Source organism: Mustelus asterias, chromosome 8 (assembly GCF_964213995.1).
Source record: "Mustelus asterias chromosome 8, sMusAst1.hap1.1, whole genome shotgun sequence".
NCBI lineage: Eukaryota > Metazoa > Chordata > Chondrichthyes > Carcharhiniformes > Triakidae > Mustelus > Mustelus asterias.
The window spans coordinates 33,315,423-33,376,370 of NC_135808.1; the positions used below are offsets into that span (position 1 = coordinate 33,315,423).

Sequence of the window (60,948 nt, forward strand, 5' to 3'; positions counted from 1 at the left end):
CTCAGGACACTAAGGGGCAATTTTAGCATGGCCAATCAACCTAACCCGCACATCTTTGGACTGTGGGAGGAAACCGGAGCACCCGGAGGAAACACACACAGACACGAGGAGAATGTGCAAACTCCACACAGACAGTGACCCAAGCCGGGCATCGAACCCAGTTCCCTGGAGCTGTGAAGCAGCAGTGCTAACCACTGTGCTACCATGCCACCCCAATCTTGGGGAACAGTTACTCACCTTCTGATTCGATCATTTACAGACTTCTCGACTAAACAATAAATTCAACAGATTCAGATCAGGGACTCTGTCCTGCACTTTGACTTTATTCCATTAAGTTATCTTCTTTGTGTTTGTTCATTTTTGCTTTGAGAAAAAGCTGAAGGTTGTGCTGCTAAGAACAGCTAACCTGGGCCAATGTTTCATCTCAATTGCTGCTTTGTCTAGCTCTCTCCAGCACACCTTCTACAATTGGATGGCTTCTCTTTTCACTTCCTTTCATCAACCCATGATCTGCATTCTCCTCCAGCTGTATATTTTACAGTCAGCTTCTGCCAGCTACAGTTTGAGCCAGTTGCATCTTCATCTCCCCCAGTTGCTTTTTCTTTATCTTGATATTTATCTGAAGTCCCTGTAGATTAACTGACAAGTGGCTGCTCTTCATTAAAATGGTTCTCTGCAGTGTTCACAGACTTCAATCTGTTTCCAATTTTGTTCCAAACTCAGCTTTATTTTCCAACTATTGCCTAGCCAATGTCTCAAGCATGATTTGGTAATATCCAATGATTTAGCTGTTCTACTTGGTTTCAGAGTCTCATTCTCAGTATGTGCTCTTAACCCATTTCTTTGCTTTAGCAATCCATTCTGTTCAGCCAGTTCTGTGTTTCTTTTCCAAGGTGAACTCAACATTCTCTTTCAACAGCATTAGATAACAATCTCTCCCTACTCATGCTTTTCATGTTTGCCGATTATGGCCATATTCTTTTTGTTATAGTTACTTCTATGTTCAACATTTCTTCAACAATTCTAAATTGCTAACATGTCCCAACACTCATTTCTCTCTTTGGGTTTGCCCATTGCTATCTCCTCCACAGCACCCTCAAACACTGGACAGTTTCTGCCTCTCTGCAGAATGCCAATTTCTCCAGCTCATAAATTTGTGTTTTCCACATGACTGGCATCTCGGTCATTCAATTAGATCTCCAAAGAATTCCCAATAATGACTCTGGTCTAATTTAGGCTTTGACTGAACGGTGACCCTTATAGGAAATGACACAGGATGTACTACATGAGCGCTATATCAAATCTTTGAGGTGCTTCACTCTACAACTAGCAGTTTTCTCACCCATCATAAAATTGACAGTATCCATGACATGGGACTTCCTTGGCTCTACGAGTCTCATGCTATGACCTTTGTTGCTGAGTTCCACTTGTGGTTTTTCTCTCAATCCTTTTTAACTTTTATCCATGTCTTACTGCTCTAACTTCAGTTCCTTCACTGTTTGCTGGTGAATGTTGTACTGTTTCTTACACAGATTTCTGAGCTACTTCCACCTTTTGCATAGGCTTGTTTTTTTTCCCCCTGAGCTTTGATATAGCTGGACTACTTCTCATTTAGAGTAGGTTCATAAATGTTTACCTCCCTTTTTGCTTTGCTGCAGTTCTTGGTTAAGGTTATCCAACTTTTTCTCTTCACTCTTATTTCTTACTCTGCTCTGGTTTGTCTTACTTGCTGACTAATTACAGCTTTATTGTTTGCTTGTAGTTTATTGCTAAAACTTCCAAGGAACTTCTCGTTACGAGACAACAGAAGTATGTGATGTGAGAAATTTCTAACCAATAAGGTTTTTAAACAGAATATATTAAGACACTGACAGGACTACCAGTAAAGAGTTAAATGATTCTTGAAACAAGCTAATAAGCTAATGAGAAAATAGTTTACACATATGTGACTGCAGAATTAAACAAGTAATTATGATTTTAAAACATATATATTGATATTTTAAGTATTGTATGAATCATTGCTCACTTCAGCTGAAAGCAGTTGCCGCAAAGGATGATGGTAATAGTTCAGAGCCAAAGGCCTGGGAACCTCTGTAGTTAGTGAAATTCATATCAGAAGGTTTCTTATGAGGGAACACATCTTGCAGCATTAATGAAGAGGTTTATTCATTGCCTAGACATAGAATAAGGATGTGGACTCATGATCACGCGCTTATCCATTTGGCAATGATCCGGTGGGAACATCGGATCCCTGTAGCAAGCGTCTAGGGTCACCAGGCGACACGGAAGTGACTTTAGCCAAGATGGGAGTTAGTGTCTAGACTAAATGACGAATAAGATATCATTATACTGGATGGTAGAATGCAATTGGCTGAGGTGAATGTCAGATTATTATTGATATGTGCATACTAAATGTAATTGTAAAACAGGAATAATTGATAAGCAAAATTATAATTGATCTGTTTTTGTACTGGTCATCTCGATTTATCCCACAACAGTATGCAACTGCATCTTGCTACTCCAACTCTTCATTTAGTTATTTAGGGTCTTTTGCTCTTTTTCTGTCTCTCCCCCTCTCCAGGGTCTTTCAGTGCTGCACCCTCTCCAGTTTTTCTCAGCACACTCCTCAGAATGTTCCGGTGCACCCCCTTCTCAGGAATCTTTTACTGCCTATTCTGAGTCCAGAGTTACCTCCTCTTTGAGGACTTATTACCTTCTCTGAGCTCCAGCATTGTCTCTTCTTTGAGGTCTGAACTTTCTCCGCTTTGGTTTTGCATTGTTTACAGACAGTCCTCTCTCTGGGCTCTCCTTTGATTTCCAAGTATTTTCCCTGTCCCTTGTCTTTGTTCCTTCTTATATTTGTTGCATTAATTGTTGTGCAACTTTAAATGCATTACTGCTTTAAGACTGTCAACTGCCAACAGCTGCTGTTTTCTTTTGTGTTTTCCCGCACTTTGGTAGTTTTGGCGGGAGCTATAACTCCTCTATCTTGGACACTTTTTGAACTATTTAACTTTTTTTTAGGCAGTGGAAATTTCCACTGTTCTGCACCTTTTTTCCTGGCTGGCTGAAGAGTCCGTTTTTCTCTCCTTGTTTTAATATTAGTCTTTTTGTCAATTTCACTAGTGGCTCCCGTGCTGTAAAGTCAGGACCAATCTCTTTTTCCAAAAAATTCCCAACATATTTTCTTCTCTGTTCCTAGCAGGCAAAAGACCACATCAGTTGAATAACTTCAAATCTTGACCACCTGCAGTTCCTCAGTGCAGAGGTTGCTACCCTGACCAGCTGCAGGTTTTGTTCAAATCGAGAGACCTGCAGTTCTTGGCTTCTCACTTTCCCGCGTTTCTGGGACTAGGCCTGCAGCTCCCTGCAGTTTTTCTTCTCCTTTTAGCCTCTGAGCTAATTCAACGAAAATAAACATCTGCTTTCTATCCAAATTTCTTATTTTTAAACCCAAAACACAGCTCTGTTTCCTCCCCTCTAGGAAAAAAAACAGTGGGACTCATGTCGTTTTCTCCTTAGCTCAAGTTTCACTTCTCTTGCTCCTGAAGGCTAAGCTCTCTTCAGTTTAATTTTCTATGTCTTTTTAAAACTCTTGACTCACCGGCCACACCGGGTTCGTTATTTCATCTGCTCTTCAGGGTCTGGCACTACCTCGACAGCGCTCAGAGTCTACTCGCCCTAAAACAGCCACTCAGCTGAGTATCTATCTTGTCCAAACTTCAATTGAATCTGATACTCACAGGTAGGCTATGCTGCTGAAATTTATCCCATCCTCATTGCCAATATGTAATAGCATAGCACTCATCTGGTGACATCAAGCCACTTCAGGCTTTGTTAGGAACAGAAGGTATTCATTGATAAAGAGAAATCAGGTAGAGTGAATTGCAGCCAAGGCTGTTCCAGTCCTTAGAGGATTACTATATGGCTCCCCAATGTATTCAGCCTGAGAGAGGACTCCACCCTCTGGGTGATCACTTGCTTTCAGTTCCCATTGGTCCCTCAAGCTAGGTAACAATCTTCTACTGTGCTGTCTCAAAGGTACAGACACCACAATGACTACAGGAGGATTCAGGGAACAGTGTACTTGACTGGAGCCAGACTATAGGATCGAGTGCTCCACACATGCAGATTTGGGCCCTTGGGATGGTGTGTGCCTTGGAGGGGAACTCGGAGGTGCTGGTGTTCCCATGGATCTGCTGCCCTTGATCTCAGTGGTAGAGGCCATGGTTTTAGAAGGTGATGTTGAAGGAGCCTTGGTGAGTTGCTGCAGTGTACCTTGCAGATGGTACACACTGCTGCCATTCTTCATCAGTACTGGAGGGAGTGAATGTTGAAGGTGGTGGATAGGGTGTCAGTCAAGCAGGCTGCCTTGTCTTGGATGGTATCAAACTTGAGTGTTGTTGGAGCTGCACTCATCCAGGCAAATGGAGAATATTCTAACATATTCCTGGCTTACACTTTGTAGATTGTAAACAAGCTTTGAGGAGTCATTGTGTGAATTACTCATTGCAGATTCCCTGGTTCTGATCTGCTCTTGTAGCAACTGAATTGATATGGCCAGTCCAGTTAAGTTTGGTAAACACCGTACACCGCCCCCCCCGCCCCCACAGCACCAGGATGTTAATGATCCTCCAGGTACACGATGAGACACTGAGAATAGATAACCACAGAGGTTAATGGCAGGAATGTAGCCCCAACATTAATGCAGTGCGGGAAGAAGTTTAATGATCTGACATGAGCCGACAAGGTGAATGAGCCCACATCCTAAGCACTGCGCCACTAGTCTCATCCACTGCTTCATTATACTCATATCACTCACCTACTAATAATCTCCATCAATCAGGACTCAATCCTTCCATTCATGGACTTTACCTCATCCTCATAATTTAGCGTTGTTGGAAGCCACACATCAATGACTCACAGATCTTCCACACAGATAGCTGTTAAATCATGACAGCCACATCGTCCAAACAGATTGCAGAATATTCCACACTTTGTTTTGAAGGGGAAGGAGACAGCAGGAAAGACTTGCAGAAGGACAAGCTTTCTTGCATGTTTTAACCCCCATGGAAATTACATGAAAAAGGGTATTGTTGAGGCCATGCTGAAGCAATTAAAGACAATCCTTCTTCTTATGCCTCCGCCCGCCTCCCCCCCCCCCCCCCCCCCCCACCCCGCCCATTTCACATTTTCTGACTCACAAACTGCAAATGGTGTAAGCTTACACTTCTCACTCTCCCAGGATAACCCAAACCTGTCCCTCTTTCATTTCATATATTCAGGAACTGGATGCTCTATTTGACCCTGATCTGAATGTGCAGTACTCCATTGTTTCAAATCAAACATGTTGAAAAGTAGGCCTGGCTGTTGATCAATAAAAGAGCTGCCAACTCGCTGAGGTCCAACTCTGACTATTCCCCTAACTCCATCTGAACTCTTGCCTGAGGCCATTATTTCTCAGACTGCAATGAATTATCTTTATTCACCCTGTGACCTATCCCAACATTCCCTTGAAATGCATATTTCCCAACTCTGCCACAACGACGTCTACCCCCCAGATCCCCTTTCAGGACAGCAGAGCCCTGCGAGGAAGGGGTTGGGTAAACACTGGGGCACTGTTCATCACAACTTACAAAAAGACAAGTGTGCCTAGGCTCCGTGTCTGTTTCTACATTGACACTTTTTACCTGGGGCAAGTGAGGAGGGCAAGGAGAAGTGGTTCAAGATGAGGATAATGCAACCAGGATGAGGCAGCTATGATGGTTGGGAATGGTTAGGGTCCTATTCAAAGATAGGATGTACACTGGGCTCCAACAGACTGTCGATCTGAGAGAGGCCAGGATCCCCAGCAAATTGCAATTTAAATTGATGAGGGTTTGGGATTGGGGTCAGACACAGGGTTAAACTGATGAGGATTTGTGATTGGGTTTATATTTTTCTTAGGATAACATTTCCCAGCACATCTTTTCTTCTCACTCTCTGAGGGGAAGTCCCGCTCCCAGTTTACACCCACCCGCAGGAGTTGTGGGTGGCTGCATCTTGGGATCCTGTTCCTGACTGGCTGTGAACACTGTCAGTCTGCCTACTGTGCCCAGTGCCCCTGAGTTCCTGCTGCTCTTCTGCAGCAGATTCAGTTGCTCCTGTCTCTGCAAACTGTGAGCATTAATGCTGGTGAGGGCTGGAATAAGGTTTGTATATATTTTATACAATAAAGTAGTTAACCTTCAAGCAGTCTGACTATGTCCTTTGGGGAATCAGAAAGGGAACAATAATGCCCCCTGCAATGTGTGTGTGAGGATCTAGCTGGGAGGCCTCTGTGCTTTGTGTTAAACCGTTTGGCTGCTGGTGAAGGTTGGAGATTAAATGTGCTTATTGGAAGCTGAGATTTGTACACAACATCTTTCTTTTGATTTATGGGCTGAGTTTTGTCTGTGGGCTATTGCTGGAAAATGAGAAGCTGAGGACGGAAAAATTAGCTGGGAGTTGGAAGAGGATTCATACAGAATTCCTGTCTGTGGTGAGAATCCATTTCTAGTGACAGACGTGCTGTACAGGGAAGTCCAGTTTGCTGTTTAAAAGTGAAACTCAGATCTTGTTTTGAGGCCAGTCTATAGGAACATACTTGAGCCTTAGTTGCTCTCAAGTGGGTCAGCGAGCTATTGGGGTCATAACAGGGACTGGCAGTCACTGCCAATCTTTAAAGTGAGACCAAAAATTATCAGAAGCAGAGACATAGCTGGAAATACACAGCAGGTTAGGTCAGCCTCTGAAGAGGTGGATGATGCTTTCACATTTCCAACATTTGCAAAGTTCTGCTTTTTTAAGAAAAATAATATCCATTGTTTGATTTTTCTTTTCTTGCCAAGGCTGAGGTGGTTCATTTCAGTGTGTTTTGTTCAGCAAACAGCCCTGTTAATTAAATGTTGCCCTGTTCAGCCCACAGTCTGTCCTTCTTCAAATCAGTGACTTTGATGAGAGTTTGTGTGGCCATGGAGGATTTGTCCGGCCAGATAGTTTTCACAGATAGTGAGAATAAGGAAATGACTGATTTCTCATTTTAGCACAGGAGAAGGGAGCTATTTATTGTTTCTGCTAAAAGGAGCTGTTGTGCTGTGACATACCATTCACTTGTTCTGTTCGTGTTTAATCATTGTGCTGGTCAAAGTTTACAAGGGGCAGTGTAGTCTTACTCCCACTTTATCAATACAAAGCATTCTGTGAGAACACAGGATAGAGCAAGACACTGAAATAGTCTGACATGGGTTCTTATTCATTACCTCGGTATGAATTTCACTAAAATATCAAGATCATAGAATCATACAGTGCAGAAGAGGCCCTTTTGCCCATCAAGTCCGCACTGACACATTAGAAACACCTGAACTCCCACTTAATCCCATCTGCCAGCTCTTGGCCCATAGCCCTGAGTGTTTTGATCTGCCAAGTGCTCATCCAGATACTTTTTAAAGGACGTGAGGCAACCTGCCTGCACCACCCTCCCAGGCAGTGCATTCCAGACCGTCATCACCATCTGGGTAAAAAAGGTTTTCCTCAACTCCCCCCTAAACCTCCTGCCCCTCACCTTGAACCTATGTCCCCTCATAACTTACCCTTCAACTAAGGGGAATAGCTGCTCCTTATCCACTCTATCCATGTCTCTCATAATCTTGTACACCTCAATTAGGTCACCCCTCAGTCTTCTCTGTTCCAATGAAAACAACCCAAGCCTATCCAAATGCTCTTCGTAATTTAAATGTTCCATCCCAGGCAGCATCCTGGTGAATCTCCTCTGCAACCCCTCTAGTGCAATCACATCCTTCCAAGAATGTGGTGACCAGAACTGCACACAGTACTCTAGCTGGCCTCACCAAAGTTCTACACAACTCCAACATGACTTTCCCGCTTTTGTAATCTATGCCTTGATTGATAAAGGCAGGTGACCCATATGTCTTTCTCTCCACCCTACCAACATGTCCTGTGGACAAACACACCAAGGTCTCTTTGTTCCACAAAACTTCTTAGTGTCCTACCATTTATTGAATACTTTCTTGTCAAATTACTCCTTCCAAAGTGTATCATCTCACACTTTTCAGGGTTAAATTCCATCTGCCACTTATCTGCCTGTTTGACCATTCCATCTATATCTTCTTGTAGCCCAAGACACTCTGCCTCACTGTTAACCACCCGTCAAATCTTTGTGTCATCCGCAATCTTACTAATCCTATCCCCCACATGTTAATCAATGTCATTTATATAAATTACGAATAATAGGGGGCCCAACACAGACCCCTGTGGTACACCACTGGACATTGGCTTCCAGTCACTAAAGCAGCCTTCTGTCATCACCCTCTGTCTCCTACAACTGAGCCAATTTTGAATCCACTTTATCAAATTACCCTGTATCCCTTGTGAATTTACCTTCTTTACAAGTCTCCTGTGGAACCTTGTCAAAGGCTTTGCTGAAATCCATATAAATTACATTGACTGCACTACCCTCATTTCACTCACCTGGTCAGCTCCTCAAAAAATTCAGTCAAATTTGTTAGGCATGACCTCCCTCTGACAAAGCCATGCTGACTATCCCTGATCACGCTTTGCCTCTCCAAGTGACGGTAGATGCTCTCCTTCAGAATTTTCTCTAATAGTTTCCCTACCACTGACGTGCGACTCACTGGTCTGTAGTTCCCTGGTTTATCTCTACAACCCTTCTTAAATAGTGGAACCACATTAGCTATTCACCAGTCGTCTGGCACCTCCCCCGTAGCCAGAGAGGAATGGAAAATTTGGGTCAGAGCCCTTGCAATCTCCTCCCTTGCCTCCCAAAGCAGCCGAGGGCACAATTCATCTGGACCTGGAGATTTATCCACTTTTGAGGCTGCGAACACCTCCAATACCTTGTCCTTCCCTATGTCAATTTGCTCAAGAATCTCAGTCCCTGTCCCTGAATTCTATGATGTGGAGATGCCGGCGTTGGACTGGGGTAAGCACAGTAAGAAGTCTCACAACACCAGGTTAAAGTCCAACAGGTTTATTAAACCTGTTGGACTTTAACCTGGTGTTGTGAGACTTCTTCCTGAATTCTATACCATTGTCCTCATTCTCTTGGGTCAAGACGGATGTGAAATATTCATTCAGCTCTCTACCAATGTCCTCAGCTCCACTCACAAACTGCCCCCTTTGTCCCTAATGGGCCCTACTCTTTCCCTGGTTATTCTCTTCCCATTGATATAATTGTAGAATATCTTGTGATTTTTCCCTACTTATACCAGCCAAAGCTTTCTCATATCCCCTCTTTGCATTCGTAATTGCTTTCTTAAGCTCCACCTTGCACTTTCTATACCTCACTAATGCCTCCACTGATTTGCTCCCCTTGTACTTTTTAAAAGCCTTTCTTTTCCTTCTCATTGTATCCTGAATGTCCCTGCTCATCCATGGTTCTCTGGGTTTGTTATTCCTATCTATCATTCCAGAGAAAACATTTCCTTTTTGCATGCACCCCCCCCCCCCCCCCCCCCCCACCACCACTGTTCTTCTTTGATTTTCCCATTAGTAGCTATTTTAAGTCTACCTTGGCCAGATCCTGTCTCCTTTTACTAAAATCCGCTCTCCCCCAATCCAAAACTTTTTATGCAGCTTGTCTACTTCCTTGTCCATAACAACTTAAATTATACCATGTTGTGATCGCTATCACTAAAATACTTCCTCACCACCACATCAACCACCTGTCTGGCTTCATTCACCAGAATCAGGTTCAGCACAGCTCCCTCCCTTGTTAGTCTCTCCACATATTGATTTAAAAAGTTATCATGTGCACATTTCAAGAAATCTACTCCATTCAAGCCCTTAACACTATGGATATTCCAGTTGAAATCACCTAACTGTTTTTACACACCTCCACAAACTGAGCACATATTTGCTCCTCAATATCCCTCTGACTATCTGGTGGTCTAAAATAAACACCTAACAATGTGGCTGTTGCTTTTTCATTCCTAAGCTCTATCCACAAAGCTTCATTTGATGCCCCTCCAAAATATTATCTCTCCTTATTGCAGTAATTGACTTCTTAACTAATAATTCAATGCCTCCTCCTCTTTTACCTTCTCCCTGTCTCACCTGAAGAGTCTGGGGGTGATTTTACCATCATGTTCCACCCATTTTCAGGCACGACGCAGTGGTAAAGTTGGGCGTAAAGCACTGAGTGTGATTGGCACCTGTTTTCACAACTGGCACCATTTTACAAGTGCTGGATTTCTGGCGCAGTCAGCCTCGCGCTGGGAATGGGTGGGAGGAAATGTATTATAATGCTTAGTGCGCCTGGCGCTCAATCGTCCAGGCCCACCCACCTTTATGACCTCACTGAGAAAGGTTTGTGCCGGTGAGAAATAGACATGTTCCCCATGAACAGGGAACAGTTGACTTGGCCTCGCCGGTGGAATTGGAGGCCTTTGAGGACTCCGGAGAGTCCGAGGGTAAGAGGGGGTGCCACACTGGCAGCCACCCTGGCACCTGGGCAATGCCAATCTGGCATCTGGGCAATGCCCACCAGGCAGTGCCAGGGGGATGGGGTCAGTGGTGGGCAGGGTCAGTGGTGGGTGGGGCCTGTGGGGGTGGGGCCAGTGGGGAGAGAGACTAATGGGGAAGGGGCTAATGGGGCAAGGGCTAATGGGAGGGAGGGGGCCCACTACCACTCTGCAGTGATTGGTGGGGGGGGACGGAGGGAGAGGAGGCCCGCTGCCACTCTGCAGTGATTGGTGGGGGGGAGGGAGGGCGAGGGAGCCTGCTGCCACTCTGCAGTGATCAGTAGGAGGAGGGCCGTGGGTCCGCGATCGGTGAGGGGAGAGAGTGTCTGGGCTACGGGGGAGGGGGGGGGGGGGTCGGCGGGAGCTATATTTTGGACTGCAGGCCCCCGCGATTGCAGGGGGGAGCTGCTTCAGGCAGCCTGCACTAGAAGGAGCCTGACAGCTCTGTCTGTCAGACACCTGCTACTGCTAATGCGCATGTGCAGCCTCAGAGTCCTGCACATACGCACTACCTCCCTCTGCAGGATTTTGGGCGTCTTAAGCCCCACCCACAGGCTTGCTGATATTTTGCAGGCAGAGTATGTATGGGGAGGGGGGGGTGGGCAAGAAAACACTTCCAAAGGATGGGTCTGAAACTCTCCCAGTTTCAAGTTCACCCAGCACTTAGAACAAAAATGGTAAAATCGTCCCTTCTATACCCCAGAATGTTGAGTTGCTAATTGTGTCCTTCCTTTAAACATGTCTTGTGATGGCTACTATATCATAATTCCACATCTCGATCATTGCCCTCAACTGTTTTACCTGCAATACTCCTGGGGTTAAAATAGAGGCCATCCAGCCTGGTCTTATTGAAACTTAATACAGCTGCATTCCCTCTGACTTGTTTTGCTGTATGATTCTGTGCCCTTATTCTGCTAAACCAAGGAGTATGACATGTCTAGCCTCTTACTCAGGCCAGGACTGAGAAGGGCTGGGCAGGTGAGGCCATAGCCAGGCAGCCTGAGCCAGCAGTGAGGTGAGGTCATCGAAGTGAGTGCAACGTATGGGTCATCGTGGGGAGCAAGGGTGACTCCCCACGAGTCAAAAGACAGTTTGTTGTTTTGCTTTAAAAGTTCAAGTATTGAACGGTGCACAAACTGCTCATTCATCATCATCCATCAAAAGCATGGGTGAATTATCTGGTGACTTAGACTTGCCAATTTCTAGAGAATTCACATTGTTTGAAAAACTTGAACAAGAAGTGGAATCTGAAACAGCAATGAATCGACATGATATTTCTTCTGTTCAAGTGAGGGAAGAAACCTTTCCTGAAGATATTGCTTTGTGGCCAAAATCTGTTCCATTGAGTCTGATAGAATATTTCATACTAAATATGGTAGCACAGTGGTTAGCACTGCTGCTTCACAGCTCCAGGGACCTGGGTTCGATTCCCGGCTTGGGTCACTGTGTGGAGTTTGCACATTCTCTTCGTGTCTGCGTGGGTTTCCTCCGGGTGCTCTGGTTTCCTCCCACAGTCCAAAGATGTGCGGGTTAGGTTGATTGGCCATGCCAAAATTGCCCCTTAGTGTCCTGGGATGCGTAGATTAGAGGGATTAGCGGGTAAAATATGTAGGGATATGGGGGTAGGGCCTGGGTGGGATTGTGGTCGGTGCAGACTCGATGGGCCGAATGGCCTCTTTCTGTACTGTAGGGTTTCTATGATTTCTATGATAAACCAGAAAACATAGGTAATATGGAAAATTTGAGATACAGTTTGAGGTTGGATGCCGAAAACAGGTCAGAAGTCTTCGTAAGTCCCATTTTCTGAGGGTAAAGAAAAATGGACTGATGGAAATTAGAAATTGATTGACTTTTTTTGGAAACTTGTAAGACAGTCTGATGTTATGTTTTCAAATTATTCCCTGACCCTAGTAAAGGAAAACAGGCATTCATCAACGGCTACTCTAACTGGAGAAATGTTGGACGAGATCTTGCCGATCATGACATTTCCAAAGCTCATACTAAAGCTATGTGTGTATTAGTTCAAAGATGTAAACTACCTGGAAGAATTGATTCTGCGTTATTGGCTCAGTTTGAAATGGAGTGTTCTTACTGGAGTAAAGTGCTGAGAAGTTTTGTTGCCATAGTCAAACTGCTGCCTCCTTTGGGACTATGTTTAAGAGGACATGATGAGTCAACTTGAAAAGGTAATTTTTTTGGTCTGCTTTTAATATCTCAGTGAATTTGATGAGCTTCTCAAAGAGCATTTGAAAAGCTATCAATATTGTGGCTCAGCGAAGACCAACTTTTTAATGCACAGAACCTATGGTGACTTCATCACTATAATGGTAGAGCGACTCAAAAACTAATTCACTAATAAAGTAAAAAATGCCAAATACTATTATATAATAGTTGATTCAACACCAGATATGTCATGTGGACCAACTAACATTAATTTTAAGATTTGTTAACCAACGAGGGCAAAGTTGTAGACCTTTTTCTTTGTTTTGTCCAGCTACAATCTTTTCTTCTGAGTACCTGGAGACAAGTATTTTGCAAATCATTGCAAATTTAGGTTTGGACATCAAAAATTGTCGTGGGCAGAGCTTTGATTATGCAGCAAATATGGCAAGAAAATATTCAAGTCGACCAGCAAGGCTGAACAATGCAAGCTCCTGTGCATTATTCATCGCATATTTCAGTCACTCCTTGAATTTAATCTGCAATGCTGAATCCTGTGAAGGAGCTGTACTTTTTTTTGACTTTGTTCAAAACTTGTATGCCTTTTTTTCAGTTTCTACTCATTGATAGAATATGTTGCAATCACTCTTGGAACAGGCACGTGGAAAACATTTGACGGTCAAAAGAATTTGTGACACCAGGTGGTCTGCTCGTGCAGATGCTCTTTTGGCTTTGGAAATTAATTTTATTGATATAAAGGAAATATTATCATACATAGCCGCATCAAATTTAGAAAAGCCATGTGAAAGCTGAAGCAAAATCCTTAGTAGAGAAGTTTGAAATTGCTGTTTTTACTGTTTTGTGGAACTGTTTACTTCAAAGAATTAATGCTGTCAGCAAATCGCTGCAAAATGTTGATTTAACTTTATTGAATGCTGCATAATTGTTAGCCTTAGTTAAAAGTTTTGTCATGGAAGTTCAAGATGACTATAGCTCAGTGGAGGCACTAACATCAACAAAGAATACAGGTCCCTCTGATGATGAGAAGTTTACTAAATGCAGGAAGTCATTTTTCAGTGAAACTGGAGTCAGTGAACTCATTTGAAAAGTGAAAGAGAAGATCATCGTTGAGACTGTCAATGTTATTTGTGACACAATCATGGTGCAATTGCAGATTAGGAGCGCATATCTGAAGAAAACTGTTGACTTATGTCCCATGCTTTTTGACAGAAGTTTGGAGGAGAATGCTAAAAGCAGTAAGAAATTAACTGAATTCTTCTGGGAGAACATAGACACAAATCCTTTTGAAGATTAAGCGAATCAATTCATTCATTTCATCAATAATGATGAGTTTTGTGATTTGAGATCACCAACTGATTAGTACAGACTTGTACGTGATAGGTTGCAGGCAACCTTTCCAAACATGGAAACCATTCTGAAAATATTTTAAACAATTCCTGTCACAAATGCTTCCGGTGAATGTTTCTTTTTCTGTATTGAAAAAAATTTAAATTTATTTGCAAAGTATGATGATTAAGGAATATTTAACAAGTTCAGCAACATTGATGACTGAAAGTACGTCTTTACAATATTTTACTTACAATGATGTAATTGATTTTGTGAACAAGGGATGAAGCAAGAAAATGTTAACAATATGTCCCTCTTCCATATTCTCTTGTTTAAATTGTTTTTCACAATGGATCATTGCTGGTCTGATGTAATGGCTGCAGCTGGTCAGATGCTGATAGTTCTAACCACCATCGCTCTCAAGACTGGCCCTTCAGAAAGTCTCTTCCAGGACAAAGAATGGAATCCTGTCAAACAGAGCCACTGATATTGGACTTGGGCTCACTGGATTCCGTTCACTTGACTCTACAGCAATAACTTCTTTGATTTTGTGAGAGGACATAAGCTAACTTTTATTTTTGAAACTGAATGAGACTCTGAAATATACAGAATGGCAGTATATGCATCTTGTTGATTGGATTATTTGCTCCTGCACTGGACTGTCTCATTCTGTCCTGCATTGGCCTGTGCTGCAGTCACGTCATCAACTGGTATTTCCTTCTCGTTGCTCATCAGCAGGTTCTATGCTTGCTCGCCTCAAGACTCCCACATCGCAATATTGACTATCTTTACCATCATTCTGACAAGAGAATAAGCTTGGATTTCAATTCAGCCAGTATTCATATAGGTGTGTTTTTACAAGTTAAAAAGCACTAAAAGCTAAGCTGTGATCAATTTGTGTATTTTTGTGGCTTGTGCCTTTGCTTCTGTGGGTTGAGCATAACGGGTTCAGGAGACAAAGCATTCCCCCATTGGGGGAAAGACATAACATCATTGAGAGAGGAGCATGACATCATTGGGGTGGGAGATGGGGTGGGGGGGACCCAAAGTTGAAGGAGAACGTGGGGCCCCACAAAGTGTGAGTCTGCCGCCATGGGTGCAGTAAGACTAGCATGGGGCTATTAGTTATTATGCCTTACACATGACTCCAGACCCACAGCAATGTGGTTGACTCTTAAATGCCCGCTGAAATAGCCTATCAAACCATTCCATTCAAGGGCAATCAGGGATGGGCAACAAATGCTGTCCCTGCCAGCAACATCCACATCCCTTGAATAAACTAAAATAAACTCCTCGTGTGGGACAATCATCAGTAATGGAAAGAGAGAATTGAAGGATAAATGATTTCTTTTTCTGTTTGTTGTGTTACAGGAAAAATCACACCAATATTAAAAACTTGTACAGAGAAAACCGGGTGAATATAAAGCATAGATTTACCCTGGCCCATCTCTCAGGAAACAGCTCCACGTTAAAGTTATTGGGATAGGAGAACACTGGTACGTTATCCAATCTGAAAGTGAGGAGGAATATTGGGTTTTCCCTGCATCTAAGTGGACTGAGTTGTGACAGGCAGGCTGGAGAGGCTATGTATAGGTGCTGCTGGTGAGTAGTATAGCAAGATTTTGTGTCTTGCAGAATTGGCAATGATGCTGAAATGCTTATGTGACCAGTCTGACTGTGAGAAGTGTATAGGTAGATCTGCACAGGATCGAGCATTTTAAGTTTTGAATGACAGTCCACCATTAACATTGTGACCCTCGTGACACCAGGGCTACTTCATGGAGGAGAAGCCATACAAGTGTGAGGTGTGTGGCAAGGGCTTTAACAACACCAGGTTAAAGTCCAACAGGTTTATTTGGTAGCAAAAGCCACACAAGCTTTCGGAGCTCCAAGCCCCTTCTTCAGGTGAGACTATTAACCTGGTATTAACCTGGTGAGACTTTAACCTGGTGTTGTTAAACTTCTTACTGTGTTTACCCCAGTCCAACGCCGGCATCTCCACATCAAGGGCTTTGCGCAGACCTACACCCTCCAGGTCCATAAGCCGAGGGGACAAAACCTTTCAAATGCGAACTGTGTATCAAAGCGTTTGTGACTTCTGTCGGCCTCCAGGAGCATCACCGCACTCACACGGGCGAGAGGCCATTCCACTGCGATCTCTGTGAAAAGACTTCTGTAAAGTCGTCCCGACTACGTGTGCACCAGTGCATCCACACCGGGGAGAAGCCCTTCAAATGCGAGGTGTGCAAGCAGGCCTACACGCAGCTGGCGTTCCTGATCAGTCACCGGCGGGTCCGCACGGGGGAGAAATCTTTCAGGTGTGGCGTTTGCAGCAAAGCTTTTTCTTGGTCGCTGTGCCTTGTGGAGCCATTCAAGTGTGAGGTTTGTAGCAAGAGCTCTGCAAAGTCAACACAGCTCTTGATCCATCAGCGAATCCACACGGTGGGGGGGAACCGTTCAGGTGCAACGCTTGTGACAAAGCATTCACCCAGTTGATATTCCTCCAGGTAAGCTTGGTGGGCTGCTGAGCTGCAAGCACAGAGCTCCAGGGGAACCTAGTTCTGTGGTGATAATGGAGGCCCAGCAGAAAAGCCTGATTGGGGATGAAATGTTCTTGGATACGAGGTGTTCAGAAAAGGGAGAAGGAAGGAAAGGAGGAGGTGGGGTAGTAATATTCAATTCAGAGAATATTGGGGAGAGGATGACATAGCGACAATAACCAAATCTTTCTTGGATAAAGCTAAGAAAAAAATAGAAGCACTATACGCAACTGCATATATTCTATATTCAACAAATACTGGGAGAGATATGGAGGAACAACTTTGCAAGGAAAATTCAAGAGGTGTGAAACTACATAGTGCTTATAATGGGGGACTTTAATTATTGCAATAGACTGGAATAGTAAAGGGTGGAGAAAGTGAAGTGTTTCTGAAGTATATTCAGGAGATTTTATACCAGGGAGCGGCGCGGGCTCGGAGGGCCGAAGGGCCTGTTCCTGTGTTCTTTGTTTGTTCTCTTTGTTTGTTCTTATATCTGGATCAACAAGAAAAGAGACAGTGCTGGATCTGATTCTGGGGAATGAGATGAGGGCAAGTGAATCAAGTGTCAGTGGTGGAACATTTTATGGGACAGTGATCATTGTATCAGGAAGGGCAATGTTGGCATAGTGGCAATTTCACTGGACTGATGATCCAGTGGTTCAGATTAATGTAGTGGGGGCACAGATTCAAATCCCACCATGGCAGCTGGTGGAATTTAACTGCAATTAATAAAATCTGGAATTAAAAGCCAACCTTAGTAATGATGAGTGTGAAACTGTCATGATTGTCCTAAAATATATAAAATATGAAATCCTCGGGGCTATTGACAGGGTGAATGTGGAAAGGATGTTTCCTCTTGTGGGAGAATCTAGTATTGGATTTAAAATAAGGAGTCGCTCATTTAAGACACCGATAAGAAATTTTTCCTTTGAGCTTTTGGAATTTTCTTCCTCAAAGCAGAATCTTTGAATATTTTTAAGGCAGAGGCAGAGAGATTCTTGATAAGCAAGGGGGTGATACATTATTGGGGGTAGGTAGGAATGTGGGATGAGGTTACAATCAGATCAGCCATGTTCTTAATGAATGGCAGAACAGGCTCAAAGGGTCAAGTGGCCTATTCCTGCTCCTAATTTGTGTGTTTGTATATAAAAACCTATGTGGTTCCCCTTAGGGAAAGAAATCTGCCATCTTTCCTTAGTCTGGCCTACATATGACTCCAGACTCACAGCAATGTGATTAACTCTTAACTACTTTCTCAAAATGCCAAGCCACTCAGTTTAAGGGCATCAAATACTGACCTTGCCAGTGATGCCTCCATCCTGTGACAGAATGAAAAAAGGTTCAAGTTGACAATGAAAAAGAACAAGATGAAATCAGGAGTGAAATAATTAATTGGAGGACCAATTTCAATAGATCGAGAATGGGTCTGATTCGGGTAAATTGGAATCAAAGATTGGCAGGAAAACTGGCTTGTCCTTAAAGAAGACATAGTTGGAGTAGATAACAAAGAAACTAAGATACCAAAGAACAGTACAGCACAGGAACAGGCCCTTCAGCCCACCAAGCCTGTGCCGATCATGTTATCCAATGTAGACCAACCGCCTATGTCCCTCTACTCCCTGCCTCATGTGCCTATCCAGATAAGTCTTAAATGTCACGAACGTATCTGCCTCAACCACCTCACTTGGAGGTGCATTCCAGGCCCCCACCATCCTCTGTGTAAAAAACTTCTCTCTCACACTTCTACTGAAACTCTCCCCCCCCCCCCCCCCCTTTACCTTGAACTTGTGCCCCCTTGTGATTGTCATTTCTGCCCTGGGAAAAAGCTTTCAACTGTTCACCTTATCTATGCCCCTCATAATTTTATAAACGTCTATCAGGTCGCCCTTCAGCTGCCGTCTTTCCAGGGAGAACAATCACAGTTTATTCAATCTCTCCTCATAGCTAATACCCTCCATACCAGGCAACATCCTGGTATACCTAGATGGTATACATTGAGGTATATCTACGCAAAGGCGAGTGGTAGGGCAATCAAAGACAATCAAAAGGAACGTGTATGACAGATGTCAGGTTGATGAAAAAAGCGGGAACCAGGAAGAATATGGAAGGTTCAGCCGGAAAGTGAAAAAGAAAGAGCAAAAAGAGGGTATGAGAAGAGACTGGCAGCTAACATCTAACATAAAATGGAAAGCAAACTCTTCTATAGGCATAAACAGCAGCAGAAAGGGGAGACTGAGAGGTTGATTTCCCTTGTGGGAAAGTTTCGGACCAGAGGCAGAATTTCAGAGTAAGAAGTTGCCAATTTAAGACAGAGATGAGGGCGAATTTCTTCTCTCAGAAGGTACTGAATCTGTGGAATTCTTTACCACAGAGGGCTGTGGAGGTTGGGTTATTAAGTGTGTTCAAGGCTGAGGTAGATAGATTATTAATCAGTAAGGGAATCAAGGGTTATGGGGATAAGGTGGGAAAGTGGAGTTGAGGATTATAATTTCAGATTAGTCATGATTTCATTGAATGGCGGAGCAGACACGATTGGCCGAATGGCCTACTTCTGCTCTTACGTCTTATGGTGTTACGATTAGGAATTAAAAAGGGAACTTACACATGGAGGCAGCTGAGGTAGTCAATGAATGCTTTACCTGTCTTTACCAAGGAAGAAGGTACTGCCAAATCAGCACGAAAGAGGAGGAATTTACTCACTGGGTGAGCAATAAATTGATAAATTAGAAAGGCTGACATTGCATAAAGCTGATAAGTCACCAGGACCAGATCAGATGCATCCAAGGAGACAGAGAAAAGTAAGCATAGAAATCATGGAGGTACTGGCCATAATCCTCCTTCGACATGGGGATGGTGCCAAGGGCTGGAGAATTGCAGATGATACACTCCTGTTCTATAAAAGTGTAAAGAAAAGTCCAGCAACTACAGGCCAATCAATTTAGTCCCCGGGATGGGGAAGCTTTCAGAAACAATCATTTGGTAGGTAGTAATTCAGCCAATTGTCAGTTTTCCGTCACCAACACTTTTATTGTGCGCCAAAGGGAAAGGCTGTTCCCGCCTTACAGTCAGGTAGTCTTAGAAACATAGAAAGGAGCAGGAGGAGGCTATTTGGTCCTCTGAGCCTGCTCCGTCATTCATTATGATCATGGCTGATCATCCAACTCAACAGTCTAATCTTGCCTTCTCCCCATATCCTTTGATCCCCTCCACCTCAAGTGCTATATCTGACTGCTTCTTGAAAATATTCAATGTTTTGGCCTCAACTACTTTCTGTGGTAATGAATTCCATAGGCTGGCCACTGTCTGGATGGAGAAGTTTCTCCTCATCAGTCCTAAACTGTCTATCATGTATCCTCAGGTTCTGGACGTCCCCCCCTCCCCCCCTCCCCCCCCCCCCCCCCCCCCCCCCCCAACCACCACCATCAGGAACATCTGTGCCTAGTCCTGTTAGAATGTTATAAGTTTCCATGAGTTGCCCCCTCATTCTTCCGAACTCCAGCAAATACAATCCTAACCGACTCAATCTATCCTTATACGTCAGTCCCACCACCCCAGGAATCAGTCTGGTAAACCTTCTCTGCACTCCCTCTAGAGCAAGAACATCCTTCCTCAGATAAGGAGACCAAAACTGCGCACAATATTCCGGCGTGGCCTCACCAAGTCCCTGTATAATTTCATTAAGACAGCCCTGCTCCTGTACTCAAATCCTCTCGCTATGAAGGCCAACATACCATTTGCCTCTTTTGATGCCTGCTGTACCTGCATGGTTACCTTCAGTGACTGGTTATGAGGACAAACAGGTCTTGTTGCACATTCCCCTCTCCTAATTAATGGCCATTCAGATAGTAATCTGCCTTCCCATATTAAACTGCATCTGCCAGTCATTTGCCCACTCATTCAACTTGTCCAAATTACACTTGGGGATCTCTGCATCCTCCTCACAGCTCACCCTCACACCCAGCTTTGTGTCATCTGCAAATTTGGAGATATTACATTTAGTTCCCCCATCAAAATCATTAATATAGATAGTGAATAGATGGGGTCCCAGAACTGATCTCTGAGGCATCCTACTGGTCACTGCCTGCCACTTGGAAAAAGATCCATTTATTTCTACACTTTTTTCCTGTCTGCCAACCAGTTTTCTACCTATCTCAATACTATCCTCAACCCCATGTATTTTAATTTTACATGCTAATCTTTTATGTGGGACTTTGTCAAAAGCCTTCTGAAATTCCAATTAAACCACATCCACTGGCTCTCCCTCATCAATTCCTGTAGATTTGTCAAGCATGATTTCCTTTTCATAAATCCATGCTGACACTGTCCAATCCTGCAACTGTTTTCCAAGTAATTTGCTATAAAATTTTTGATAATGGGTTCTAGAATTTGTCCTACTACCAACATCAGTCTTACTGGTCTATAATTCCCTGTTTTCTCTATACCTCCCTTTATAACATTAGTTACCCTCCAATCTGTAGGAACTGTTCCAGAGTCTATAGAATCTTGAAAGATGGCCACCAATGCACCCACTATATCTTGGGCCACTTCCTTCTGTACTCTGGGATGTACCTTAGCAGGCCTAGGGGATTTATTGGCCTTCAATCCCATCAGTTTCCCCAACACCATTTCTCTACTAATCCTGATCTTCTTCAGCTTCTTCCTCTAACTAAACTCTGCATTCTCCAACATTTCCAGTATGTTGTTTGTGTCCTCCTTTGTGAAGACAGAACCAAAGTATGTATTAAGTTGGCCAGCCATTTCTTTGTTTCCCGTTATAAATTCCTCTGTTTCTGACTGTAAGGGATTTACATTTGTCTTCATCAATCTTTTTCTCCTCACATATCGATAGAACATTTTCCAGTCAGTTTTTATGTTCCCCACAAGCTTACTTTCATACTCTATTTTCCCCTTCTTAATCAGTCCCTTGGTCCCTATTTGCTGACTTTGATCTAAACTGCTTCCAATCCTCAGGTCTGTTGTTTCTCTTGGCCAATTTGTAAGCCTATCCCTTTGATCTCATACTATCTCTGATTTCCCTTATAAGCCATGGTTTGGCAACTTTACAGTTTTACTTTTGTGTCAGACAGGAATAAACAATTGTTGCAGCTCACCCATGCACTTCTTGCATGTTTGCCATTGCCTATCCATTCCGGTCCGGGTAAAGTTACAGGCTTAAAAAATCCCGCTGGCTGCTTCCCATTGGGCGAGCCTCTGCTCGTTCAATAAGGCAGCTCGTACTCCATGAAGCCCACAGGGAGATCTACTAATGATCCCCTGTGGCTCTTGTGGTCATCATAACATCCCTCCCCCCTTAGATCCGTGTGTCTCCCAGCACCCACACTGCGAGGAGGTCCTTTCTGTCACTTGGCGCTCGGGTGGAGGTCCATTGAAGATAGGGCTTGGTCAGATGGTGTAAATTGATTAGGGGACCATCTTTTTAAGAGGGAGCATTGCAGGGTTACTGATTTGGGTTCCACTTCAGCCTGAAGGCCCAGTTCTTCAGCTTCCATCTCTGAGTCTGTCCCTTCACTATCCAGAGGAACCAACATGGAGTCTGCTTCAAGCTATGGGCTGGAACTGGCTCTCTCCATGGCCAATTGTGGGATGGCACTCAGGCAAGGACTCCTTGGCTCTGAGGTGATCTAAGTGTTTCTTTCGGGTTTTACCCTGAACTTTGACCTTGTAAGATACTGGTCCTGTTTTCTCCATAATGATCCCAGGGACCCATCTGGGACCATCCCCAAAGTTCCTTGCATGAACCAGAGCATCCATTGTAAAAGTTCTTGGTTTTCCTGTTGGGACTCCAGCCTCCCTGCCAAGTTTTGGAATAGCAGGTTCGATCTGGTACGAAGCCGCCGTCCCATTAACAGCTCTGCTGCAGCATCATCTGTTGTGCACGTTGTGGCCCTATAATTGAACAGAAATCATGCCAGTTTAGTCTCCATGGATGCTGCCAGTTGTTTCTTCATACAGTTTTGAAGGTTTGAACCATCTGTTCTGTCAGTCCATTTGACGACAGGTGATGAGATACAGTCCAGACCATTCGATGCCATTGGAGAACACAAAGTTCTGGAAATAACACCAGTGAAGGCCATGCCATTGTCGGAAACCAAGATTTCCGCTATTCTGTGTATGCTAAAATTTTGCCGCAATTTCTTGATTGTAGCCTGAGTGGTCATGGAGCTCATACAGTACACCTCCAGCCACTTGGAGTGTGCGACCACCATCATTTGAAACATCGAAACCATAAAGGGGCCTATAAAGTCCACATGTAGACACACCCATGGCCATGGGTGGACGAATGCTAAGAGTGGGAGTTTTTGATTTTCCTAACACAGGTCACAGTGCTTTACCAAGTCTGCGATGTTGAAATCAAGACTAGGCCACCAAACATAACTCCTGGCCAGCATTTCCATTTGTGAAACTCCCAGGTTGCCATTATGTAGTTCTGTTAATATGGGATGTTGTCATGGGGGCAGAGCAATTACTTGTGAACCCAAAGAATGATCCTGTCCCCAACACTAAGTTCTCATTGCTTAGTGAGCTGGGTTTCATTTCTTCAGAGGGTCGTCCTTAAACCACTGTGTAAAATCATGTGCCCAATCTTGGTTAAGGTTGGGTCTTTTTTGGATCCAGACTTTAAACTGCCTTGCTGACACTGGCAAGGTCACCAGAAAGTTCAGGGTCATCACAATCTCTCCAATGCTGGTAAAGGAGCCAGACTTGTGGGTAACGGAAAGCAACTCAATGCATCCATATTGGCTATCCGGGTTCCAGGGCAGTGTTCCAGAATATATTCATAGGCCGCCAAGAACAAGGCCCGGTGCTGTATCCGATTGGAGATGATGGGGGAAATTGCTTTGTCCTGTTTGAAAAGGCCCAGTAAGGGTTTATGGTTAGTAATTATAAAAAACTGTAGACATATTGATGGAACTTCGTCACATCAAATATGACTGTCAACCCTTCTCAATGTAAGAATATCTTTGCTCTGCATCTGAAAGGGTCCTAAAGGCACGTGTGATGGGCTTCCCAAAGATCATCTGTGGTATTTTCATAGTAGGGGCCAGCATGGAAGCCAAATTCAAGATAAATTTTCCATCGTAATTGACTAACCCCAGGAAGGATTTTAACTCCATAATGTTCCTTGGAGTCGGTGCTTCCTTGATGTCCTTTATCCTCAACTGAATGTAACGCCTTGATATCTTCTCAGTAGCCTAAATATGTTACTTTGCTTGAAAAATGTATTTCTCCCTCTAAAAGTGAACTCGCGCACGGGGAAATTGTTGCAAAACTTCTTCCAGGTGTTCCTATATGGAAAACCTGTGACCATGACGTTATCTAGGTATACTGCTACCTTGGGAAGCGCTTGAGGGATGTTCTCCATAACTCTAGTGGCACACGCTAACGAGACCGTGAAAGGCAAATAGGCATATTCATACAGTCCTTTGTGTGTTCATTGTCACATATTTCCGAGAGGACTCATTCAATTCAAGCTGGAGAAAGACGTAGCTCATCTTGAACATCTTACCACCTGTCAGCTTGGTGTACAGATCTACCATCCAAAGCAAAGGGCATCTGTCAAGTTTGGAAAACTGATTAACCATCAGTTTATATTCCTCATAAAGACCGATTTATTAGGCTTAAGAACAGGGAACAGGGACTATGGGTGCGGCTCATTCTGCAAATTATATTGGCCTTATTATACCTAAGCTTTCAAGGTGTCCTAGTTGATTTTCCACCTTCTCTGACATGGAATAAGGGATTGACTCGGAAGTAAGTATATCATTGGGATCAACATAGATTTTGGCCTTGGCTCCCCAGGCCCTCCTGAAAAATTCCAGGGTCCAGGGTATCTGCTGATAACCTCGTACGGTCCCCCTGCCTAGCCTGAAGAACATCAACAGTTGAGCTGAATCTGCTGGAACCAATCTCTTCCCATGAGTCTCGGTCCGTAACCCCGTATAACAATGAGTGGAAGACAAGTTCACTGCTGTCTATAAATCACTGGGGTCACTGTAATGCCTTTTACTTGTAGAGGTTCCCCCATGTAGGTGGCAGGCCTGGCCTTTGTATCTTTCAGGAGTTGGAGGTGACTATAGTTCTCCGATAACAGAGACTGTGGCTTCCGTGTCCACTCCATCTTTAGGGGGTGGCCATGTACTAGTAATTCCACCATTATCAGGACAACTTTTGTTGTTACAGTACAATTCAGTTGTAGTGTCCTTGTCTCTGGAAGAGGGAATACCTGTATGGTACATTCAGGTACTGGTCTTGGCTTTCTTCCGAGGCAATAGGTGTTTTGCCTGTTCCTGAAACATTGCTGTGACTGTTTCCTTTGACACTGCTTGCAGTATTCCATCAACTGCAACTAACCCTTTCTGGAATATGTTCTTTAATGCCCTTGTAGTCAGCACTGCCGTTCCTGAACTGTCTGGTGGTGACATTAGGGTTCCTATGTCGAATGGGGCTGTTTAATACCTGATTGACACAAGCACTGTCATCGAGGACTGGTTGCGTGAGGTCCCTCTCCCTCATTGGAAGATATTGTTGCTGATGCCCCTTATAGCTCCTGAGCCCCTCTCTCTGTATTCTCAAGTAACAAGGGCATCTCAATGGCTTTTTTTAAGTCCAAATTGGGTTCTTCCAACAGCTTCTTCTGAACGGTTGGATCATTTATGCCACATACCAAACTTTCCCACAACATTTTCATTTAGAGGCAGTCCAAATTAATGTTCAGCTAGTTTCCACAACTTGGCCAAGAACTCAATGACAGGTTCCACAGGAGTTCTCCCAGCCATGCTGAAGTGATATCGCTGGAGAATTACAGGGGTCTTTGGGTCATAGTGGTTGTTTTACCAGGTCGATCAATTCATTAAAAGTTTTTGAGTCAGGAGCATCCGGATAGGTCAGATTTCTTATCACACTTACTCTGCACCAAAGGACTAGGCAAAGGCCTATGGCTTAGTCATGTAGTTTTTACCTCAGGATCTACAACTCCTGTCCGAGTAAAGTTACAGACTTAAAAACCACCACTGGCTGCTTCTCATTGGGTGATGTTCCAGTTGCTCAATAAGGCCGCTCATATTCCTTGAAACCCATGGGTAGAGCTATTGGTGATGCCGTGTGGCCCTCATGGTCGTCATAATGTGGGACAACTTTGATAATTACCGAGAAAAAAACCTAGATTAATTAAATGAGAGGTCACTCCGCACCAGGTTATAGTCCAGCAGGTTTATTTGAAATCACAAGTGACTGCACCTGATGAAGGAGTAGCGCTCCGAAAGCTTGTGATTTCAAATAAACCTGTTGGACTATAATGTGGTATCGTGAGACCTCTCATCTTGTCCACCCCAGTCCAACACCGGCATCTCCATATCATAGGTTAATTAAGGCCGCACAGCAAAGGTTAAGTACATGAAATAAAAGAGAAATGATAGCAGCTTGGAATGAAGTTGGCTTAGTAACAGGTTTATTTGGCAGCACAAGCTTTCAGAGCGCTGTCCCTTCATCAGGTGAGTGGGAGTTCTGTTCACAAACAGGGCATATAAAGACACAAACTCAATTTATAAAATAATGGTTGGAATGCGAGTCTTTACAGGTAATCAAGAGCCTGATTTTACCAAGACAAAACGGGCGTGAAATCACGGTAAAGTAGGGCGTCGGGCCGATAACGCGAACCGCACCCGTATTTTTGCAAATCGCGCCTTTACCGACAGCCGATTTTGGCGCAGTTCCGATGCGCGCCCGAATCGACCGGCGCAATGATTTAAATGCATTTGCACGCATTTAAATCGACTTAATGAAGCTCCCGCCCAACTATCCCGCCAATTTCCACTTTACCACCGTGCGGCCCAATTCGCATCCGCGCATTAAGCGACCTGCTGTTTAAAAGTCCGATTTGGACTTTTATTCAGCAGGGGAATCGCCGAGGCCCACCCTTCGCGGACCCCCCCACTAACCACCCCGGTGGACCCCCCCCCCCCGGGGTCAGACCCCTCTGGGAGGCAGGGCCACCCCCCGCCTCCCTGGGATCGGACCCCTCTGGGAGGCAGGCTCCCCCGGCAGAGCACACCCCTAACCTACCTTGATCGTGGTCTCCCTCCACCATCCTTCCCATTTACCTTCAGTCCTTCAACAGCCTGCAGCACGTTACTGGACGCTGACTTCGAGCCATGGCTAAAGTGGCCGTGCCTCACACAGGTCCGCTGGCATCTGCCGGGGTGGGGGGGGTGGGGGGGGGGGGGTCGGGGGTCGGGGGTCGGGCCCAGTTGGAACTCTGGGGGGGGGGGGGGCTGAGGGGAGGGGTTGGGCCCAGTTGGAACTCTGGTGGTGGGCGGATGAGGAGAGGGGGTGGGCCCACATCGCCCTCTTGGGGGGCGGGGGTGTGGGAGGGGAGGGGTGTGACTTACCATCCCCTGGGGGGTGAGAGGAGGGGAGGGGGTGGGACTTATCATCCCCTGAGGGGGAAGGGGGTGTGACGCTCATCCTCTGGTCGGCGGGGGGGGGGGGGGGGAGAGGGGGTGTGATGTATCATCCCACATCTCATCCTCTGGTCGGGGGAGTTCCGCTGCGTGTCTGCGGCCGATCCCTCCTGGCACCATCACTGTTACACTATCAGCCACAAATTACTCTTCCCTGCAGGTGCGAGAGAGCGGGAGAGATGGCTGTGGCTGGTAGTGTACCAGTGATGGTGCCAGGAGGGATCGGCCGCAGACACGCAGCAGAACCCCCCCGACCAGAGGATGAGACGTCACACCCCCTCTCCCCACCCCCCCCGCCCACCCCCCCATCCAGGGGATGATACATCACACCCCCTCTCCCTCCCCCACAGGGGATGATAAGTTACACCCCCTCTCCTCCTCCCACCCCCCCAGGGGATGATAAGTCACACCCTCTCACCCCCCTCCCTCCCCCCGACCAGAGGATGAACGGCAGAGAGACTCTCTTCACTCTCTGCTTTTTTTTTTACGCCCAGGCGCGTTCTGTCAGATTTTTTCCGAACTGCGCGTGCCCACTGGACCGACGCCGGAAAAAAGCGTATGGCGAGCTGGAGTGCGGCCTCCGGGCTCGGATCTATTTCACGACTGCACCCGGCACTTCGTCTCGAAATGGTAAAATTCCCCCCCAAGTCTTAAAGGTACAGATCTTTAAGACTTGATTACCTGTAAAGACTTGCATTCCAACCATTATTTTGTAAATTGTGTTTGTGCCTATATATGCCCTGTTTGTGAACAGAACTCCCACTTACCTGATGAAGGGGCAGCGCTCCGAAAGCTTGTGCTGCCAAATAAACGTGTTGGACTTTAACCTGGTGTTGTGAGACTTCTTACTGTGCTTACCCCAGTCCAACACCGGCATCTCCACATCTTAGTAACAGGTAACAGAGCAGTGGTGAAGGGTTGTTTTTTATGGATGGGAGGATAGTATATATTAGGGTTTCTCGGGGGTTGGCAATGGACCACTGCCATTCTTGATCCATATTAAGAACCTAAAATTGAGTACATGGGACACAATATCAAAATTTACAGATGGCACAAACTTAAGAGTATTGTCAACTGAAAAGAATAGTGATAAACTTCAGGAGGACATTTTCAGGCTGGTAGAATTGGCGGATACATAGCATCTGAAATTTAATTCATTGATCTGTGAAGTGATGTATTTTGGTTGAAAGAATGAAGAAAGACAATGGGCCGGAATTCTCTCACCTCACCCGCAGCTGGGATTCTTCGGTCCCGCTGCAGTGAATGAAGATTTGGCCGAGCGCCAAATTCTCCAATCTCACTGGCAGTGGCATGTGAACAGCTGGAGAATTCTGGCTGATAGTAAATAAAGGGTGGAGAAGCAAAGGGACCTGAGAATAGATGAGTGCAATCCTCAATGCTTGAGTGTTCTGTCATCTGTGAATTTTGAAATTGTGCCCCATATATCCAATTTTTTAAATATTAATTCGTGGGACATGGGTGTCGCTGGCTGGCCAGCATTTATTGCCTATCCCTAGTTGCCCTTGAGAAGGTGGTGGTGAGCTGCCTTCTTGAATCGCTGCAGTCCATGTTCTGTGGGTTGACCCACAATGCCATCAGGGAGGGAATTCCAGGATTTTGACCCACTGTCTGCGAAGGAAAAGCGATATATTTCCCAGTCAGGATGGTGAGTGACTTGGAGGGGAACTTGCAGGTGGTGGTGTTCCCATTTATCTGCTGCCCTTGTCCTTATAAATGGAAGTGGTCATGGGTTTGGAAGGTGTTGTCTAAGGATCTTTGGTGAATTGCTGCAGTGCATCTTGTAGATAGTACACACTGCTGCTACTGAGCGTCGGTGGTGAAGGGATGGAATGTCTGTAGATGTGGTGCCAATCAAGTGGGCTGCTTTGTCCTGGATAGTGTCAAGCTTCTTGAGTGTTGTTGGAGCTGCACCCATCCAGGTGAGTGAGGAGTGTTCCATCACACTCCTGACTTGTACCTTGTAGATGGTGGATACACTCTGGGGAGTCAGGAGGTGAATTACTCGCCACAGTATTCCCAGCCTCTGACCTGCTCTTGTAGCCACTGTGTTTATGTGGTGAGTCCAGTTGAGCTTCTGGTCAATGGTAACCCCAAGGATGTTGGCAGTGGGGGATTCAGTGATGGTTACACCATTGAATGTTATAGGGCTGTGGTCATTCTAGGTCATTGGAGGTGGCAGGGCAGATTGTGAAAGTGGTTCATAAGGTATCTGAGATCCCGGGCTTTATTGCAACATGAGGAAACATTTTCTTATATAGCGAGTCGTTAGAATTTGAAATGCAGGATCTGAGCATAATGTCGAGGCAGGTTCAATCATGGCTTTCAAAGAGAAATTGGATAATTACCTGAAGAGGAAAGATTTTCAGGGCTCTGAGGAAGACACAGGGGAATGGGTCAAGTAGTTTCTTTTTGATGCAGCGAGCTAGCAAAATGGCCTACTTCTGTTATAACCATTCCAAGATTCTGATTCCGGGTACATCAGCGCACTCACACTGGGGAGAAACCCTTCAAGTGTGATATCTGTGACAAAGCTTTCACCCAGTCACCGAACCTTCAGGTACATCAGCGGACCCACACAGGGGAGAGGCTGTTCAAGTGTGAGGTGTGCAAGAAAGCTTTCACGCAGTCCTCAAACCTGCGGGTGCACCAGTGTATCCACACGGGTGAGAAATTCTTCAGGTGTGAGGTTTGTTACAAAGCCTTCACCCAGCTGATATTCCTCCAGGTCCACTGGCACACCCACACCGGGGAGAAACCCTTCAGGTGTGACATCTGCGACAAGGCCTACATGCAGCTCCCCAACCTCCGGGGGCACCAGCGGGCGCACAAAGGGGAGAAGCCATTCAGGTGTGAACTCTGCCACAAGGCATTTGTCCGCTCATCTTCCCTGTGGGTACACCAACACATGCACACGGGTGAGAGACCTTTCAAATGCGAGCTCTGTGATAAAGCTTTCACCCAATCATCTCGTTGCTGATACATCTGCACACACACACATGAGGAAGTGCCAGCATGTGATCTCTGCTGCTTCTAGAATGACCAGCACATCTTCACAGATGTGGCAGAATGGACTCCAGCTGTTACCAGTGTCAGGGGGCTGCCTAAGCTGCTTATTCCCCTGCACACAGGGTGGGCAGTGGTTCCTGTGCACCACCTCAATTTTCGCAAGTGTCTCTTCCACAAGAGTGAGAACCTCTAAGGTGCAAATTCTCAAGAGAGTCAAGAGAGATTGAATAGGTTGGGACTTTATTCCCTGGAGCGTGGAAGAATGAGGGGAGATTTGATAGAGGTGTATAAGATTTTGATGGGTATAGATAGAGTGAATGCAAGCAGGCTTTTTCCGCTGAGGCTAGGGGAGAAAAAAACCAGAGGGCATGGGTTAAGGGTGAAAGGAGAAAAGTTTAAAGGGAATATTAGGGGGGGTTTCTTCACGCAGAGAGTGGTGGGAGTGTGGAATGAGCTGCCGGATAAAGTGGTAACATTTAAGAAAAACTTGGACGGGTTCATGGATGAGAGGGGTGTGGAGGGATATGGTCCAAGTGCAGGTCAGTGGGACTAGGCAAAAAATGGTTCAGCACAGACAAGAAGGGCCAAAAGGCCTGTTTCTGAGCTGTAATTTTCTATGGTTCTATGTAGAAAGATAGAAAAGAAAAGGGCTACTATAAGATTGCCAGACTCTGCTTGGGTTTTTTGTTTAATCAACTTAGATGTAGAATTCACTTTCTCAATGGGGAGCAGGTTTGTTAGTAATTGTAATGAGGTGTTTTAAATACTTTGTAGTTTTAATGGTACATGTAATACCTTTAATTAGTCCGTACATATAAATATATCTTCTATACATTTTTAAAAGTTAAGCAAAGAAACTTTGATGCACAGTTACAGAGTGCCCTTTGATACCAAACATATCTTAGATACATTCCTTTAAAGCACCCAACTGTTGGAATCACAAGGCCATAAAGGACACTTAATTGCCTTACCAGACATCTTATCAGAAACGACTGATACAAGAGTGAGTTTTAATGAAGCTGCCTTCACAGTTTCTAATCAAAACAGAGTCAGAAAGACATTAATATCGCAGCTAACAAAACAATTATGTTAGGGGACTTAGTGGATTAATGGTAACATGATTACCATTTACCAGGGCGGCGCGGTAGCACAGTGGTTAGCACTGCTGCTTCACAGCTCCAGGGACCTGGGTTCGATTCCTGGCTTGGGTTACTGTCTGTGTGGAGTTTGCACATTCTCCTCGTGTCTGTGTGGATGTGCTCCGGTTTCCTCCCACAGTCCAAAGATGTGCGGGTTAGGTTGATTGGCCATGATTTTAAAAAATTGCCCCTTAGTGTCCTGGTGTGCGTAGATTAGAGGGATTAGCGGTAAAATATGTAGGGATATTGGGGTAGGGCCTGGGTGGGATTGTGGTTGGTGCAGACTCGATCGACCGAATGGCCTCTTTCTGTACTGTAGGGTTTCTATGAAATTTCTATGATGACATCCCTCAAAATTGTAGGTAGTGATAAAAAGGTCAGTCATTGAATTGATAAGCAATATCAATAATGTGTTTCATTATGTAGGCAATAAACAAATGTATCAGGGCTATAATCGGGGAATATCCTGAAGGCAAGTTGAGTTGACCACATCCCTTAGAGATTCAGTTAACTTCACTGACAAGGCCGTAAAATACTAACGGCTTTTGTAGACCTCCTTTATCAATTAAAGGATGCCCATGTGAGACTGTTTTAGTGAAGATGCTTTGAGAGGCTGCTATCAAAATAGAGACATGATGTCTGACTAAGAGACTAGAGGACAGGCTTAGGGATGATATATTGGGGTATCCCACGAGGTATCATGATCTCGTAGATCAGGGTGGTTCAGTGTTGTCATTCTCTTGGATCAATATGTAAAGTATGTCATTTGTAACACTTTGGATTGTGTCCAACTGACTGCGAGCTGCAGAATTTTAAAAACCAGGATGATTTTCTTTGTCCGGTGGAGTGGTGTCTCTGACCCACTGTGTCAAGACCCTCTCCTTGCTAGCAAGTAAATAAAGACAATCTGTTGGTTAAGTATTTTGTGTTAATGTGTGCTTATGTTAAAGTCTCGGAAGTCGAGATTTCGACAGTCATTCACATTGTGAGGAGATTTTCCCAGTCTATCTGCAACATGAAAGAACTATTCCAGATTGAAGTCTTCTCTAAAGGAGCATCGTGTCAATGCAAGCTGAGAACCCTTCCAGTATTACCTTCAAACAAGAGCAAATCTTCCATATGTCGGAAAGGCTTCAACTGCTGATCCAGCAACACATGCATGCGGGCTTTTCCATTCCAGAGGCTGTTAGAGGTACTTAAGTGGGTTTTAAAAATCTGTGGGTAAGGAGCCGGAAAAAATTCAGTTAAAGAAAGGGAAACAGATCTGAACAGAGAAAGGACCTGTAGAAAGTGAACCATACACAGTGGATGGAAGGAAGCAATTCCAGTGATCCCACTGACCTTCAGTTCATCCTCCCCTCCCCACCACCAGCCTCCCTGTATCATCTTTGTTCCTGTGCAAAAGGGGCTGTATCCCATTCCCCACACAGGGCCTACAGAATGTGGCTGCCATTCAGTGGGAATGAACTATTACTGATAGATTGAAGTGTCCTTGTACTTTAAAAGGATGGGATGCATCTTCATCATTGCATCAAACTTTGAACGTGGCAGTGATTGCAAACCAAGAATTACACTCGTCACTCTCGTTTATAACTGTAATGAATTTATATTAAAGGGGATGCAGACTTTGTAAGCACATTCTATAATGGCTGACACATATTTGGGGATACTTTAGTTAGCTATCCCCTGCCATGAATATGCAGGTCTGTTTAAAAATGAAAACCTTAAACCGAGGAAGCTGAGGTAGCAATGTCCCACATAGCTCTATCACGTTGTTCCCAAAGTGTGTTGTAATACAGATTCAGAGCAGCAATGCTGGCAGATAATGTTATATCTGAGTAGCCATATTGGCATGGAGGTAACACTCCATGGAACTGGAGATCTCATTTTTATACTTATTCAAAAGGCAGTCAAAGGATACTTCAGGAGTGCTCAAAAGCATCTTGAAATTCTTTCATGGTTTCAAAGTAGATTAAACTATTTGTATATGTCCAATACCGTGCTGCTGAGTATTTGTTTCTGTGTAAATTTACAACCACTAATAAATTTGTTTTTTTAAATTTAGCCTAAACTATAGGATCTGTCAATATGGCTGTTTTTTTGTCTATTGAAATATCTCAGACCGTGAGCCAGTATCCTATATGTCTTGCATCTTGCTTCCTTCCCATTTCTGTTTCCTCCTCCATCCCACAACCTTCAATGATCTCTGCATTTCTTCAAATCCGGCCTCGAGCATCCCTGGTTTTAATCTCTTCACTATGGGCAGCTAGTCTTTCAGTTGCATCAGCTCAGAGCTCTGGAATTCCCTCTCTGAACCTCTCCATCTCTTTCCTCCTGGTACACATGAGTAAACTTTACCCACACAAGTAAATTCTTTAAAGAGATCTGGCACATTCTCATCAATCAATTCCTGATCAGGCTGTACATTCATTTGCACCTCTTTTACTTCAACTGGGCTTTCCTTTACCACTTTAACAAACCCCTCTGGCTTATCCTGTTTTGTAAGAAGTCTCACAACACCAGGTTAAAGTCCAACAGGTTTATTTGGTTTTTGCTACCAAATAAACCTGTTGGACTTTAACCTGGTGTTGTGAGACTTCTTACTGTGCTTACCCCAGTCCAACGCCGGCATCTCCACATCTTATCTTGTTTTACCATGTCAGCCTTCCCAGTGCTTATCTTAAATCATCAACACTGACCTTGCATGGCCTAATTCATGACAGTGAAAAGATCTGAGGCTTTTCATTTCTCTTCCACCCTCCTTAATTTCCTTTTTAACCTGAGGTACACTGTCTTCATTATCCCACAAGATCTCCTTTACCTTTACCACCTGATGATTTCTCTTTTCCCCAGTTTCTATCCCTCACAGGTTGAAACTGATGTTGGAAACCAAACTTTGATTTATGAACTAATTCATAATTATCTGCCATTTCTGCTGCTAACCTCACAGTTTTAACCCTCTGCTCTTCCACGAGTTCTCACTACATCAGGAAGTGAATTTTTAAACTCCTCCAAAATAATCATTTCTCTAAGCCCTTATCTACCTATCAAAATTACTCTGTTTGATCCTTTCAAATTCAATGTACGATTGACCAGGTTCTTTCCTTAGATTTCTAAACCGTTGTCTGTAGGTCACTGGTACTAGTTCATAAGATGGATTTTTTTCACCTCATCATACTTCCCAGACATCTCCTTTGATAGTGATGCAAACACCTCATTAGCTCTACCTACCAACTTTGTTTGAATCAATAATACCCAATAGTCTGTGGTCATTTCATTTGTTTAGCCACTTTCTCAAATGAAATGAATAAGGCATCCTACATACCTGAAGGAAAAAATATTTGGGAAGACTGACGTGGTAAAACAGGATAAGCCAGAGGGGTTTGTTAAAGTGGTAAAGGGAAGGCATTTGACATCCTTCTCATCAAACCTTGGCAATGCTTGGACATATTTCAATAGGTCCCCACCAAGCCTTTGACTACGAAGCTCTTGCTGCTTTTCATCTTCATCATCACTATATTCGAACTGTACTTTTCCCTTTACTGCCGCCAATTTTAACTGACGTTCACTTTTTATTGCCAGTTTCCAAAGTTCAAATTCTCTCTTTTTCTGTTTCTTCTGAGAGGGCTATCCTTTCCTCTTTTCCTTTGCCTGCAATTCAAGCAGTTTCATTTTTTTCTTTTTGTGCTTCCCTCCCTCGGGCCTTCGCTACTTTCTCTCCTTTATTTTGAATTCAAACGTTTTAAATTCTTTCTCATGTTCAAGCTGTTTCATTTGTAATTGAATTCTAGCCATTTCCAATGATTCTGATTGTGTTCCTGGCTATTTTAAATGCGGAACTATCACCACAATTATCTTTCCCTTCCTTACACCGTCAGGTAATGCCAACTGCAATGTTTTCGCCAATTCCAGTAGCTTTGTTTTAGACACCTTTTGTAAACCACTCTGCGTGATTTCTTCCACACCCCTGAAAGAGCCATTATTCCACAAGGCACTCCCTATTTAAGCCTGAATGCAACACCTGAAAAGAAAATATAAATATGCTCACCACTCTCTGTCTTTGAGTTCAACAATCCCAAATCAATCAAGAAATATAGATTTTAATCTACAAATGAGCTCCCAATTGTTATAATTCAGGTCAGAAACTCCAATGTGTTTTATGAAGTCCGCCTGGATCATCTGTTTTGCACTTTGAATTTGGCTAGGATAAGCATGATATGTTTCACTTCAGGTATGATTCAAATGACCCACTAAGGAGTTTTTATCGAACAAAGTTTATTTAAGAATATAGTTAACATGTAAACAAAGGAAATTAGCAATAACTTTTACCAATTACGAACAAAAAACAAAACAGCCATGATACTGTATGACCCTTAAATATATCTAAAATGTTCCAATCAAACAAAACATCCCTATACAAAACCCTTTCCACAGGTTCAGTACAGAAAGTACAAATGCTCATGTGATGCTGAAACATAGTTCCCTGGGTGGAGAACTGAAACTCTGACTTCCCAGTCTTGTTACTTCTAGCAGCCCTCTGGATATACAAAAAGAATAGCTTGAAGTCAGAACAGCTTCCTAAAACATCAGGGAGAGAGAGAGAGAGAGATTCTAGGCAAGCCAACCATGAACAGCAGATGTTTGACTCCAGGACTCCAGGAACCTTGCTTCCAGCCAAAAGCAGTTTTCCAAAAAGGGAGAGAGAAACACTGCTTTTGACCTAATGTCCACCCCCTTCTAAACTAAAACTGAAAATGAATCCTTAGATTTTTTTTCCCTGGGGAGAAAACACCTGACTTTGACATGTCAATCAATCTTCCCCTCACAATGCAAGGTCATAAAAGATCCCAAAGTAAAAATAAACAAAACTCAATTTAAGCCATTGAAGTAGCAATAAAAAGACTTCTAGCAGATGGCTTGGCAACAATGAGGAAAAAAAGAAAAGGTCTGTTTACAGCTGCAGAGAACATGATTCAAAAACATTCTTCAAGATACACTAACGTCATACTACATTTAAGATGCTATACAAATGAAAGTTTGCTGATGTCCTTTTTCTGGTCTGCCCTATGAGTCCAGAAGCATGACAATGTGGTTGACCTTTAACTGCCCCTCTGCAATCGTCTTACTGGTCAGAATCCTGGACCTCCTCTCTCTCTAATGGCACAGTGGATGTACCTACACTAAAGAGACAGCAGTGGTTCAAGAAGACAGACCACCATCACCTTCTCAAAGTAATTAGGGCAATAAATACTGACCTAGCCAGCAACACCTGCATCCTTTGAAAGAATAAAGGAGGAAAAAAAATGATAATTCTTCTCACCCACAGCATTTGTGTTTCTGTTGCTGGGAAGTGAGAGCTTGCCCCTGAAGTGTACTTGGAGACTGAATCAGCACTGTTAGGTGAAAGTCTGATTCAGAACAGTAGTTACCAGCTGCTAACTACTTTTTGATGTTCGTTACTAATTGTGCACCATTTTATAGAGCATCTTTATCACAGCAAAAGGTTACAAAGCACTGGAACCATTAATTTTGCATAATCCTGGTGGGATTACAATTCACTCCGAATTTGACCAGGTCATTTTGGATCTTACCATTTAAAAAGTTGCTTCACAAGCAAAGGAAACTCCACTTAGCCATTTGCTAACACCCAATCCTTCCTGGATCAATCATATGATGTAAATTGGGTGCTGGGCAAGATCTGTGAAACTGTGGAATTACAACTTGCTTAGGACCTGAACACAGAAAGAGCAAGGTGCAGCTACTTGAGTCACAGTTGCAGCCAAACCCAGGCTGAAAAATAATCATGTCCTTGACATCTTTGCAAATCTCTCCTTATCTCTGACCTAGCCCTGACCTTCTGTTCTGCTCCACTTTCTCCAACTATATAATCCACCACATCTCGATCCCTCTTCAGCTCTGAAGAAGTCAAATGGAGTCAAAATCTTAACTCTATTTCTCTCTCTACAGATGCTGTGTTTTTCCTGCATTTTCTCTATTTCCGAAAATTACATTGATATTCATGTACTCCTCCCATATTGCATGGTATCTGTGTAAACCGAGAACTGTGTTTGGATTTGGACGTGTACTCCTTCATGATTTTCTAGCCATTATAATACTTTTCCTTAGAATTTGTATAAATTCTAAGATGCACTTTAACTCATATGGGCCTTAACATCTGAGCCAAATATCAAAGAGATTGAGGGAGGAATTTCTCATGCTGAGAGAAATCAGGTATACAAGCTTAAATAAAACAGAATTCTGGAATTATTCCACAGGTCGATCAGCCTCTGTGGTGAGAAACAGAGTTAATGTTTCAGATTGATGGAATGTTGTCAGAACATAATTACCCTTATTGTTTCAGGAGAAAATTACCCACCAAGTAAGACGGTGACTTCAGGTTCCCGAAATGCATGGCTGTGTGACACTGCCTCTGTCCCTGATAGTAATCCCAGTCTGATCTGGATTCTGACTCTGTCAGTGACTCAGTTCCCAGTAATGCTCCTGATCTGATCTGGATTTGCACTCAGTTCCCAGTAACAATCCTGATCTGATCAGGATTCACAGTCAGTGACTCAGTTCCCTGTAACAATCCTGATCTAATCTGAATCAGACTCTGTCAGTGTCCCAGTTCCTAGTAATAATCCAGATCTGATTTGGATGGTAACTTCAGGTCCAGGAACACATGGCACTGTATCCTAGTCTCAGTTCCGAGTAATAATCCTGATCTGGTCTGGATTCACTCTGTCAGTGTGGAGTTCCCAGTTCTCCCTATTTCAGTACAGTGTATATTTCACAGATATAAACAAACTCTCAGATGGATATGATCTAGAGTGCATCTCTACTACTGAATATCAAATTGTCACATCAAGCCCTTTGTTCTGTGCGGTGGAGTCTCATACCGATCTCCCTGTTGTTATGGCAGAAAAACAAAAAGCTCAGAAATGTAGCATCTATTTGCCCTCTTAGGTAAATGTTGTTTCTTTCCTTCTCTGTGTTTTCCCCTTCTCTCCCCTTCCTCTGTTTTATTTTAGATTCTCACCTTCTTACACCAATATGGTTTGTATTGCCTTTACCAGTATTTCATTCTCCTCTCATTTGTCGGGAATGCGTATGTTGTTATATTTGGATAAGACATACACATTCTGCTGTTGGTCCTCCGATTTGAACCAGTAGTTTAGAATCATCTACTTCAGTGTCTTCTTTCATTTTTGATGATTGCGGCTCCTCTGGTTTCTGTTGCTTACTTTGTTGCTCAATTGCAATCAAAATTGGTCTGTATCTTTTTACAATGCCCTGTTGTGTCTGGACAATGCAAGATATCTGCTGCACTTGGTTGAGGTCATTAGGTTACGCTGAGGCTTCATATGTTTCATATGAAGCAATTTTTAAAAGCGGCATCTCGGCCTTTTGGCTAAGATGCAAATGAGCTCAAGTCTTGGAGGAGGATCCTCCCCCTTCTCCAATCAGCTTGACTCATGTAGATCAGGCCTAGGACAGGGTGGTTTTGGTCTCCCGTCCTGTCTTGTCAGCCTGGATCTGAAATGTCTCAACTTTTTGAGACTCTGAATTGGATTTGATTTGATTGAATTGGAAAAGTATTAAAAAAAAGATATCTGGTGTGATGCTTTCTCACTTCTCCAAATTTCGACTGGTCTTTGATCCAAACTTGCTTTCCCAGTCGGAGATCTGACAGTATTCTTACTCTGTGATGACTATCACAGTGTTTCACTTGTTAATTTCAGAAGTTACATGTCTTTTCGTACTTTCTCAAAGTCTGTGCGGGTGATTCTAAGCAGGGCAGCAGGTCGGGAGACTCAAATGGAGGCCGTATAGCCAGCATTCTGCTGGGCGTCACAGGCTCCCCGAGTCTCCAGGCGCCGGACTTCCGATGCCGTCAGCTCCACATCAGAAATCGGCGCAGAGCTGTATAATTTATTGAGATACTTATTATAATATAATTTACATTGAAGTAGTGGGCTCGGGACTGTGTCTCCCGGCCCGCCAGCTTCCGCCACCCCCTCCCCCGCCTCCCAACCTCTCCGCCATGCCAGGAGTGTTTCACTCCAGCAGGGTTTATAACAGCTCCCCACTTGTAGGGAGCTGGTGGCCCAATCCCACTGGAGTGCAGTTGGGGGGGGGCATCGAGGCTCCCCAGGAGGCCGGGGTGGGTGGGGCTGCGGCGGGGGTGTGGGGATCAGGACTGCAGTGTGGGCGGGGGGTGGCGGGCAGTGGTGGAGATCGAGACAGGCCGGAGAGGGGGGTGCAGGGCTCAAGACTGGCCTGGATATGTCCAGGGAGGGGCCAGCATTTGGGGGTTGCGAGGCCAGCGATCGGGAGGCTGACAGTGCGAGGCCACTGCACATGCATCAATCTTAGCGCTGACAGATCGCCGCATGCACAGTGGCCTGCTCAGCACTATGCTGTCGGCCTGTCCAGCAGGAATAGACCCCGCCTACTGATTTTTCACGTAAACCATGCTAGTGCGCAGAGTGTGGGAGATGCATTTTGAAAATCCTGCTGAAAAAAAACAGCGGGATTTACTCCAGTTTTTATGTGAATTCGACACTTCGAATTTTTGGGGGAGAATCCCACCCTGTGTCTTTGACCTGTGATGTCAATCTTGTGTGAAAGAGTAGGAATGTGCATCCTTCTGAGGTGTCATGGACTACAGTCTGGATGAAGGAACATTTTGATAACTAAGTTCTAAAGGACTTAACCCATAGTCCCCATGCTAACCTATGCCTTTGCATTTTAATTATATAAAAGCACCAATCATTCATAAAGGATGGGGTAAACACATTGTGGATCACCTTATTTAGAATCGGTACATGAGAATAGATATACATGGGTACGAAGCTCCTCATTCACCTGGATCTACTGGACTATCTGAATGAATGATTTACACAGTGGAATTCCTAATTCTCAAATGTAAACAGACCAAGCAAGATCTACACATTGCAATGTTACATTTGAGACCAATAACTTTAAGTGCAACTATTCCATCACCAGCACAGTTCGATTTGGCAAAGCAGTCTGTAGCAATCTACTCATTATAGTCTGTACTAAAGAAAATCTTTTAAAAGAACAAGAGGAGATAACCAAAGTGCCCGATAAAATTGTGGGGACAGAATTGCCAACTTTACATTTGGGACAAGAAGTATAGGATCACATAGTAGGATTTGTTCAGAACCAAGGTCCAATGACACATAAAGGTACAATGGTGAGGTGTAAATGAGGACTTTCTAGCTTCTCACCACAGTACAGTTGTATTGCATCAAGGACAAGATCCCAAATTAAACCAGCAAGAACATCCAAGAATGACAATCCCATAGCTCATTGTGAGCAATTAAAGACAACTCCAAACAGGGTTACAAGATCTGTGCGTAGTGTCATAGAGATATACAGCCCTTCAACCCATTGCGTCTGCGCCGGTCAAACCACCTAACTATTCTAATTCAATTTTCCAACACTTGGTCCATAGACTTGTATGCCTTGGCATTGCAAGTGCACATATAAATACTTCTTAAAAGTTATGAGGGTCTCTGCCTCCATCACGCTTTCAGACAGTGAGTTCCAGACTACCACTACCCTTTGGGTGAATATGTTTTTCCTCACATCTCCTCTAAATCTCCTGTCCTTTACACTAAATCTATGCCTCCAGTCATTGATCCCTCCACCAAGGGAAAATATATCTGTCTATTCTATCTATCCCCCTCATAATTTTATAGAATCAGTCTCCTCTGCCCCAAAGAAAGTAACCCCAGTCTATCCAAATCTCTCTTCATAAGTAAAACTCTCCAGCCCAGGCATTATCCTGGTAGATCTCCTCTGCACCCCTTTCAATGGCTATCACATCCTCCGATAATGTGGATTCCAGAACTGCACACAATATTCTAGCTGTGGCCTAACCAACGTTTTGTATAGTTCCAGCATAACCAGTTAAACTATGCCTCAGTTATTAAAGTCCAAAGATGTGCGGGTTAGGTTGATTGGCCATGCTAAAATTGCCCCTTAGTGTCCTGAGATGCGTAAGTTAGAGGGATTAGTGGGTAAATGTATAGGGATATGGGGGTAGGACCTGGGTGGGATTGTGGTCAGTGCAGACTCGATGGGCCCAATGGCCTCTTTCTGCATTGTAGGGTTTCTGTGACAAAGGCAAGGATACCATATGCCCTCTTAACCACTTCATCCACCTATCCTGCTACCTTAACGGACTGGTGTACATGATCCTTGGTGCTTCCCAGGGTCCTGCTGTTCATTATGTATTCCCTTGCCTTGAATGTCCTGCCACGTGGTTTTTTTGTTCCATCCTCTTTCTTTATTGGAACATGTTGGCCCTGTACTCTCTCTATTTTCTTCATGAATGTGCCCCACTGTTCTGTCCCAGATTTACCTAAAAGTGTCTGTTCCCCATCCATTCTGGCCAAATCATATCTGATCAACCGTCCCCCAGTTTAGAACTTTTCATTTTCCATAACAACATTGAATCTAACTGAGTCATGATCACTGTCTGCAAAAATGCTCCTCCACCGATACTTCAACCACTTACTTGTCCAGGACAGCCCCTCTCTTGTAGAATCTTCTACGTACTATCTTAAAAAGTTCTCTTGAACGTATTTTAAGAATTCTGCTCCCTCTAAACCTTTCGCCACGTCATGACTACCTGAGTTATTTTTTGGAAAATTGAAATCTGCCACTATCACTGCCATGTAACTTTTACTCTTCTCTGAAATTTGTCTATGTACCTGCTCTTCTATTTCTCTCAGACTATTAGGGCCTCTAGAACACCACCGGCATTGTGATTGCTCCTTTTTGGTTTTTAAATTCTACCCATATGGCTTCATTTGAAGAGGCTCCTAAGATGCCATCCCAGTTTACTGTCCTAATTGATTCCTTGATCAAAATCGCAATGCCCCCTCCTCTTTTACTTGCTTCCCTGACTGGCCTGAAGGTCCTATATCCTGGAATATTGAGCTGCCAATCCTGTCCCTCTCAGTATCTCAGTGACTCCATCAACTCATCTGTCTCATTCGTCAGGCTCCTTGTATTAAAATAAATACCCTCCAATCTTGCCAAACTCCCTTGTGTGTTAACTGGCCTATAACTCCTGTCCCTTCATTTGCTGTTTCATCTAATTTTGGCTGTGCATCTTCCCCTGCTAGCCCTTCTCTCAAATTCCCACCCACACCTTTTGTAAACCATCCTGAGTGACTTCTTCCACCCCCAGGAACATTTTAGCCTCTGAAAGAACCTTTATTCCATAAGACACTGTCTATTTAAACCAAATGCAACACATGAAAAGAAAACACAAATATACTCACCACTCGTTGTCTTTGAGTCCAATAATCCCAAACCAAACAAAGAATATAGACTTAAATCCCACAGAAGAGCCCCAGTTGTTATGATCCAGGCCAGAAACTCCAAAGTGTTTTCTCAAGATATCTTGGACCCTATGTTTTTACCTTTGAATTTCGCTCTGGTGAGCACAAGGTCTTTCACTCCAGGTATGATTCAAGTGACCCACGTGGAAGCTTTTATCAAACAAAGTTTATTTAAGAACACAGTTAAACTATAATAAGAAAAATCAGCATAACTTTTACCAATTACAAGAAAACAACCAGAATATTGTATAAACTTTAACAGCTATCTATGCTGATCCAAATCAAACAACTCCCTCAAACATACACCCTGTTCTAGGCTTGGCACAGAGGGCAAATATGTTCATGTGATGCTGGATTTTGCAGCTTTTTAACACCTGCTGTGAATTAGGCCTTTGGATGTTGAATTAAAATGCTGAGGCTTTCCAGTCCTGGAAACTTTCATCACACCTCGAGAGAGAGAGAGAGATGGAGACACTGCTTGCCTCTAGCTTCTAGCTAACAATGCACAGACAGTGTAATTTCCAACACCAGGGAGAGAAAACAAGAAACAATGCATTCTGTCTCCAGTCCAAACAGGTTGTGACAAAAATTAAAAACACTGAACCTGAAAATAACCATCCATCAACTGACCTGTCAATCATTCACCACCAGCAATTCAACAGGGTCATAAAAACCTTAGGACACTGCATTAGTCCAGATTAAGCATTGCTCCAATTACTCTGCTTCAGCAACAATAAAATATACTGGTAGACACTACGGTGCCAAAATAAACTACCAGGGCATGTTGAAAAAAACTGCAGAGAAACATGATTAAAATACATTTTTTAAAGGCACAGTATCGTCACAAACCCTTTAAGTTCGTTCAAACTTTCAGCAACACTGTCTAGGCAGCATTTATTGTCCTTGCCTCATTACCTTGAGACTACTATGGGGTCTGAGACTGGGGCCTCATGTTGGCTAGGGTGACAGATTAAATTTCCTGTATAACACCAGTGAATTAATATCGAACAATTTAGAGCAGAAGGCCATCCATCATCAGCTCTTTGAAAGAGCAGTCCATTTAGACCCACTCTCCCACTCTTCCCATATCACAATTTTTTTGTCGTTCTCCTTTAAAGTCTATTATTCAGCTAGTATCCATGTTAGAAAATCCCTTAGACCAAGGTAAATGATTCCCTATGATTCATAGAACATAAAACAGTACAGCACAGAACAGGCCCTTCGGCCCACGATGTTGTGCCGAGCTTTATCTGAAACCAAGATCAAGCTATCCCACTCCCTATCATCCTGGTGTGCTCCATGTGCCTATCCAATAACCACTTAAATGTTCCTAAAGTGTCTGACTCCACTATCACTGCAGGCAGTCCATTCCACACCCCAACCACTCTCTGAGTAAAGAACCTACTTCGGACATCCTTCCTATATCTCCCACCCTGAACCCTATAGTTATGCCCCCTTGTAATAGCTCCATCCACCCGAGGAAATAGTCTTTGAACGTTCACTCTATCTATCCCCTTCATCATTTTATAAACCTCTATTAAGTCTCCCCTCAACCTCGTCCGCTTCAGAGAGAACAGCCCTAGCTCCCTCAACCTTTCCTCATAAGACCTACCCTCCAAACCAGGTAGCATCCTGGTAAATCTCCTTTGCACTCTTTCCAGCGCTTCCACATCCTTCTTATAGTGAGGTGACCAGAACTGCACACAAGATTCCAAATGTGGTCTCACCAAGGTCCTGTACAGTTGCAGCATAACCCCACGGCTCTTAAACTCCAACCCCATTAATAAAAGCTAACACACTATAGGCCTTCTTCACAGCTCTATCCACTTGAGTGGCAACCTTCAGAGATCTGTGGATATGGACCCCAAGGTCTCTCTGTTCCTCCACAGTCTTCAGAACCCGACCTTTGACCCTGTAATCCACATTTAAATTAGTCCTACCAAAATGAATCACCTCACATTTATCAGGGTTAAACTCCATCTGCCATTTTTCAGCCCAGCTTTGCATCCTATCTATGTCTCTTTGCAGTCTACAACAGCCCTCCACCTCATCCACTACCCCACCAATCTTGGTGTCATCAGCAAATTTACTGATCCACCCTTCAGCCCCCTCCTCTAAGCCATTAATAAAAATCACAAATAGCAGAGGACCAAGCACTGATCCCTGTGGCACTCCACTAGCAACCTGCCTCCAGTCCGAAAATTTTCCATCCACCACCACCCTCTGTCTTCGATCAGACAGCCAGTTACCTATCCAATCGGCCAACGTTCCCTCTATCCCACACCTCCTTACTTTCATCATAAGCCGACCATGGGGGACCTTATCAAACGCCTTACTAAAATCCATGTATATGACATCAACTGTCCTACCTTCATCAACACACTTAGTTACCTCCTCAAAAACTTCTATCAAATTTGTGAGGCACGACTTGCCCTTCACAAATCCGTGCTGACTATCCCGGATTAATCCGCATCTTTCTAAATGGTCGTAAATCCCATCTCTAAGGACCTTTTCCATTAATTTACCAACCACCGAAGACTAACCGGCCTATAATTACCAGGGTCATTTCTATTCCCTTTCTTAAACAGAGGAACAACATTCGCCACTCTCCAGTCCTCTGGCACCATCCCCGTGAACAGTGAGGACCCAAAGATCAAAACCAAAGGCTCTGCAATCTCATCCCTTGCCTCCCAAAGAATCCTAGGATATATTTCATCAGGCCCAGGGGACTTATCGACCTTCAGTTTATTCAAAACTGCTAGTACATCCTCCCTCCGAACATCTACTTCCTCCAGCCTATTAGCCTGGAACCCCTTCTCTTCCTCAAAAACATGGCCCCTCTCCTTGGTGAACACTGAAGAAAAGTATTCATTCATCACCTCTCCTATCTCTACTGACTCCATACACAAATTCCCACTACTGTCCTTGACCGGCCCTAACCTCAAGCTTGAGAGTGTTGTCCAAATCCAAGTACAGATGGGTTGATATGGTCAGTACTATTGTAAACAGCCAAAGGGATGTGCTCTTTGATATGATCGGGCAATTTTTGGGATCTACCGACTACGTACTGACTTTACTCAACTAGCCTGTGTGCTCACAAAACTCTGAACATAATACCAAATGTTAGATGTGATTTCATATCTTCTGAATCAGAAGCTCCAGGTTTGAGTCCCACTGTGGGATTTGATGGCCAAGGGTGGTGCGTTCATAACATGATCATCCAGGTTAATTATTAACTTGTAAATCCTTCCAATACACCGATGGCACGTGTTAAGAGTGGTAAAGCCTCCTGTTCAGCCAGAACCTACGCAAAGCAAAAGCAAACCACTGCAGAACCTTGACATAAGCATGGATCAACACATGGAAATCCATGATCACCAATATCCTCTTAGGGCAAGGTACCTAGAGAGCGAGGGAGAAAGCCCTGTAAGATCCAAGTGCAACTGGGTGGAGTTTTTCATGCGCTTGTGAGTGCTCTTGCATTATGGCTCATCCTATGCTGTCAGCTGAGATAGAGGCAGGCTACTGACCTTTGTGTTCCATGAATTTCAATAATCTTGGCAGTCATTTTCTCCTTGGCTGAGGCACAAAGAGCTCAAGCATATAAAAGCTTCTGACAAAGGTCAGACTCCTTCAGTCTCCATGACTTCATGAGGTTCTAATGTCATCAGAGAGGCTGAGACACCACAATTCAAGTCAGGAACACTGAAAGGAACCTGAAGATGCTGCAGGCACACGCTATTCCATACACTTTGGAAGACAGCATGAGACCACCATCCTCCAAGCCTGAGCCTACCACGTCATGTTGCCTGAGATGCTCCTGGTGGGGGTCCTCTGGAGGGCCAGGACCTGAAGGGCCCCGACCAACTTTTGGGTGGCACTAATATTGTTGTCTCTCTGTTCTGTCCGCTGCCCCTGATCAGAAAAGGGCAGGGGGTGGGGGTGGATTCAGAAGGGTTGATCTCTCCCAGAATCTCCTAGTGGAAAGTCCTGGGCCCTCCTTCCTGGGGGACATTGCTGCAGAACTTTTCATCTATCTTCAACCATACACGCTTGGTTTGGTGAGCTGGTCTCTTCCCGTCCTCTGAGGGAGAAATACTTCTTTCTATTCCTGTTGCAAACTGGAGGAGAGAATTTGGGAGCAACTTTGATCTTCCTTCAGCCATGTTAAATACTGGTGCAGTATTCAGAGCTCTCTCTGTTCCATCTTTTCAAAGACATGCCAGTGTTTCAGGGACCTAAATGGATACCATCTCTCCCTGCCAACCACGTACCGTTTACCACTATCACAACTCTGCTCCCCACTCACGCAGCCATACCATTCGCTTTTGGTCCTGACGATGAGACTTGCTAGGGGCGATTCCCCGCTTCCGCTAGCTGGAAGCAGGGTCGCTGCTGGCCAAATAAATTGGACATAAAGACCCGATGAGATTCGCACAAGGCGTCTAAACCTGTTGCGATTCTCCTGATCTGCCTCACCAGCCCTAATCAGTGATGAATGCACTGAAAATGTAATTGACATATTGTTACTGGGTTTGAGGCCAGCTACTTCAGCCTACCATTATGCTCCCCCACCCCCCCCCCCCCCCCCCCCCCCAACTCCCTCTCCACATTGGGAACTCCAGCAGGCACCAACCAAACAGTACAGATCCTGACAGGCATGCACCTGGTGTCTCGGACTCTGAGGGGGTTGGGGAGGGGGGGTGCAAGGAGGTAGGTGTCCATGTGCCCCTCTGCCACTCCCAAGCTGCAGATGGAGAGTCCCCAAGGGACATGGGGGTTGGGTCAGCTCTGGCTTGGAGGATGGGGGTCTCATGGTTGGACTGCCCCTTCTTGCCCTAGAAAAGTGGAGATCATTCTTAGCATGGTGAGTTCAGGCAGCTTTCTGATTAAAATTTTCATTCTTGTCTCTGTACAGTGAAACCTTTGAAATGCCTGGTGACTTTAATACCCATGCCCCCTGGACACCATGAAGCCTTCAAAATTACAGCAGCAGTCCATTCAACAGAAGGGATTCCCATAGAATTCTCTCAGAATCCTATGATAAATCGACAACTTAAATACCACTGCACCATTTAATGACCATTTAGAAGTCTGTGTAATGTTTCATTGACCCTATTGAAGCACCTCAGAGTGCAACATGATGTGTAGAGAACGTGAATCATGTTGCACTTTGTCAGATGGCCATTTTGAAATGTTTGTAATAAAATCCCTAGATTGCAGAAGGAGGCTATTCAACCCATCAAATCTGCACCAACCCTAGTATCATACCCACCCCATCCTATCCCCATAACCCCATACATTTACCATGGCTAATCCATCTATCCTACGCACCTTATGACACTAAGGGGCATTTTTTTAAAACTAAGGCTGATCCACCTGACCTGCACATCTTTGGCCTGTGGGAAGAAATGGAGAACCCAGAGGAAACCCACGCAGACACAGGGAGAATGTGCAAACTCCATGTGGTTGTACTGCTGGTTTGCGGTGGACAGAAAGGATCGAGCATGTGGACATAAAGAAAGAGGATGTGTTGGAACTATTGAATGGCATCAAGGTTGGTAAGTCGCCGGGACCGGATGGGATGTACCCCAGGTTACTGTGGGAGGCGAGGGAGGAGATTGCGGAGCCTTTGGCGATGATCTTTGCATCGTCGATGGAGACGGGAGAGGTTCCGGAGGATTGGAGGATTGCAGATGTGGTCCCTATATTCAAGAAAGGGAACAGGGACAGCCCGGGAAATTACCGACCGGTGAGTCTAACCTCAGTGGTTGGTAAGTTGATGGAGAGGATCCTGAGAGACAGGATTTATGATCATCTAGAGAAGTTTAGTATGATCAAAAGTAGTCAGCACGGCTTTGTCAAGGGCAGGTCGTGCCTTACGAGCCTGGTTGAGTTCTTTGAAAATGTGACCAAACACATTGACGAAGGAAGAGCGGTGGATGTGGTCTATATGGACTTCAGCAAGGCGTTCGATAAGGTCCCCCATGCAAGACTTCTTGAGAAAGTGAGAGGGCATGGGATCCAAGGGGCTGTTGCCTTGTGGATCCAGAACTGGCTTGCCTGCAGAAGGCAGAGAGTGGCTGTGGAGGGGTCTTTCTCTGCATGGAGGTCAGTGACCAGTGGAGTGCCCCAGGGATCTGTTCTGGGACCCTTGCTGTTTGTCATTTTCATAAATGACCTGGATGAGGAAGTGGAGGGATGGGTTGGTAAGTTTGCTGACGACACCAAGGTAGGTGGTGTTGTGGATAGTTTGGAGGGATGTCAGAAGTTGCAGCGAGACATAGATAGAATGCAAGACTGGGCGGAGAAGTGGCAGATGGACTTCAACCCGGATAAGTGTGTAGTGATCCATTTTGGCAGATCCAATGGGATGAAGCAGCAGTATAATATGAAGGGTACCATTCTTAGCAGTGTAGAGGATCAGAAGGACCTTGGGGTCCGGGTCCATAGGACTCTTAAATCGGCCTCGCAGGTGGAGGATGCGGTCAAGAATGCGTACGGCGTACTAGCCTTCATTAATCGAGGGATTGAGTTTAGGAGTCGGGAGATAATGCTGCAGCTTTATAGGACCCTGGTTAGACCCCACTTGGAGTACGACGCGCAGTTCTGGTCACCTCATTACAGGAAAGATGTTGAAGCCATTGAAAGGGTGCAGAGGAGATTTACAAGGATGTTGCCTGGATTGGGGGGCATGCCTTATGAGGATAGGTTGAGGGAGCTTGGTCTCTTCTCCCTGGAGAGACGAAGGATGAGAGGTGACCTGATAGAGGTTTACAAGATGTTGAGAGGTCTGGATAGGGTAGACTCTCAGAGGCTATTTCCAAGGGCTGAAATGGTTGCTACGAGAGGACACAGGTTTAAGGCGCTGGGGGGTAGGTACAGAGGAGATGTCAGGGGTAAGTTTTTCACTCAGAGGGTGGTGGGTGAGTGGAATCGGCTGACGTCGGTGGTGGTGGAGGCAAACTCGTTGGGGTCTTTTAAGAGACTTCTGGATGAGTACATGGGATTTAATGGGATTGAGGGCTATAGATAGGCCTAGAGGTAGGGATATGATCAGCGCAACTTGTGGGCCGAAGGGCCTGTTTGTGCTGTGGCTTTCTATGTTCTATGTTCATACAGTCACCCAAGCTGGGAATCGAATCTGGGTCCCTGGCACTGTGAGGCAATGCTAATCTCTGTGCCCCACCTTTTGCAAAAGAAAATATCCATATTGAGTTAGTCCAGATTACTGCAACAGGTGCCAGTTCTACTTGATACTTTATTGGCGCTGCAACTGTGCTTCTCAAGCACTCCCTGCTATTGAATGATGCCAGTCTGATCTCAGATATAGAATAGAAAATGCCAAGTCATTTGAATAGTAAAGACAACTCTGCTTTGATTGAGGGAATCCTTATTTCCACAGTCTAACTTTACTCAGGATGACAAGAGCCAATTAGATCAACAGAGAGTTATTCATAGACACAAGATCTAACGCAGTTAAGATGAATTGCTTGTATTTGGATCTTGCCAGTATCTGATTGATGATCTGGATCTTGAGGTTGACCTCATCTTAGATTATTGGACACCCCAGTGTGATAACGGTCATTCTAGACACATTATATGCAATTCCAATATACTTACAACATGGAGTCACCCTCATATCTCCAGGAGATTTCAATAGTCAGATGGAATTCTTGGATAATACTTTCTCAGCTGACTTAAATCTCGAATTCCATACAAGTGCTTCCACCATCCTTCTTCTCAATACTATTTGGCTATTTCTCAGCATTCTGTACAGAATAAGGTTCAGTTCCTTTGGAACTTCATCAATGGTAAAATCCTATCATTCCACAACTAATTCAGCATTTTCCAGTTGCCAACTTGTCTCCGATGTCTGTGGGGAATGTTTGTTTTATTTCAATTCTTCATTCTACTTTGGGAATTGGTATCAGTAATCTAAGTTCTAAGATGTGTTAAAAGTTAACAATGACTAGGAGCCACTCAGCTTGGAGGATTATATGTCTTGCTATCCAGAGTTGGTCTTCAAAACCTTGGTCATGTCGTAAGAGATTTTTCTGAAACACATTGTGCTGTGGAATCCCAATTATTACATCCAAATGCTGCTCCTTTAGCCATTCAGAAGATGGCAGAGCTCCAGCCATGACTGCTGCTCATAGCACTTCTTCGGAAAATGTGCATTCACTGCTTGACAAGCAATTTATTTGGAATTCAGTTCCTGTCTTGGACTTCACTCACCTTGATCTGCATTATCCAGGGAGCTCAGAATCTGAGAAATTATTTGTGTGGCCCTGACAACACCTTTAGTCCATGTTCACGGAATAATCCATCTGGAGTAAGACTTGAACCCACAACCATGTTCTCTGAGGACTTGAGCACAAAAATCATAGGGACACTCCAATGCAGTACTGAGGAGTGGGACGGGAGAGGCTATGGAGAGATTTGAGAACAAGCTCAAAAAGTTTAGCTTTCCTGGGAAGAGAGAGTTATTCCTTGAATTTTACTCCTGATGTGCTGTTAGAGTGTTGCCTAAATAATAGAATTTGCATTAGTGAATGAAAGCAGAATGGTTAATCAGCAGTATTGATTGAAGACAATCTCTTAAAATGTCCATTCCAGCTGACACCAGGGACTTCACCTTTGAGCTTCAGGAACCCAGACACAAAAACAACACTGATACCTTCAGCGCTAAACTAGTCATCACTAAGTCAAATTAAACTTTCAGGCTGCCAGTTTACAGGGAGAAAAGCATTCTGTACATAGTCTTGAGACTTAATCCCTTAGAGCAGGATTTTCCAACAGGTCTTGCCCGTGGGATATTCCAGTCCCACTGATGGCTCCTACTGCGGGTTCCCTGGAGGTGGAGGGTGCGAGCAGCAGTAAACTCCATTGACATCAGCAAGACCGGAAGATTCCAACGTCCACCAATGGCAGGCAGACTCAGCTGCCGCAGAACAAGCCACTGAGGGGGAGTGGGGTGGGGGGAGGAAAGGGGGCAGAAAATCCCACCCTTAGAAACTTAATCCAATGCAACTGACATATTGTCAGCCATGAGTTAGTTGCACTCTCATCTTTGAATCAGAAGGCTATGGGTTCAAATCGCACTTCAGAGATTTCTGCAGTTTTGCACTGTTAGAGGTACCAACATTCAGATGAGTTAAACCAAGATGTCATCTATCCTCGAGGTGAGTGTAAAAGATGTTATGACACTACACTACAGGAAAGGAGCTGATTTATCTCCAATGTCCTGGTTAATATGGATGTTGGAATCAACACCACCAGATCAGATTACCTGGTCATTATCATTGTTGTCTTTGGGGACTTTCTGTTTGAAAATTGACAGCCACATTTCTTACATTGCAGTTGGGACAACAATTCAAAAAGGACTTCATTAGTTGTAAAGAGCTCAAAAGTACTATGAACTCACCGAAATTAATATATGAATGTAAGTCTTTTTTATTAGTGTCACAAGTAGGCTTACATTAGCACTGCAATGAAGTTACTGTGAAAATCCCCCAGTTGTCACACTCCAGCACCTATACAATGGGGGAGAATTTAGCATGGCCTTAACTAGCATGTCTTTCAGACCATGGGAGGAAACCGGAGCACCCTGAGGAAACCCACACAGACACGGAGAGAATGGGTAGAAGGTGCAGACTCCGCACAGTGACCCAAGCTGGGAATTGAACCCGGGTCTCTGGCGCTGTGAGGCATTGTGCACCGTGCCATCTTGTTTCCATGCTTAGGGAAATGTTGTGTCTCGTATTAACTAGAAATTATAAATGGATCATGAAGAAATTATACAAGCTCATAGTGACATTGACCAATATATATGTGCGTTTATTTTGAGTTATAAATCGATACAGAAGATTGATAAAACAGACAAACAGCACAATATTCAGTTTACACCAAACTTTGACTCAATCAAAATAACAAAGCTTTTGGAAATGATTCAAGATCTTTTCCAGATTGTGAAATGAATGTTGGAAGAATGTAAGGTAAACATTATCATCCTGTTAAGACATCAAGGTATGGACTAAGAAAACCCAGATCTGCAAAGATCCATGCCCATTCCCTCACCATACAGGAGTACAACAGGCAGGTGAATACAAACATCACCCATGGCAATAACAATTGTTAGCTGAAGGGGATCTGTCTATAATTCACATCACTAACAAAAATGGTTCAAATCTACCCCACTCCTATTGTCAAGAGCTGGCTCACTTAACTAATGCACACACTCACAATAGGGGAAACCTCAGAATACTACAGACAAGTGTATTTAAAATTCCTCTGCTTTAGTCTGGCTCACAGGTTAGCAGCACTGGATGGAGCTCATTTCCAATGTAGGAACCCATCAATGGTTACAGTGTTCATGTGGGTCCATGAAATAGTTTCCATTCCTGGAGACATTCTTCCCTCAGGTGAATTAGACTGCACTTTCTAATTCCCAACTCTCTGCTCTTTGGCCTTCCATTTCCCACAATGCTTCTGTAGCCATCAATCTGGTTTGACTTTTTACACCTTTAATCCTAAAATTATCTTTGTCGCTTCCTCACCATTTCCCAAGTCCAAGGGCTAAAAACTTGAAATCATCTGGTGCACATGAGCCATCCATTGGCAGATCTGACATCAGGTAGTCCTGCTTTCCTCTGTCAAAATTGTTCATGACTCCAGGACCATCCTGAAAAGATAACTCATGACTTCTCCTTCCCAAAACCAACTGTGTCCTTGTGGAGGTTATGTTCCCACTATACAGATCTCTTTTAGACCCTATATGGAGAACTGTGGTCAGTTCTGGGCACAGCACCCCGGGAAGAATATGTTGGCCTTGGACGGGGTGCAGTGTAGATTCACCAGAATATTCCTGAAACTAATTGAGGTGTTTCAGATGATTAAATGAGTTGATAAGAGTAGTTAGAGAGAAACCATTCCTCTAATGGGAGAGTCCAGAACAAGGGGACAAAGCATTAAAATTAGAGCTAGGATGTTCACAGGTGATGTCATCAAACACTGGAACTCTCTCCCCACAAAAATTTGCTGAGTTTGGGGGGTCAATTGAACATTTCAAAACTGACATTGATAAATTTATCGTTCGACAAGGGGATTAAGGATTACAGAGCTAAGGCAGGTAGATAGAGTTAAAATACAGATCAGCCATGATCTAATTGAATGGCACAAATGGCAAAATGAAGGACTGCTCCAGTTCCTACATTCCTTAAATTCCTCTCGGTTGCCTTCTCCACTCTCATCGCCAACAATTGGTCAGTGTCACCCTCTTCGACCTCCAGCTGAACTTCCAACCCCACACTGTCTCCATCATAAAGATCACCCACTTCCACATCTGTTCCATTGCTCACTTCCAACACCGTCCCACCCCTGCGTAAATCAATTTGCAGTTGAAATCCTCATCCATGCTATTGTTCCAACTAGGCTCTGGTCTATAGACCATTCCAGTGCTCTCCTGTTGATCTTTCCATCTTTCACTCTCTGTAGGTCAGTTAAAACTCTGTGGTCTCTGTACTAACTCACACACCTATCAGTCCTGAACTCGCTGACCCGCACTGGTTGTCAGCCACCAGTCCTCAACACCGCGCCCCCCCTCCCCCTCCCGCCCCCCCACCCCTCCAACCAGTGCTGCCAATTTAAATTCTCACGCTAGTATACAAATGGGGCCATGACCTCACCACTCTATGTCATCTCTATGTTGGTCTTTAGTACACCTGCCAACTTCCTTCTCGGCTCTATGCTCATAAATTCCCTCCTTAAACCTCTCTGCATCATAATCTCTCTTCTTATTGTGACTGACCAGGCTGATTCTCAATTTCAGATCTTTGCCCACATAGGGCAGGATGTTCCATGGGTTAGTGAGATCCCGTGTCCTTTTTCTTTGTTTCACTGTCAGTGCATTGGTCTCATCAGTAAAGTGCAGGAGCTTGAGTCTGAAAAAAAATCCTCTGTCACTCATTTTTATTCAGTGTGAATATAATGGAACATAAACTGAATTACAGAATTGTTATGGCACAGGAGGCGGCCATTTAGCACATCAAATCTGCACCGACTCTCTGACAGAGTATCCTACCAGGCCCCCCCACCCGCATAAGCCCACACATTTTCTCATGGCTAATCCATCTAACCCACACATCTTGGGACACTGAGGGGCAATTTACCATGGTCAATCCACCTAACTTTCACGTCTTTGAACTGTGGGAGGAAACCAAAAACATGTTTGCACCAACTCTCCAAATGAGCATTATGACATTCTCCTGCCTTTTCCCTGAAACCTTGAACACTGTTTCTATTTAAATAATCATCTAATGCCCTCTTGACTGCCTCGATTGAACTTGCATCTACTATTCCTCCAGGCAGTGCATTCCAGGCCTGAAGCACCGGCTGTATGTAAAAGATTTTTCTCACATCCCAGCTGCTTCTTTTGCAATCACTCTTAAGTCTGTGCTCTGCCGTCCTCAATCCTGTTCTGAATGGGAAGTTTCTCCCTATCTACCCTGTTCAGATCCTTCATGATTTTGAACATCTCTATCACATCTCCTCTTAACTTTCTTCTCTTAAAGGAGAACAGTCCTAACCTCTCCAATCTATCCTCATAACTGAAGTTTCTTATCCCATTTTTATAAACCAATGTTTTCACATTTTTCCTATAGTGTGATCCCCAGATCTGTACATAATTTTCCAGCTGAGATCGAACTAATGTCTTGCATAAATTTAGCATAACTTTGTTGCCCTTGTGCTCTATGCCCTTACTAATAAAGCCCTGAATACTATATGTTTTATTAACTGCTCTCAACATCTATCCTGCCTTCAATGATTTATGCACATCTATGTCCCTCTGCTCCTGTAAACACGATTTCCTCTTTAGAAATCCATGCTGGCTCTTCCGAATCAACCCACATTTTTCCACATGACTGCTAAGTTTACCACAAATAATAGTTCCTAGAAGCTTGCCAACCACTGAAGTTTAACTAACTAGTCTGTCATTGGTAGATTTATCCTTTCAACTCTTTTGAACAAGATGTAATGTCTACAATTCTCCGGTCCTCTGGCACCTCCTCTGAGTCTAGGGAGGACTGGAAGATTATGACCATGTCCCTGCAATTTCCACTTGCACTTCCATCAATATCCTTGGATGCATCCCACTCAGTCCCTTGTCATCTTTAAACACCAACAGCCATCTATCACATCCTTATCAATTTTGAACTCTCTAGTGACAGAGCTTCCTTTCCTGTCATCATGGCTTGGATCGCAATTATCTTTACGAAAGAGATAATACTTCAGTTATGCTCCCTGCCTCCATGGGTAAATTCCCTTTCAGCTCACTAATCGGCCCTGCTCCTCATTTTACCAGTCTTTTATGCCTATAGGAATCTTTGGGATTTCCCTGTATGTTGGCTGCCCAGTCTTTTCTCATAATCCATCTTTGCTTCTCTAATGTGCTTTACACCTCCCCTCTGAACCTTCTGTATTCCTCTTGGTTCTCAATTGCATTTTCTACCTGACATCTGACATAAGGACACAATTTATTATTTATCTTAATTTGTATTTAATCTCTCATCCAGGGAACTACAGATACATTTACCCTTGTTTTGCCCTTTGAGGGATTACACCTTGACTGTGCCAGAACCATTTCTTTTTTGAAGGTTGTTGCAGTTTTTCCCAACAACCTTCCATTCTACTCACCTGTTATTGCCCCATTGAAGTCGGCTCTCCCCCAGTTAATTTTTCTTATTCTGAATTATCACTTAGCCTTATCTACCATCATTCTAAACCTTACGTTACAAATGTTCTCCAACTGACAATTGATCCACTTGAACCACCTCATTTCCAAGAACCTGGTCGAACAGTGCATCCTTTCCTGTTAAACTGGACACATTCTGCTGCAGAAATATTTTCCTCTTGCCCCTCTTTGCCTTTTACACTACCACTGTCCCCGTTGACATTCGAGTAACTAAAGCCTGGAAATGACCATTGATCACATACTGAACTGGATCATCTGTATATATACTGTGGCTATAAGAGCAGATCAATGGCTCGGAATTCAGCAGAGCATAACTCACCTTTTGTCCACATTTTGCAAGGCATAGGTCAAGTGGAATACTCTGCACTTACCTGGATGAGTGCAGCTCCAATAACACTCAGGAAGCTCGATGCCAACCAGGACAAAGCAGTCCGCTTGATTGGGACACCACCCATCACCTTTAACCTTCACTCCTTCCACCACCACCAACACAGTGGCAGTGTGTATCATCTACAAGATGCTTTGCAGGAACTGACCAAAGCCACTGCAATGGCACCTTCCAAACCCATGACCTCTACTATCTAGAAGGACAAGGGCAGCAGATGTATGAGAACCACATTTGCAAGCTGCCTTCCAAGCCATACATCATCCTGACTTGGAACTACATCGTCGTTCCTTCACTGTTAGTGAGTCAAAATCCTAGGAACTCCCTTTCTAACATTACTGTTGGTGTACTTAAGAACAAAGAACAGTACAGCACAGGAAACAGGCCCTTTGGCCCTCCAAGCCTGTGCCGCTCCTTGGTCCAACTAGACCAATCGTTTGTATCCCTCCATTCCCAGGCTGCTCATGTGACTATCCAGGTAAGTCTTAAACGATGTCAGCGTGCCTGCCTCCACCACCCTACTTGGCAGCGCATTCCAGGCCCCCACCACCCTCTGTGTAAAAAACGTCCCTCTGATATCTGATTAAGCCGCAAGTACTGCAGCAGTTCCAGGTGGCAGCTCACTTCCAACTACTCAAGGGCAGTAAGGAATGGTCAATAAAAGCTGACCTAGCATGTGACACCAACATCCCGATACTGAATAAAACAAAAAAAAAGCATAAAATCTGCTCCTTCACTCACTCAGTCCTGAACATTGGTATGGATATTATGGGGATAAACTGCAAACTGATTTCCTTCACTCACTGTGTCCCCTCTTGGTTTTCAATCCATACAGCGGGGATACCAAAACTATGCCCAATCGGCTTGTGGGGCATATTAGGCATACTGATGCCTTACTTTGGTGATATTTGTCAAATTGGCCTTCTTGAACCAATTAAACCGATAGTGGGAGAGATTCCAAATAGACACTGCTAAGACAGAATATGCTTAGGAATGACAGCTCCCTGTGCGTGAAGTCAGGAATAAATATCACAGACAATGATCTCAGTGCAATGGAAGTAGGTGAACTGGCTCCAAGTCCATATGGAGACAGTGCTACATGGGGAGAGGAGGAGGAGTCAGCGAAACAACTCTGGCACTTGTCACAACACAAGGGTTCACCTCCCATGTGGGTTGACTGATGTCCCAGAAGGTTAACAATTACAAAGCTCACACCAATGGGGACTTGTCCCTTCATGAGAATGTTGATGGACCAGGAGAAATGTTGACTCCATGAAATCCTTGTCACACACCTGAATAGTTTCTCATCAATGTGGTTCAGGAGATTGGAGGCGTAGGTGAAATTTGTCTTACAACATTGAAAAGCCACTGCTGTCCCAAAGGGTTGAAGACATCATCAAAGCTTTATCTCAAGTCTGATATTAAACAGGTACTCACAAGTGTGAATGTTTGGATGGAGCATGAGGTACAAAACTTTGTGAAAGCTTTGTTACTCACCTAACAATTGAATAGCGCCTCTCTGGTGTGACTGTAGATGTGTGAATAGAGGGTTGCTGACTCAAAGAATGATTTGTCACAACTCACAAGTGAATGTTTTCTCCTATGTGAATGCGTTGGTGATTCAGCAGGGCCATTGGTTGTGCAAAGCTCTCATTACACAGCTCACAAATGAATGGCTTCTCCCCAGTGTGAATGCGTCGGTGATTCACAAGTGTTGAGGACCGGGCAAAGACTTGGTCACACACCTCACATTTGAATAGTTTCTCCCCTGTATGAATGTGTCGGTGATTCACAAGTGTCGCTGACCGTGTGAAAGCTTGGTCACACACCTCACATTTGAAGGGCTTCTGCCCTGTGTGGATCCTCTGGTGCATCAAGAGTTCAGATGATTGGGTGAAAGCCATCTCACAAACCTCACACATGAACAGCTTCTCCCCAGTGTGAGTGTGTTGATGCCTCACAAGCGTCGATGACCGTGTAAAGGCTCGGTCACACATCTCACACTTGAATGGTTTCTCAACTGTGTGGGTTCTCTGGTGCCTCAGGAGATCGGGCGAAGGCCATCTCACAAATCTCACACCTGTCGGGTGTCTCCGCTGTGTGGTTCCCCTGATGCATTAGGATGTTGAACTTGTGAAGGCTTTGTCACACACCTCACACTTGAACGGCCTCTCCCCTGTGTGCATACGTTGGTGTTTTCAGAAGGAAGAAGAGTGGGAGAATGATTTGTCACATACTTCGCAGGTGAATGGTTTCCCCCCTGTGTGAATGCGCTTGTGATACAAGAGGGTAGATGACTGTGCAACGCCCTCATTACACACCTCACACTTGAACGGCTTCTCCCCAGTGTGAGTACGTCTGTGATTTACGAGCGTCGAGGAAAATGTGAATGCTTGGTCACACACTTCACATTTGAATGGTTTCTCACCTGTGTGGATCCTCTGGTGCTTCAGGAGATCACAGGTACGAGGGAACGTTTTCTCACAAACCTCACACATTACCACCTTCGCCCCAATGTGGATTCTTTGTTGATTCACAAGTGTTGAGGACTGTGTGGATGCTTGATCACACACCTCTTGCTTGAATTGTTTGTCTTCTATGTGTCTTTTCTTGTGTTAACAATTGTACTTATGAGTCAGTGGTTCAAGAGGCTTGATGAATGATTGAAGCTCTTACTGCACTTGAAAGGTTGGTTCTGATGGAAGGATCTACACCACTGACCAATTTCAGATCTGATAATATGTCAAGGATCTCCTGACCCGATCTATTTCCAGACAATGGTTTCACTGCCCAACCTTCTCTGTGTTGGGCAATGCTTTAAAGCAGTGGTTCCCAAACTTTCTTCACTGGGCCGCACTTTCGGAATAAAAATTTGCTCGCGCCACGCCAAATTTTTTATTGATAAGAAACACATTCAAAAACAAAAAAAAACAACTCCTAGCAGTGCTTGATTCATAACATAGAACACAACTACTTTATAATATGATCATGGGACATCCAGAAAGTATAAAACAATGCAGCTACATTGCTCTTGCTCTCACTTTAGAAAAATATCTATCCATGTTTAAATGTTTCGTTGATTGTCCTTGAATCTTCCCGCCACACTTGCCATCCTCTCTCGCAGCAACCAGTGTGGCGCGCCGCACCCTTTGGGAACCACTGCTTTAAAGGAACTGGATGTCCTCCCACAGTTGTGCAGTTGTTCCTTGGGTAATGATCAGGAGCTATTTGTGCTGTCTATTCTTTCTGAATTTTCAGTGCAGTACAAAGCAATCCTTCTGTAAAACAGAAAAAGGAAAAATGATTTCCTGCAACTCCCTCTCCTCCTTGCTGAACGGGCTGACTCCTCAGTTTGGGACTGTTTCACAGTGAATGCCAGTCTGCCTTTCCCTGTGTGGGGGGAATCAGACACAAGTCCTTTCTTTTTCCTCACTTGACTGTCACACACTCTATGTTTGCAGCTGGGACACTGGAGCAGACAACATGGCTCCTTCCTTTCCTCCACCCAGACCGCACATCTTCCCAGACACCGTGAAAGCAATGGAAAAGACAGCTGGATGGAGTGTTAAACTATTCATTCACTATATGCTTGTGTTGTGCTGGCAATTATCAGTTCTGCTCTGTAACATTCAAAACACTCAGGAGAATTTTAATTCAATGAGAAGTTGGAAATTTCTCTCCTTGTTTTTCAAAAGCATTCAAAGAAAACACACTGGACAGAAAATGGTAGAAGCTAAGGAAAATATTGCTTCAGTATAGCTGATTGAATGGTTCTAGTTTATCCTGGGAAATTAGATACACTGCACTCACTCAGACTGCACATCTCACATTTAGCTATCAGAACAGCACTGGGCAAAACTATCAAATCCAAGCCCAGGCTTTTGGGAAAGGCTAAGGCTGTCAGATGAAATTTTAAATGCATGTTGTAGCCTGGAGCTTTGGGCAGTGATAATAGGGACTCCCATTTTTTAAAATATATCAGATGGGTTCAACAGAAATCCTCCCCATTTTTATCAACTGCTGTTAGCGTAAATTGGAAGGATTTACAGGTTGACAATCTGTTTAGCCATATTATGAATGCCTCTTCCTTGGCTGTCAAGACCAGATTGGGACCTGAACCCAGAGCTTCTGGCTCAGAGGCAGTGGTGTTACGCATTGTGCCACAAGACCTCCTTAAACAATCACTACAAGTCCACTAATAAGAGGAAAATTAGA

General features: G+C 44.2%; 1 pseudogene; it reads right to left on the reverse strand.

The window, feature by feature from the left end:
- Positions 1-32,142: 32,142 nt before the first annotated feature.
- LOC144497712 (uncharacterized) lies at positions 32,143-59,231 on the reverse strand (annotated as a pseudogene).
- Between the last annotated feature and the right edge of the window lie 1,717 nt (positions 59,232-60,948).